Below are 72,089 nucleotides of genomic sequence, written 5' to 3'. Positions count from 1 at the left end.
TTGATCCACAATGTCAATCGTATTAGTTGGAATTTTCTCGTCATCTAATGTAACTGTTGTCAATTAAGTATGATTGAGATTGATTATTTATTGTCCACTGACTTTAGTAAATATAACGGATATAAAGGTTTTCCTGGAAAACTTATTTTTAGAATCTGTAATTGTGTGAGTGAACTCGTATGTATTTCTGTAGCACGCTCTATAGCCTTAATGTTTTGATGAAAGTTTTTAATAACACGTCGTTATAATAATGTTAATTATCTTTTTTATTCAGCAATGTGTTTATACATGAAAAATTCACTATTACTTAATCTTTATTTTGTTTTAGGAGTTTCCCAAAAGACTACCATATACGCGTAGGCTCATCGTCAAGCAAAGAGGGAGGTCTGCTGGTTCCAGTAGCAGATCTTATATACCATCCCAGCTTCTCTTTCACCAAGATGGACAGCGACATCGCACTGCTGAGACTCAGCACTCCGCTGGAGTTCAGTGATACTGTAAAGTCCATAGAGATGATGGGAGACGGAGAAGAGGTCGATGATGGAGCTATTACTGAAGTCAGTGGATGGGGAAATACAAAGGTAAGCTGCAGGGTTATTTCTTGACCAGTATTTTGAATCTTGAGTTCAGAAGGTTTTCTAGGCACGAGGGCTAAACAAACTTTGCACGAGTAAAACACAACATTTTTCACCACCCCAACTCGAGGAAGATACTAAGTGTAAAATTTTACAAATCAAATCAAAATGATGACGGATGGATGATTTATCAATCATTCAAAATCATCAGTTAAAAGTCAATTATATTAACCAACTTATGTTTCTCATGCAAATAACTCAAAATTTGTATATAGATTACTTTGCCATACATGTGGATAAAATGCAACTTTCTTATTAGTTTTTGAAGTACAAAGAGAGCCTTTACGAGTTAGTGTGGTGAAAAATAAATTATGTTCAGCTGTTTTTGTAAGTTGCGCCTTGTTAAAATTATTTTAACGGGTTACTCAAGTATTATTAAGTCGAATAAACGCTCGACATGTTTTGATCCAATTTTCGAAGTTCTGTGTGTGTCTGAGTATCTGTATGTGTGGGAAGTACGGTGTACTTCCATTTGGCCCCAATACTTTTCGCCAAATTTCACTTCCCAATGAACTACTAATATCGTAATAGTTTCATTTCCCAAATGATTTTGTGTCAAATTTACACTTCGAAATTCATTTGTTGGGTCAAATTATAATTCAGCATCATTTTACTTTGTCAAATTTTATTAAGACAAAAAGTTATTTCGCAAATGTTTATAATGACAAAATTTATATTCCAAAAATATGTTTGATTAAATTATCACTTCGATAATAATAATAAATACCTTTGCATCATGGCATCTCTAGTTAAATTTAGTGGGTTAGAGTTTTTTTTTATAATGTCTACACAAATTCACGAGCTTTTTTCTTTTTTACCGAGAAAAAACTGTCTCCAATTTTTTGTACTCACTAACATGTAGCGATAATGACATAGTACAGTCAGCATCAAAAGTAGCGGATGAAACAACGCGTCAAAAGTATCTGATATTCCAGATAACTTTTCCAAATATACGTAGATAAATTTCTAAAATTCGCGATTAAAAGTATATCTTCTACAGTCTTAGTTGTTCTTTATTAAAGACATCACTTTTTGTTAAGCTGTTACAGAATGGTTTTTGGGAAATGTAGATACTTATGAAACGTTATATGATCCGCTAGTTTTGATGCTGACTGTACTAACAATATTTTATGGAATTTTTATAAAATATTCTGAAATAAAGATATTTTATTTTATATTTTATAACTTGCCAAAAAAGAGATTTGCTAACTGTATAATTGGAATAAGTTGTTTTGCCAAACATTTTTTTTGGGAAATGTTAATTTGGGCACTTATAATAGTTTGGGATGTGATACTTTGGGAAAAGTTTTCCCATTCATCCATTCAGCCATTCATTACCATACTATCACTACTACTACTACTACTTACCATATAATGAATAGTAGCTGAAAACAATATTGCTGCAACCATGCTCATACTAAAACAAACTAAACTAAATTTATTAGTATAGATTGTATTAAAACAAGGAAGCTATCTACGACATCCCAACACTGTTCTAGCATTAAGATTTTAAGCTCATTTGAAAATGCTCAGCACAGACAACATTGTAGGTAACCTAGGTTGATAGGTAACCTAGGTTTAATAAGCTTAAAAGTTGGTCGGAACGGGCATTTAACGAGGGGTACGAAAAGTTTCCCTACTTAATATAACGGTACATATTGTATTATGACTATAATACGACTTGTTAGTTTGTACAAGTTTTAATGAACATCGAATATTCATGTGCGAAATATGATGTTTTATACTCTTAACTTTGATAATTCACTCAAACTCCAGTTTGGCTCACGTAAAAGTCAGTCGAGTCGTTATGTTCGTCAACAGAATTAATATGTGAGTTTACTTCGTGCAAAGTGTTCAGGGCCGTTATTTGACTTGAGAAAGTGACAGGAGGGGATGTGCCATCATTGATGTGGCCATATTTTTGATAAGTGGCTATGTTACTGCCGAATGAAACAGTCAGTATTGTAAGCTTACTGAAAATATGAGAATTTGGTAGTGAGATTGCTTATTATATTATAAAAGTAGCCATTGCGTTATTATACTTTGACTGTCAGATGCCAGACAACTTACTTTCACTCAACTTAATCAATAGTTACTTTCAATTTGTTAAAAAACTCGAGAATATGCTAATTGAATTCATTTATAGCTCCCTCAAATCCCTGTGGTGTTTAATGTACGATTTCCATCGACCGGCTGGAAACGGAACGCGCCGGAGCGCATGTTTATAGTGCCTATATTACGTATGGCTGAAGCTTTGGAGTCCGTTCGGCGCCGACCGCGTCCGCGAGGAGCCGACCGGCTTGTGGCCGTACAAATGTGAAATGCGCTCCAACTCTGGCCGTTTGGTGGGAATGGGAATCGTACTTGAAGTTTTCATTCGGATGGCGACTAGAGCAGCGTTGCTGGTACAGCTTTACAACAGCGGGAAATGCAATTTGTCACTGTCATTTTTCTGATAAATTATTTATTTATTAATATCATTGCAAGATTGCGGTCTCGATTAGAACGTTTAATTTATCAAGGAAATTAAGAGTGACATCGTCTATTTCCCGCAGCTGCTACGCTGCATAGGCAGCGCTGCAACGGTAAAGGTAAAATTCTGGTGGCAACTGCAGCTGCATTACTGTTGTGACATAATTACTGCGGCCTTGACGCAGGCGCTGTTTCTTTAAAAAAATTTGACAACTTTTTGTCACGCAGTGACGCTCGTAGCCGTATTACTGCCATAATTAGAATATTCAATACGTCATTAATTTTATCAAGGACATTGGCAATGATAGCGCCTGCGTCAAGGCCACAGGCAGCTACAATAATACTGCAGTAGGTAGCTGTAGTTGCCATGCGAATGTCACCTTAACACAAGTATTTAATATTGGCGTTGGCGATGCTGAAGAAGCATTTGATCAGGCACTGCTCGGATGACTAATTTTTTTTTCTCAGGAAGGAGGTGGTTCGCCGTCCACCCTCCAGAAGGTGTTGGTGCCGGTAGTGAACGAGCAAGCCTGCCGCTCAGCGTACTCACCATTGTACGCAATCACGCCGAGGATGCTATGCGCTGGTGTACCCGCTGGTGGGAAGGATGCTTGCCAGGTAATAACCGTCTGTATAATCAATGGTTGCGTTGAGGATAGCTAAAAACACACACTTGAACTGTCGCTAATAAAACGTCGTGACAAAATTATCTCAACAGGCAGTATACCTAAAATTAAAAGTTAGAAGAAGCTGGCAGCAACATCAAATGTTTAACAACAATGAATGTATGTTGATCGTTGTCGGCGTAAAAAACTCGAGTTCTTTCGAGTATTCGCTCGAGTTCTTCACGCATGTTATTCCTTGTGCTCTTACCATACTGATGGTTTATATCGTTCCTAGGGTGACAGCGGTGGTCCTCTAGTCCACGACGGAAAGCTGGCTGGTGTGGTCTCCTGGGGCATCGGCTGCGCCCGGCCCACATACCCCGGAGTGTATGCCAAGGTGTCGGCTCTCAGGACCTGGGTGGATGACAACATCATTTTCCTGAGGATCAAGTCATGGCTGCGATATTAATCATTTAATGCAATAACTAAGGCAGTCCGAATTATTTTAGCCAGGGAAAAAATGTAAAGGGAGTCAAAAGTGTTGCTCACATCGTAATATAGGGTTAAATAGGATTAACAGTCTTTAAGAAGGAATTTTATTTGTTTTTCATGTTCCTGATTAATAGTTAAAATCTAATTAGATACTCTGCTAGCAAGTATGAAGGTAGGTTATTGGTGCATTTGTCGTAATGAAGCGGCAACTTGGGCGGCATCGGCAGCTTCGAAATTCATTATGAAAAGATACTTTTTATAAGTTGTGTCTACTTTAGGTATTATCATGAACGCATGACAAATTAATTTTCTGTTTATTCAATAATCATTCCTGGAAACATTATAAAAAAATATACCAATTACTCAACAGGATCTTATACATATTTTTAACAAATGCATCGATCGTATAAAATACCTATTTAGCATAAAATTAATGTTTCAAAATGTCATGTGTACATGATCCGCCTATTAATACCAAAATGTAGAAAAGAAATTAATATATTTTACTCAAGGATTATTTCTTGGTTACGATATCTTCCTAAGTAAAGACAGTTGCAAGTAATTATAAATAAATACATTAATTTAAGAAATAAACGTATAAATTACCTAATCGCTGTTTTTATTGTTTTATTAAATGCGTGACAGAGTAAAAACACTGTAGTAGTATTTTGTAACTTATCTATTTTACTTTAAACGTTTTCCTTAATTACTTATTTCAATTTAATTAGTGTGTAAGGGGCCCAAGTTTCGGGTCCGGGTGTAACAAGTTAATTCCATTATAGGGTTAACTTTGGAATCATGTGACTAATTACAAGAGCGCTAAAGAGATAGCTTGCACTACTTACTTGAAATCTTTCGAACGAGCTGTTGTTGCCGGGACACCCGATTAATAGAATAAGATACGATTGCAAATATCTAGGCCTATTGTTCATTCACTGTGTTGTGGTGTAAATGAAAATTAAACCCAAGGAGGCCAAGTCACGGGGTAGTTAACCCATGGTTTACCCTAGTGTAATTCACCACTGCCAGAAGTACTGAGTACAGAAGATCTACTTGTATCAAATGCAACCAATACAGATATTAAATTAATTAAATATGAACCTTTAATGTGATTTTTTTGCGAACGTTACTATTTCGCTTATTGGCGTTTTTGAGCAACCAGCCTCTATGATTATTAAGTGTGGGTTTACGGAATCATTTCTTTTAAAAGCCTACTTAAGTACTTACCAAATGCACCAGAACAACTCGACCAACTTTAATGGGTGGGATATAGATTCAATCAGCTGAAAAATTTGCTAACCGGGCGCGGTCTGTTTCCCTTTACAATCAAGTTATTTTAGATGATTTTGTACAGCTCGGCCGCTTAGTTACTTCTTCTGCTGATGGTCGCTTGCTCAGATCTGTTCCATATGCATCTAATATGGAATTGTAACGGAAATGCGAAAGTAAACCAAATTTCAGCCAGACATCACAAATTGATTCCATTTTTACTTACGGCCCAATTCCGACAATGCTTATAAGGTGTCACAACGATTCGATACTGTGACAGATCAGTATCGTATCGGTGTAACATCTTATAAGCATTGTTCGAATAAGTTTGCATAGAAGCATAACAATAGTTTGATACGCCTACAGAGAGAAGCCTTATTCTAAGTAAAATCATTTAAAAAAGTGAAATATAAAAGTACTACATGGGCAGTAAAATTCTCAGTCTCATCCTAGACTATAAGTTTAACTTAAACGCAACTGGTCAAAGGTGGGTCAGGTCAGAGCCATTTTGTATCAAAGCTTTGTTTTTGTCAAAGCCTTTTGGTGGCCCCTTTAACTGAAATAACTGAAACCCGTTCAGCTTCTACTAAATTTGGACCGATAACGTCGACCCAGTGGGTACAAATTGTTGTTGAAAATGTTATTTATGAACCTAGAAGACTCGCTTGCTTTTAATTTCAATATAAATATGTAAAACGAAGTTTTAATGATAATTTAAAGTCGGATGTTGATGCTGAATACAAACCCGGGCATAATTAAATCAATATAAATAAAATAAATAAATATTGTAGGACATTCTTACACAGATTGACTAAGTCCCACGGTAAGCTCAAGAAGGCTTGTGTTGTGGGTACTCAGACAACTATTTATATTGCATACAAATACTTAAATACATAGAAAACACCCATGACTCAGGAACAATCAGGACTTTTATTTTATAAACAAGTATAAAATTAGGTCTTACAGTAAAAATTACAAACTACATTTTAAACTAAGCTTAAAAATAAAATAAAAGTAAATAAATAGAATAATTGTACTTACATAAATAAAATGCGACTACATTCTTTGAAGACCCTGTGGGTGCTCTATCTACCCCAAGCGGCTCAGATATCTGTGCTCATCAGCTCATCACACAAATAAATGCCCTTACCGGGATTCGAACCCAGGATCATGTCATGTTGATTGATATTAATATTAAAGCACCCACTCATAAATTATTTTGGTGCCTGAATAAGTAATTTAAAATCTAACAAAACCTCCAAAGTACAAGTTGGATTGCTTGAAGGCAATTAGTTTGGGCCAGTCGGTGCGTCGGTGCTGCGGTCGTGGCAATTTGCGCTGCGGCGGTGCTAATTCGGACTCCTTGTTGTAGACCCCAACTATTCGGACTTATTTGCTTACCTATTTGTTCGGATTGCGCGAAATTATTAAATAGGTTAAGTTGATGATAGAAATATAATTATGCGTTTGCTTTTACTCGTCGGTACAATCCAAATTAGCAACAAGTTATTTTTAAGGGAAATAAATGTATGTGTTACTTGCATGTATCAAGGTTCCATACAATTTGTAAGTAATCATATATAATTTTAACTATTATCTATACATATACCTACTGATAGCATCCAAACTCTAACTAATAGATAATGGGTATGTAAACCATTTTCACAGGCTACGTATTTGTAAATTGGTTCAATTTATGACACAAAGAAAAATTACGTTACACCGAATGAACTGTTCGTTTCAAATTTCAGTTATTACGTTAAAGTTTTGAAAAGATAGCAAATTGAATTTAATGTTCAGGGTATTGACTGATTGTTTTATATTTTAACCATTGTTATGAGGACAAAAAGGAAAAAAACTCCTCTGAGTTCTATGCTCACTATTACAAATTACAAATTTTCTCAATTTCCTCTACAAAATCTTTCCATTTATTCATCATCATCATTATGTCATGATTTATTTATGTTTACATTAAATATAGCAGTTAAGTAATAATTTTAATGTGCAACATTTATGGATTACTCCGATAGATACAGGGGTAGTTGGGAAAATAACATTATACTACTGGCAACACGGTAGGTAGTGGGGACACGGATCAGGTTGGACAGGCTCGTTCATTTGGGTCGAGGCAGTCAAACAGAACACATCGTGAAGGATCAGTCAGATCAGAGTACCTGCAAGTACCTCGATTTTTATATTAGTAATTATTATAGTAACCATACGACAATAATCTTCACAACTATTTATAACTATAAGATCAGGGTGATTCAAGAAACATGGATTACTACAATATACACTTCTGGCATTGTATTGGAAGTTTTTTAATACAAGAACAATTATAAATTTAGCTCTAGAAAATGTCTCTATTCTCATTGACACATGCGCACCTTGGTTTAGTATAATGTACGGTAGAATATTTTATGACTATCAATCCAAAAACTATTGTAGTAACTGGACTAATGGATTAAGTTTCCTTTCCAGTTATTCATTACATTTTGTTATCTATTTAATTCTGATCACGTGTCCTAAATTACCCTATATACATTATACAAACACGTACACCCTTTCAAACTTTCACTTCGATAAACAAAATCGTTAATGATTTGTTATATTTAGCTAGAGATATTTCGTTTCGAATATTCCCATTCCTTCCTCGGAACTAAGGAACTTACTTATTATCGATAAGAAAAGCTAATACTTTAATGTAATAGGTAAATTGAGTATTAATTTGAGTATCTATAAGCAGTTTTGTTAATGGCACGTTACTACTTTACATACACATTCTATCATCAATTACTACAGCACTAACACAACCTAACCTCTGCTGAAGTAATTTTTAACTTACTTCATATTATATGTATGTGCCGTCAGCTGGAAAGATAATTGACCCCCTGCATAGAAATTTGTTTGCAGAGGGTAAGCTATCTCTGCGGCGTAGAAATGTGTTTGCTATAACTATCTCTCCAGTGTAAAGTAGGTACATTGAGCTGGGAAATTGCATCGAGAAATTAGGAATGATTTCATTGATAAAATCGCCATGCACTTTTATGGTTGATGGTACATACATTGTTAATTTTCGCGAGCAGTCTACCACTTCACAATCAGCTTATCTTTTTTCATTCACCAAATTATGACTTTTCTATTTTAACTTTAATTAATTTCTTTCAGCGTACGAAAAAGGCTAGGTTGGTGCATACCAATAGAGTCGCAGCTGGCGTTCACGAAACGATAAATATGATTGCGCTATTTTGCTTAAATAGGCTTAATAATTAAGTAAGACTACAAAGTGACAAAAATGTTTGATATATTTATATATTTGGCTGACACCAGTAACTTACTTTCTATGCATCTCGCTCGTACTCGCATATAAGTGCAAGCGAGATGTATAGAAAGCAAATTATGCTCTCGATAGCCTAAATGTCAGTTTTGGCACTGTGAGTGATTCATGGTACGGGTATTAGGTATCCAGTTAGTGTATTTTAGTAGGTACATAATTACGTGGAAATTCGTGAGGACTACGGTGTTCTGTGAGTTTCGGGAATTTCTGTCCCTCGCCATACAAATTCAACATCGGGGCCTTATCCTAATGAGGACTTGAAGAGACAATCGCTAGAGGCTTCTCGCTTTAATAGTTACTCTGAGGTGGCCAAAGTCGCGGGCAAGGGCTAGTATAATGATAATTTTGGTACAAAGGCGAAGCGTCCGTGCAATTAGTCAGTCCGTACCAATCTGCCGGCCATGTATTACTTATCAAAGCGAGAGTGCGGGTCATCTCGGGCGAACCAATATAGTTGTAAGTTATAAGTAGATATCCAAATGTTACTTCAATAATTTTCCTTCAATTTGGACATTTATAAAATACTAATAAACTATACCAAACGTGCCCTAGCTATACACAAGTAAAGTTAACACTTTTTAAAGCATACTGCCAAACTTTTTACACGTGCAGTCTGTGGGCAACATTTACGCAGCGAGCCTATAATACATTAAGGGTTCAGTATAATAACGTCCTGAGGATGCTGTTGAAGCTGCCGAGGTACTGTAGCGCATCCGGTATGTTCGCGGAGGCGCGAACGGATGACTTTTATGCCATCAGGCGCAAAAGAATAGCGTCTCTGCTGACACGCGTGCGCGGCAGTAGCAAAGCAACAGCCTCCTAAGGACGTTGGCTGAACGCCTTGATTGCCATCTCACGAGCTACTGGGTAGACGTGTTGATAGGCAAGGCTAAATGAACTGGATGATTTAATTTTAATTTAGTTTTATGTAAATTAATTGGTACTAACTTAGGGTGTAAGTATTTTTTTTTGCTGTTACTAACAAAATTTATGGATCTTATCGGTCTGAAATAAATGTTTTTTTTTTATACGCAGGTAACAACCTATAGTGCGGAAATCAAGCTCGTAATTTTTTTAAACCTACGCTATGAGAGAAATGTAATGACAGGAATTTATGAAACTCACATATCATATAAACAAAACAGTCCAACACAATATTACCATCTCGTTCAGGTTTAAAAATGTCATTAATTGATAAGTTTTGGAGAAGGACTGGAGGTGTTGGATTATAATGAAACTGTAAACGTAGAATGACATGAGATATATCTAGCCCTGTAATTAGTTTATATAGCTTTACTTTATTAAACAAACGAAATAAAGCAAAAAAGGACTAGAGATACCTTATCTTATTGTAAGTGCAAAGTTTTAGAGCAATCTAAGCTAGTAGTTTTGAAATGAGAGCGTAACTACGTTTACTTATATGAAGAAGCGAGCTTGCTGGGGACCCTTAACTAAAACCTCTCTTTTTTACGAAAGGCCATTGGAATAGTCCAGCACAGATGCTGCGGTCAGTGCGATTACACATTCGGTTAGGACTAGACAATCTTGTTTGAAAATGTAATATGCAATTTGGATTGTAGTAAAATTAAATATGAAATTTCTGTCATTATGAATGCAACATGGTACCTACTTTTATTAGACTCTAATAATCCTTTCATATTTTCATTTTTTGTTGAAAAATAGTTATTGGACTTTCGTAACATTTGGTTTGATCATACTTATTTTAAAATAAGTACACATTTTTACTTCAAATATGAGTAATAATGACGAGCATCGGTCTAACAATTAAGGAGGATTATATCCCGAAGTCTTTGTTTGGGTTTAACTACTATTTCTTTAGTGTATTTTTAGAATAGAATAGAATATTTTTTATTGTATAACTGTGTACATACAAAGGTGGTCTTTTTTTACATTATAAGTGTCAACAGTTGCATGCTAGGGCGTACAATTTTCTTATGGTAGGTAACCTACCTATCCTAAAACTAAGCTTAAACAACAAACTAGCTTAACTATAGAAAATCTGATTACTGAGAGCCCAAAAATGTATGTATGTATGTATGTATATACTTTATTGTACATAGAAATTTTAAACACAGTTACAGAGTAAATTAAATACAACAAAGGCGAACTTATCCCTGTATGGGATCTCTTCCAGTTAACCTTTGAAAAATGACCCCCGGAATGTTTCCGAACACACAAATAAACGTCCTTACCAGGATTTGAACTCAGAACCTCACGCTTCATAGGCAAGGTCTCTAGCGACTAGGCTAGGGACCGTGTATGTAGGGTATATTGACGGAGAAGGGGGTTTCAGTAATAATGTGTCAGACCATTTCTGAAGTCATAAATGTACCGAGAACTGCGTTTGTATATTTTTCATTTCTCATACTCTGAAAGAGAGTCATTGTTGTTCTAAAAAGTGTCTAGAAAGTGATAAGTTTCTGCACTAGAGCATTTTATTTTCCAAGTACGATTTTTTAAATGTTTTTACGTTAAGTAAATGAAATTTGGTTTTTAATGTATGCGTTATACAATTTCCATTCTAATATGTCACTACCCGTTCCGTAAATAAAGATACTTTTACGTAAATGCTTAATTGAAAGTACCCTCAAGAAATGCTATAAAAAATATATTTAGTCATGTTTAAAAAAAAAAATCGAGAAATATTTTCCTCGTATTTGAAATGAAAAGAAGAGTGTTTAACTCGGGTGAATTGCATAATTTCAGCCTCAGACTTTATTGGCTTAAACTCCCAACAAACATTATACCGTCAGTTACAGGCTTCTTTAAAACTTTAATCTTTTGAACGGCGTTATAATAATCTCAGTTATAGCTTGGAACGTTATAGAGGAGTTAAGAAATAAATTCCACTCCAACAGTGGTTCTAGAGCTACAATGGATGATGTTATGCAGAATTGAGAGTAATAATAGTGTTAATTACAGCTACTGGAGTCAAGCTTTATAGCTTTAACCTGTTTGTAACACTTAAATCTTTACAACAGCGCCCGCTGACACTTACTGATGTTTATTGTTACTTAATGGTTACTGTGAAGTATCTTATATATCTTTAGGTGTTGTGATAACTTTAAGCTGCAGGCATGGGTTGCATAAAAGAGTTAGTCAAGTGTGTCGTAACACCAGATACTAAAAGCGTTGCATAACTCTCTTATGAAGTTTCAAGCTTTAACGTAAGTTTTGCTTATGCTAATTGTGTTAGCCGAGTACCTTTTTGAAGGCTTTCTACAGGCAATGGTGTAATGAACAGAGTTTGTCAAGAGTGTAGTAATACGAAAATTAAAGAAGATGCCAAAAGTTTGGATCATCTCATTTTTGCAGGTTTAAGCTGTAACGTTGATTTTACGAATGCACATTGTGTTAAGTAAGTGCATTTTAATGACATTCTAAAGGTAATGATGTGAGTTAACACAGTATAAGAACTCAAGGAATCCAAAGGGATACATGTCAATTTTAATATAAATTACGCGAATAAGTTATTAAAAGCATATTTTATAATATTATAACAAACCTAAAGAAAATATTTTACCGAGCTTTAATTAGTTACATTAAAATGAAAAGATTACACACTTGGACTAAGCAAAAGAAAACGGGTGGTGTGAAAAACAGGAATTTCAGTTAAACGCTTTGTTTGAGTCTATTATTACACTCTTATGTATACTAAAGACTGCACAATACTCTCGACTAAATATGCTGTATCTCAAAAAGTGTAAATGATGCGTTAAGGGAGAGCTAAAGCTGTAATAGCAAGTTCGCCATTGTTTTAGTAAAGTAACCTAAAAATGTACTTGTTTGATCAATATTTATGTACAAAATACTCCATTAATAATTTTTATTTTATCATTCTATCGATGCCACGTAACTTTACTTGCCAATGGCCGACAAAAAGAACAAGTTGCTGATAAAACTTTAAGGCGTCTATTTTATTAAGCATAAGTTTTACTTTAAATCTTTAATTAATCCGGAGCGCGTTAAAATTAAGATGGAAAACATGGTATACACTTACCGTAAAATCGCAGGCGCAGCACTTTTTCACTTTTCACACGATAAAACTTCTTCTTCCTAATAAAAACTTGCGAGCAGATCGCCATTAAATGTTGCTGTGATAAGTTTTATTTTCTTTGTATCATTTATTTTATAAGTTTGATCGTTTTGGATTTCTTTGAAGCTAATACATAAAAACAGTACAAAAAGAGTTCTCAAAAAGCGGTCACATATTTAATTGAGAATGTTTTAGATATCTAGTACGCGTTAAATCGTTAACCCACGCTCTCTTATAGGTTTAACAAGTTTAAAATTCTTAACTGAGGGTTGTCTCACACCTATTGTGTTAGCTAATGATTCTATGAGAACGTAGAACCGGCTAAAGTAATAGCTGAGGGTGAATTAACTCCCTTCTAAGTACTTCTAACCCTTAAGTAACACTGTTGTATAGGCTTCCTGACACCTTTACCTGTAAAAAGTGGGGCCTGATTCGTGGTTATAAGGGTGGTATAGAGTCCTCTACCAACCTACTACAGGTATTCTTAACACTCTTAATTCTCAAATGAGAGCATTATAACAGTGATATGTAGGCTATTTTGACGCTGTCATGTTAGTTGGGCTACCTCGGCAGAAATGAGTGCTTTTCATCCCTTGCTTTACAATCTACTATTCAGTCGCTATTTTAAGGAGTAAATATAAAATTGTAATCAGCATGTTCTTTGATACTTAATCCTTATTTCATATCCCATATACTAAAACTACAATTGATTTGGCCGTATTTTGTACATGTAATTTCAGTACAAAATGGATACAAAAGCAGGATGATTGGGTAGCAAATTGGCCAATCAAACTTTCATGATGTCATTACGCAAGTATTATTATTTCTGTCTACTTTCCTTTCTAAGTAATTGTATGTAATGATCTAAAACGAGCTTCCAGTTTCAACAAAGGAAAAATACCTAAACAAATTTTCTTATTTATAATATCGGTGAGGGTCTGCTAATTCATAACAGTTCATTAAATAAACTCATTTATCTAAGGGTCCATTTTTTTTATCTCTCGAGAAGCCATTTATCTTAAGGGAGGAAAATCCTTCTTCCCTAATTAATTTACTGCCATCAAGATGTACAGCGGTTGTGTATTGCGGACTTTTTTGACGTGTTGAGTAGTGTTAGTAGGCAGGACTTCCTTGGCTTTCTTTTTAAAAGAAAGTCGAATAAAAACACTCCAATTTGCGTAAGTTGATCTTCCATTTAAACACTAACTCTAGAAATATTTTGTAAGTCGAAAGTTCAAGATAACATAAAAGATTCATTCGTTTCGGCAAAGATATATATAACTCCGTATAAGATAAATAAAGTGTAAGGAAAATCAAGAAAAATGTATGCTTGAATAGATGGCGATATACCTTTTTGGAGTATACTAGATAGCGACACCGTTTGATATTTAATACATATCATTGAAAGAACATAGGTCAAATAGCCATACATAATGTCATTCTAAAGAGTTTTAGTCCAGTGTCGAAAGATGGCAGTAAATTTAGTTGACTACAAAATTTACTTTCACAATTATTACGCCTCTATGCTCAATTCTCTTTGGTTTCAGGAACGAGATTACTGAATTAGCACGATAACATCAAATAATGGGCAATCAATACTAAAACTATTTGTTAACAAGAGCTCAGTCATTGAACATTATTTTGTTTGTTTATGTTATGTATATTACCTATGTGGACCTTAATAATTATACATTCATTACCAGCGACCCGCTAGCCGGGTTCTCTGTTAGTAGGCGCTTTTCGCTACATACGGGTATTCCCTGGCACTGCTCGCGCCTAACGCGCCAAACATGTGTTTGGTGTTACAGGCGGGACTCACGCGCACGTGTTTTGTTCGCTCGCTTTCAGCTTTAAGAAAATATACGGCCTGATTCGAACTTTAAGTTATTTCAAAAATTTCTTAAATATACGATATGGATTGGTTATGTCTGTGCCAAAAGTGACGTTTTTGTATCTTTAAGAAGTGTTTGACGTATCTTAAACTTAGAATCGGGTCTTGTGCCCCTAAGTAGCAAACTCCTGCAAGTATCTCACTCTCATGTAGCTTACGAGCCTCTTGCAATTATTAGTGCACGGAAGATGCGCTGCTAAGGTTGCATCCATACAAATTGTAAATTCAGAATACCGCTCCTGATGACAAGTTGAATGCGATAATGACTGCCATGGCGGCCCAGCCAATATGATAATCATACATACGTCAACAAACGCCGATCGAACAGAAAAAATGTATCGAAATGACAAGTGCAAGTGAAGAGTCATGGAGTTGACTGTGTTCACCCAGCAGCCCGTGATCATTTTACTTGACTGTCACTGTTTAGACCAACTGAATATGGTATCCGTCAAACGTACGAGTGTTTGCTTCCAATGTGTTAAAAGAAAACCACTTAATCAACGTGCGAGCGTAACAAGAAATTTAATAGTCGGTTCTTTAATGTATTTAAAGAAAAACTCATCAATCAATCGACTGTCATACGCCACTCGCTATCGTCGTCAATTATTATTATTATTATCGTACCGCGACCTAACGCGCGCTGTTTGCAAAAAGCTACTGAACGAGATGAAATAACTTTGTTCCAGGAAAAAGTAATGTTAAAACTATATTGGACCTGACCGGTACGGTACCTTACGGTATAAATATTTACTCACAATATTGTTCGTGTCATCCACGATGACGTGCAGATTTGTCAACTCTAACCTTTAATAACATGACATTACAAGTCAAGGCATGCGTTTTCGTGAATGACATGATTTATACCGCCAGGAATACATGGTTAAAAGTTGGATTATTGAGTCCACGTCGAAGTTCTGACACGTGTAAGAAAGTTAACAGGAATGAGCACAGTTAGGCACTTAAAATGAGTCAAAGATTTTCGTAACTTAACCCCCATTAAACACTAATTTCCCTAACGCAAATCGCTACTAATGATTATAAATAATGTATCGTTCGACATACACCGAAGTAAGTAACTCGTGGAATCCGAATACAAACTTGGATATGGTGATTAAAGTTATATATAACTTAAATAAAACAGTAAATCCACTTGGAGTCCTATGCATTAACCTTTTCGCCGCCACGTCAATGGATTAATAAAGCGTCATCAACGCCACGTCAAAAATTGTACGTATAGAAACCTGACCAAAACCACGACTTGATATGAAGTCGTGGCGTGTGGAGCACGAAATGTACTGTTTTTTATATCAAGTCAATGACAGCAAAAAGGTTAAGTAAAACAAATGACAGTTGGTGAAATGTTACAATTGATACAGTACCTATACAATCTGATATAAGTATCATGTTACTCGTAAAATTCATTGAGATTGTTAGAAAGAAAATCATAACTAAAAAACTAAAATCTAAAGTGTGTTAATTAAATAATGTAGAGGTGAGCGGGGTAAGGTGTTCCGAAGGTTAAAGTTTTTATAAGGAAGAGGGATAAAAATATATTTGAAAATTGTAGTAATGCGACTCGATAGCGGGTTATAATTCCAGATAAACCTACATACAAAATTTAAGCCAATGAAATGTGTCGATCAGAATAGTGTTGCTACGAATTACAGGTGATTCATACGTTTTATGTAGATAGTGAGCTAGCTTACACGCAGTAAGCTGTAGTTATATTTGCCATACGACCTTAGGGATGGCATACGTTAATTGGAATGTAATGTAGCATGAACAGATCGAATTACAATCGTCCCAAGCTAGATGAAAGACAGTCAAACCATTTAATTTATGAGCGTCAGTAGACCAAACAACGGCATATAAGTATATAACAATATCAGTCAATATAAAATTTTATTGACTTGTGTATTTTTAAAGGTAAAAGAAGTTTAATATTGTTATTTTATTAGGTTCCCTTCAAATTATATTTTATGATATCAAACTATTATCTTCTCTGTCGTGTTATTCTTGGCAAACGAGCATTCGTGGTCACGTTGAACAACAAACGATTTAACGTTCTTCATTCCTACATTCTTCTACTTGGACAACATATAGTTAGTTCATCAATACTGTTTCGGACCTACCGACTACACTAAACTAAACTTAGTTATAAATTTTATCTTTATTTTGTTTGTGTATTTTATGTACTTTTGGTTAATAAAATATTAAAAAAAACTAAGCTTTCAAAAGGTTTTTTTTTTTATGTAAGATCTTTTCCTCGTTGTTGCATAGCTAATAAGTGAGATCAATTATAACATTGCGACCGATCTATCATTATCCCCATCTAACTTGGACGACGTTTGTCATCAAATAGTATTAGAGTTCTAAGTTGTTAATTAATGAAGTCCCTCGAGGCTGTAGTCTTTACCTAATGGATTGTATTTGCCGAGACGTGATGGGTTTAATTCAACTAGGGCTATGAAAGCCTCTTGACAAAAACTCCTGAAGGGTTCGGCACATGTCCCCTTTCTGATGGTTTGGTTAGTAGGTACTGGGTTTCTTTTGTCCATTAGACTTATATGTCTTTCTGTGCTAGTGGACTACTGTACGCTAGTATATATTGATATTGATTAATATTTATTCTACGTAACTAATTTTGCTTAGGTATACTAAACACGCTGACATTTTGTTGGTTTTGACACTGTTTTAAATAGTATTAACATCGCATATAGTGTTATTCCATAATATATACCCAATAAATGCGAAACTTGTAAAAACGACTATGGGTAAAATGGTGCCGTAAAATGATGAAAAAGGCTGATGGAGAGCTGTGATTAGCTGCTTATAACGTCGTAACTGGTAAGGAATTGCTTTTAGACGTAAAAAAACCAGTCGGCCGAGCGGGTCTTTCCTTTTGACGATAGATACACTTACTAACAAAAGAAAAAAAAAAGTCGGAGCAATGGTGAGAAAATAGCTTCTTTTATGGCAAATCTGTACATTACACGACAATGCCACTTGAACAGTTTTTTGCCTCGAGTAGTAGAAAAAAGTGATGTTGTAGCAAAGTACTTCACCATGACATTCCGTATTGCCATTCCGCAAATAAAACAAATGGATATTTTCAAGGCTTAAAATGTAGAATGAATGACGCATCTGCCACACAGCTCAGACCTTGCGATTTGTTTTTTTGTTTTTAATTACAGATAAGCTTAGCGTTAGCGGTTTACGATTTAAAAGCCCGGAAGTATCGCTGAAGGGTTTCCATGAAGCTATTGAAGAGGTGCCTAAAAATATTATTATATCTTGTCTGATTTATGAAGTTATAGAAACTTTCAGTGTTATCTCATGCATGCGCGACTGCTGCAGCAACTTTTCAATAAATGAATCAATTAAGACAAATAGAATTTGAACGCGCCGCCAAGTTAGTTTTATTTTATTGGTCGTCGTATTATCACAATTTTCTGCATAAAAGCTTAGAAGTCATTCAGCCCAAGACGTGAGCCGCTTAGAGGAGCCTGCTTTGCTACCCTAGTGCCGCTCGATTTAAATGCGCGATCTTCTATAAAAAACCACTGTAATGCAGAATTATGTGCAGAATGACATGCTAAAAATCATTTGACATCTCTCAGGGTCTCTCTTATTAGGTTGTTGTCACTTTATGTATTACATTGCGTACATTGATTATTACGACGATATGTTTATAAGAATGTACAGATAATAAATAGTTTAGATTAAGGAGTATAAATCCCTTCATACCCTTTCATATAAAGACCTATAGCCGTGTGGCTGCCGGCTTAAGAATAGCCCACTCCGTGCCTATCCATGGATGTCGTAAAAGGCGACTAAAGGAGGGAAATGACAGTCATCTAAGTCAACTAAGGAGTCCCAAGGAGGGTTGACGTCAGGCAGGCGGCCGGTTGTAAAACTAAATGCCAAATCCTTTTAGTAGCATGTATATCGGAGCAAATGAGATGAGCGACAGGGCTAGGGCGTACCCCGCAGGCGACGCGCAGGGGCAGCACCCGGCTTCTGTGAGAAATGGACAAGGGTTGTCGCACCAGCCCGGGTGGGGGCGACGTAAGAAGCTAACCCGGGAACCTAAGCATGTGAGATTGAGGTATGCCAGCTGGAATATAGGGACTATGACTGGGAGGGGAAGAGAGCTAGCAGATGTGATGAAAAGACGACGTATAAATGTAGCTTTCTTACAGGAGACTAAGTGGAAGGGTGCAAGGGCTAGAGAGATTGGGGAAGGATATAAGTTCTACTATTGTGGGAGTAACGGCAAACGAAATGGTGTCGGTATAGTACTAGATAGTCAGTTGAAACAGGGTGTCACAAATGTTAACAGGAAGAGCGACAGGATTATCGCTGTAAAAGTGATGCTGGAAAACGTCACACTCAATTTAATAAGTGTATATGCTCCTCAGAGTGGATGTGACGATGTAGCGAAAGAGAAGTTTTGGGAGGATTTTGATACAATTACAATGGATATACCAGCAAATGAAGAGATATACGTGGGTGGAGATTTTAATGGACATGTGGGAAGAATTAATGTAGGGTATGAAAGAGTGCATGGGGGCTTCGGTTTTGGAAGCCGTAACGTGCAAGGTGAAGCATTGTTACAAGCAGCTGCCGCTTTCGACCTGGCAATCGCTAACACCTGGTTTCAAAAAAGAGATGAACACCTGATCACCTACAAAAGTGGCAAACACACGACGCAGATTGATTATTTCCTTGTAAAGCGAAATAAGATCAACTGTATCAAGGACATTAAAATCATACCAGGAGAACATCTTACTTCACAGCATAGGCTGCTTGTAATCGATCTGAAAATAAAAGTCCAGTCACTTAAAAGAAAAGAACGGCTTCCGCCAAAGATACAATGGAAAAGGCTAGAGAAGAATGAGTGTGCCGAAAAATTCAAAGAACGTGTGATGGATAAAATGATAAAGATGAAAGATATGGAAGGATTGAATGCGAACGAATGTTGGGATGAAATGGCAAACTATATACGGAGAGTAGCGAAAGATGTCTTGGGAGAATCGAAAGGCAAAGGCATCATAGATAAGGAAACGTGGTGGTGGAATGAGGAGGTGCAGGAAATATTAAAGCAAAAGAAACAAGCATTTAGAGAATGGCAAAAGGATAAAGCTGGACAAGGAACTGAAGAGGCAATAAAAAGAACAAAGTATATAGAATGTAAGAAGATGGCAAAACGTGCAGTTGCTATAGCCAAAACAGCAGCACAAGACAAATTGTATGACTCCTTAGATAGTCCTAAAGGCGAAAAGCAGCTGTACCGCCTTGCCAAAGCAAGGGAAAAGAGTTCCCGTGATATATCCTATATAAAATGTGTGAAAGATGATGCAGGAAAGGTGCTAACAAAAGATGAAGTCATAAGAGAACGTTGGAAAGGCTACTTTGAAAGGTTAATGAATGAAGAGAATGATTGGAGTAGGGTACTGAATCACAAACTGATAAATATGGGTGTAGTGAGAGAAATATGCATGGATGAAGTAAGAGTGGCTGTGAGAAGTATGAAAAACGGAAAATCCGTAGGACCAGATGATATACCAGGAGAAGTATGGAAGTTATTGCGTGAGGATGGATGTAAGTGGCTGACTTTGTTCTTCAATAAGTTGTTGCATGAAGAAACCATTCCCGACGAATGGTGCGACAGCATGCTGGTGCCCATATTTAAAAACAAAGGGGATGTACAGGAATGCAACAACTATAGAGGAATAAAGCTCATGTCACATAGCATGAAAATATGGGAAAAAGTGATAGAGAGACGCCTGAGAGACGAGAGTGATATAACACAAAACCAATTCGGCTTTATGCCAGGAAGAGGTACAACAGACGCCATTTTTTCACTTCGCCAACTGTGCGAAAGATATAGACGTGCAAAAAGGAACCTGCATATGGTGTTTGTGGACCTCGAAAAGGCATACGACAGAGTACCCCGAGAGGTTTTGTGGTGGGCTCTGAAAGAGAAATGCGTGCCTGGGAAGTATGTGGAGCTAATTCGGTCGATGTACAACCGTTGTTGTACACGCGTCCGGTCAACTGCCGGCACCACCGACAGATTCAGTGTCACGGTAGGCTTGCACCAGGGATCGGCTCTGAGTCCCTACCTCTTTCTGCTTATTATGGATGCTCTGTCGTCGGATATACAGGAGGAGGCACCCTGGTGTATGCTTTTCGCTGATGACATTGTGCTTGTGGGTGAAGACGGACTCGAGGTACAGAGCAGACTTGAGGAATGGCGGCGGAAACTGGAGAATGTTGGCCTGAAGATCAGCAGATCTAAAACTGAACATATGTTCTGCGATTTCGGCGGTCTCTCCGGTTTCGCTGCCATAGAACTCGATGGCGTTACATTGCCGGTCTGCTCAGACTTCAAGTACCTCGGTTCGCTCGTGCAGTGCGATGGCGATATTGACCGTGACGTGAAAAACCGGATTAGCACAGGTTGGATGAAATGGCGACAGGTCACGGGAACAATTTGTGACGCCCGGATGCCCCTCCGACTGAAGGGTAAAATTTATAAAGCCATCATAAGACCTGTCGTCATGTATGGATCAGAGTGTTGGGCCCTGAAAGTGACGGATGAAAAGAGATTGCACGTAGCGGAAATGAGAATGTTAAGATGGATGTGTGGTGTGACAAGAATGGATAGGATAAGGAATGAGTATATAAGAGGAAGCCTGAAAGTTGCACCCATAATAGATAAAGTAAGAGCGAATCGCCTAGCGTGGTATGGGCATGTGATGCGGAGGGATGAAAGTCATGTGACGAGAAAGGTATTACGAATGAATGTGGAGGGATGGAACGGGAGAGGAAAACCTAGAAAAAGGTGGATGGATTGTGTGAGAGATGACATGAAACGAACGCGAGTGAATCATGAGATGACGGGTGACAGAAAGATATGGAAGAAAAAGACATGCTGCGCCGACCCCAAATGAATGGGATAAGGGCAAGCGAATGATGATGATAAAGACCTATAGTCAGAGGCACCATGTATACGAAAAAACTGCTGTCAGTCTAAAGGCTGACTCAAGCTGGACCAGCCCGTGGTCCGTTTTCTATGACGTCTGATCGGTGATCACGTGGTGTTTTCCATAGAAAACGAAGCGCCGAAAGCTCCGGCCCGGCCCCGGCCTGCTCTAGCGTGAGCCAACATCCTTAAAACAACTCGCAAAAATTTTGGTTTTAATAAAAAAAAACAAAAGTCGTTCTACTGTTCCCAAGTTTCTATGCCACAAACAGATTCAAGTGTTATACATTATCTACCTTTTGTCTTTATCCGTTGTTTTGCGTAGGGCTTCATCATAATAAAACACAGACGGCCTACATTAAAGCTTGATTTCAATTTCCTTCGACATACCAGTCTGTCATGCATGAAAATAAATATTGCCTGGTAAAGTTCCGTAATTGTGCCATATTCCTACTGAAAAGGAATTTCTATATGCAAATATAACTTTGTCAGATAAACGTCGTTGGAATTTGGAAATATCTGAACAGCTAATAAAAACCAGATGTGGGCGTGTCATAATATTTTTCTCTTTAGAACGGTAAAAAGAAATGCAGTATGGTAAGAACATAATAGAGCGACAAGAAATTCCAGAAGTTTATTGAGGGCCACTGAACTTCTACAGGCAAAACTATGGCAAAACATGATGCAAATATCCACACATCCTTCTCTTTCTGCCACATACCTAAGTGCATCATTTACGTTTGTTTGACATTTGACGTTTGCCATTGACATATATACGAGTATAGGGACCGTGCGCGTTGGAGGGTCTGCCATCTTGTGGCCTGAATCGGAACAATAAACATGTACATTTACACGTCACGTGTTTTCTTGTGCATAGTAGGTTCTGCCATCTTGTGGGCTACATCGGAACAAAAAACATCACATTTACGCCTCGCGCCAAAAATCTGACGGCTCCTGTGCTGCCTCCTACAGTTCATGCCCGCTCCCTATAACGGAAATTTTCAAGTTACTTTTTTAAGTTTACAAAAGATAAATTAGACCACAATACTAAGTTTAACCCGACCGGGATATGGGCCGTGATTACCTTTTGTGTTGTTTTCGAGCTTTCGAGATTTCGACGCAGTTACATGCATCTTGTTCACGAGTAACTGGATGCATGTACTTACTTACTGCTGTGGCGTAGCGACAGCGACCCGAAGTGGATCTTGGAACTGCGTCGAAATATCGGGAGTTCGAAAACAATACAAAAGGTAATAAAGGCCCTGGCCCGGTCGATTTAAGTCTAGTGAAACTCAATCATAAACAATTGTACATCGATGCCTAGATTTATTTATATAAAGTAATGCATTAAGAGATACTTACTCGTCAATTTAGCACATCGCTCATAAACATCTTTTAAATCAGTACCCCTAGTGTAAATGTTATCGACAAAATAACGTGACGAACGCGTTTGCGTTAAGTCTCATTTTATATAGGATTTTGAGTTTCCAAAACGTCCCGCTTGGCGCGCTCTTTCTAAATCCAATACAAAATGAGACTAAACGCAAACGCGTACGTCACGTTTCAAAATCGAATTTAGTTACACTAGGGGTACAGATCACAATCGCCCAAGTTGAATTTTATAGCTACGTTTTGTTTTGTTAATTTTGATGCTTACTTTTACTTTTCTTAGCAAAATAACTAGGTTGACACAAAAATATGTTTAAACAAAGATCATGTTTATAAAAATCGCACATAAATGTACTTAATTGTTGTGACAAGTCAACTGGTGTTACCCTACATAGTTAGTGGTAACACCATTGGCCATTAGGTCCATTTTTAGGGTTCCGTAGCCAAATGGCAAAAAAACGGAACCCTTATAGATTCGTCATGTCCGTCTGTCTGTCCGATTATGTCACAGCCACTTTTTTCCGAAACTATAAGAACTATACTGTTCAAACTTGGTAATTAGATGTATTCTATGAACCGCATTAAGATTATTACACAAAAATTGAAAAAAAAAAACAATAAATTTTGGGGGTTCCCCATACTTAGAACTGACACTCAAAAAAATTTTTTTCTTCAAACCCATACGTATGGGTTATCTATACTATCTATGGATAGGTCTTCAAAAATGACATTGAGGTTTCTAATATTATTTTTTTCTAAACTGAATAGTTTGCACGAGAGACACTTCCAAAGTGGTAAAATGTGTGTCCCTTCTAAAATAACACAATGAAAAATCTAAAAATATATATATGATATACATTACCATGCAAACTTCCACCGAAAATTGGTTTCAACGAGATCTAGTAAGTAGTTTTTTTTAATACGTCATAAATGGTACGGAACCCTTCATGGGCGAGTCCGACTCGCACTTGGCCGATTTTTTATTTCTAGCACTGTACTTTACATACTTACCAAATATATAAAAAAGTATAGACAATTGTTGCATTTATAGTCTGTTGAAAGAAACCCCGCTTCAATCAAGAAGCTTTTCATTTCAAGAAACGCAACTAATGACGAAGAAAACAACCCAAAACCGAAAATGATATCTCAAATTATTATCTAAGGAAGGCAAATAGTTAATCTCAATTAATTACACAAATATGGTAACTGTTGTGCTCTTACTGCGTAACATTCAAACCAACAGGAACCTTCAAGATACCATAAAGCCATACTTACTCGCACATAAATCGCAGGGAATAACAGTTCTGCCGCCCATTGTCCCTTCTCATGACCTCTTCAAGCGTACTTTTGACCAGAAAATACTTGCGTAAAATTCACTTACGCTATCTTACCATCCTGCTGTGGAAAATTGTATCTTACCAGCTGGGCTTAAGGTATTTAAGACCGTAAAAATAATACCTAATAAAGTTGTTAAGAGAAATTTAACAAGGAACATAGTAATAACTGTTTCGTAAATGGTGGTGTTCCGATAGAGCTGTAACCATTTGTTGGGATAAGGGTGAGTGTTACAAGATGTTCATTTTAACTTAAAATCTATTTGCTACAAAGTTAAAAGCGAAACTGCTTATAGGAAAAAAAAACATTTTAAACTTAGGGAAAGAAAATTCGCCTATATTTTTTAGGGTTTCGCCCTAGACTCCTAACCTAGAAACCCTTATAGTTTCGCCATGTCCGTCTGTTCGTCCGTCCGCGGCTTTGCTCCGTGATCGTTAGTTCTAGAAAGCTGCAATTTGGCATGGAAATGGATACATAAATCATGCATAGCGACAGAAAGGTAAAATAAAAACTTTTAACAAATTTTGCTTCGACCCGATAGTGTGGGGTATTTTAAAAAGAATAACCTAAGGGTCTCCAATAAACATTTTTTGATAAAAATAATATTTTTGGAAATAATCGCCCCGAAAGAATAAAAATATGTGTCCTCTAACTTTTCAACCATGGATCCAAAAAATATGGAAAAAAAACTTGAAATAAAACTTAATAAGTACTTTCAATGAAAACTAAAGCAAAATTGATCTGTCGAGCCGTTTTTGATTTATTGCAAAAAGTCTTTTCCTCTTAGTAAAATACGTACAGAGCGCTGCGAAGGTACTCCCATATGCTTATAGTATATGATACTTACTAACAGCCCCTGTTTAACTTATTCTGACAGAATGGTATATACGGAACCCTACACTGAGCATGGCCCGAGATGGTCTTGGTCGATTTTTCCTTTAATATAAGTATACAGTTAAACTTGGATCACATTGATTTGAACATGACTAACGTCCCAATTCGAACAATTATTATAAGATGTCGCGCCGATAAGATACTGATCTGTCAGTGTCAAATATGAAATTTCTTAAACTAGAAACGTCACTTATGATACTGACAGCTCGGTATCATATCGGTGTTACATCTTATAATGGCCAGGCTTATATCCTCTCTGGCCAAGGTAGTTGCCAGCCCTCCGGTCACGGTACACTAGGAAACATGAAATTTGAACATTTTGAACAACGAATCAAGCTACAATCTACATAGTTATTATACAACTTTTACAATATTAAGTTGAATATTAAGTATATGAAACATATGTTTGCATGTTACACAAATAATTATAAATATGTAATACTTGTAATCTCTTTTAACATTGTTTGATGCTCCGACCTTTGAGAAGCTCTTAATATATTTTTTCATAAAATTTTCGTGAAAAATTCGTGAAAAGGCGCTCTTGTAGCAAAAACATGCCTAATTAAATTGCCCCGTTATCCCACCCAGTCAGATAACATAACGACATTACCATAATATGAGTCCAAGTAGCTGTAATGAAAAAATAAAACACCTTTTTCATTCCCCGAATTTCAGATTCACTTATTTTGTCCTATAAAACCGAATTTTAACGGCATATTTTCGTGGAAATGTAGTAACATTATAATATATTTTTATGATATCGTAAAAGTGTGACTGTTTCACCTTTTGAGGCCAGATTTCCGGTGTGATATTAGCTCTGGGTGGATCTTGCAAAGGAAAGCCGAACACTTTCGACGGTCGAACCATGGGAATCTGAAAGTACTTTCATTTATGTATAAATAATCACGGATAAGCGACTAAATCAACTCTCTTGCACTCGTTAAAAAAAGACTTGATCAGAAGTACCTATTACAGGTACTAGTATAATATTAAGTATAATAGTGTACAGCGCCATCTATCGGCGAATTGTCTAACTAATTTGCGCGATGTAATGCACGTATGTTGGTTTTTCGAGGATAATCTATCATGTGAACCGATTTCAAAAATTGTTCTTTTTTTTGAAAAAAGCTGTTGTCAGTTTGCAATTTAACCAACTACTCGTATAAGTGTAATAAATACACTTATACAAGTAGTTGGTTAAATTGCAAACTGAATTTGGAAATGTTTTTTGTTAATTAAAAAAAAGTTACTAAGATAGAGGTCTGATTATATTTTTTCTATAAAATTTATAGTAATATTAATATTATGTAAAAAAAAAACATAATTTCCCTTCGGTAAACTTCGGAGATAAGGGGGAGGGGGGGCGGGAAATGATATTATTTTTCTTCATATTTTCCTCAATTGGCTACTTGACTGTTTTTTGTAAATAATGTCAAACGATCTTGATTTTCCTGGGGATCAAATGTCTATATAGGACTCATGTCATTTAAGCAACACAAAAGTCAGAAATGAGAGTTAAAGTCTGACGCTCGCACTCGACGATTGAAACGCCTCTAACAAAATGATAAGGTGATGTGACGTCACATCATATACTTAAGTCTGTCCTAAATGTATGGAAGATCAAGGAAATTGCCATTTTGACCCAGAAATATTGCGTTTATGTGTATAGTTGTCATACAATTTATTTTTCAATAAAATGTAAGGAATCGAATGGTACCATTTTCTTTTCTATTTTTGAGACAAAAAAAAAAAAATTTTTTTGAGATTTCGGAGCCTTGTATTTTTTTTTATAATCTCAATAGAATTTTTTAAATTCCACTTTTTTATAATGGATGGTTCATTTTCTATCCATTTAACTAAATTTTGTTATAATATTCAACATGTATCAAATACCCAATTAAAAGTTGACGCTCATTACAGAAAATCTCGTTTGGACTCGTATAACTTGTGAAATGTTCTAACTAGGGCTATCATTTTGATGCCAATTTTTAGCCAATATCCTGTACTATCATTTAAAAATAAAAAAAGTACAGGTCAATGACCTTATTGTCGAAAAAAAAAGATAAAATTTAAAAAAGTACAATTTTTGTTATTAATTATCGAGCAATTGTCGCAAATTCTTTGTGACATTTATGCTTATAATTTCTGTCCTAATTCATAAGCTATCGAATGATTATATTTTTTTAGATGTGCGATAGGTAAATGGACAGATAATGGTACATTAACCAAGTGCAGTAGTGTATGGCACCATAATACTTTGAAAGGGTGCAGTTTTAAAGCTGAGGAAAAACATAGGTATGGGGGGTGATTTGTCGATAAAATTCATCGTACTATACGTGGTTAACGGCTCCACTATACGTGGACAAACACATTGTATGTAACTATGTTCAATTAAATAAAGTACAAGTAATACACGCTACTTTTGATTTCATTTTTGTACCATCTGTCAATTTCATAACTATTGAAATTAAAATCTTTATCATTTATTGAAATCACAATAAGTAAGTATTAATTAGAAATAGTACATTAGGATACCAGTGCGAAAAATAGGAAATTCGAAACGAGTGGCGATAAATTAAAACACGACCGAAGAGATTGTTTTAAATCGACACGAGTTGCGAATAACGTTTTACAGTACAACGTTTTACAGTACATATGGCCCTTTAAATGTTCGACACAGTAACGTAATATGCTAATTTTCGCACTAGTGCGGTAAAGTAGCACCATATGTACTGTAAACGTGTGTGTGTGTGTGTACGGTTACAGACCCAGAGGCCCAAACAGTCAAGTGGGTCAAACCGTATTGTTTTCATAAGCTTAACACTGGATTGTCCACAACGCTGCCCGAATATACAAGCGCAATACCTAAACAAAGCGTGACTTGGACTCACTGATTACTTACGTGTTAGACGGGTCGTAATATATTAGGTGCATAGATGTATGACTTTGTGGTTTCCACACATTGGCGCTTACTATATTTCCTTAGACGTTTTGGCCTGTACAATGTGTTACACCAGCCACTGAAAGAGGGGTGGGTACACGTTGTAATAGGTCATAGTGAGCAACTTTTACTATGGGACCAACCCGAAAATAGCGAAAAAAAATTGACTCTCATACATCTTGGCTGGATGATTGTTGATATCTTTTATGGAAGAGTCAGTTTTTTTTATATTGGAACGAAAGTTGCTCAGTAGTCAGTATGACCAATTGACCAATGATAAGTATGACGATACCGTCATACACAACGTCCCCGCCACACTTTCAGTGGCTGGTACGTTGTTGTATAAGGTATATCGGGTTTAAAAACCTGCTCATATTTTAAATCCTATGCCCACTCGTACTAAACTGGTACTAGAGGAAAAGTTTACTTACTATAATAATGAACAATATCCTAAAATATAGTATTAGATGAATATATCAAAAAAATGCGCTTTTGCACTAAACTGTTATTTGCTCCTTTAATTAGGCAGGTTCACCAAAGCACACATTCACGGTGTTCCATCGAGATTTCAGATGGTAGTATTATTTTTATACTCCGTATTTTTATAAAGGAGTCTGGCCAGATAACCTCGATGTCGTTAACATCGGTGTAGCGTACATCCAATTATGACCTGTGTCCAGCTTGAGACCTAACAACAATGTGAACAAAGGACTGCAGGACCGAGATACGTAAGCCGTTCAGCTACTAGAGCTTTCCTCAGGTAATACGAGCAACAAGAGGTAAACTAAGACGGCACAATAGTAGTTGAGTATAAATAATGAGTATAATACTTCCCCAATATGTATAACAACCGTAAGTAACATTTGAAAACTCAGTTTAATGTTTATCATATTATCTAAGCTCAAACTGCGGTGGCAGCATGGTTCTATTTTTATCAGCTGTCACTATGCCCGTCACTTTCACGTTTACATACTTGTTAGAACGTGACCGGCATGGTGACAAATGATAAAGAGCCGACCATCTTAGCCCTATTGGATTATCATTGCTTACTTGGGTACTATTGACTTACTACATATAGGTATATGTGATTAAAATGTCCTAGCGTGGTAAAAAAAATAGTTTGTGTTGGTTTGTGTTTGTGTTGGTAGGTTGATTCACAAAAGCTAAGCTTAACGTGTTTGGCGCAAGCTCTATTGAGCCATAGCTGGGCATAGTTAATCATTAATCCGATATAGCGTTACTAAAATTGCATTTTTTGTATTGTTGCGATACTTGCGATAGTGATATAAGAATTGTTAGTATGGGTGATGATGGGGTCTTGTGACGGACGGGCAACTACGGAACCTTACACTGTGCGTGGTCCGACACGGTTTTGGCCGGTATTTTGTCTCTTACCTGTTAAATTCCAGACCCCAAACTAATAATCAATGTAGCCGTATACCTACGTTTGCCATTCATAAATACATGGAAAGCTTTAGCCAACTAATATTTTTTTAAATGTCTGTTTGTATTTTTTTAATGACTCTTTATTTACAATAACAACTGTTATTGTAAATAAAGATATACATAATGGATATACACAGATGATGACTATAACTAGCTTATATCTAAAATAGGCCCTTGAGGCATTGTACCAAGGATGCTGGCGGTATTTCCTCGTTGTATCGCAATACTGATACGTTGTGCGAGGAAGCCGCCAGCTCTTCGGTCACCAGTTACGTCAACCAGACGTTTCGCGATTTCTCCAAAAAACTTTGTTTGTATTAGGTTTAAGTACACATCAGACGTTTATAAAAATTCCCTCAGAAGGACAGAAGACAACACTTTGTTAGCTTGGTCCGACTCTATGTACGTGGTTTAGCAAATATGTATAAATTCAAAACATATAAATGTTAATATCAATATAAATACCTAGAAATGTTTTTGTTTTAAGCGTACGATATCTGAAGCTTGCATAGCAAAAGCTTAATGTCGTTGTGATCCAGTTAAAGTTGTTCGTGCAATCTGCAAGCAGTTAAAATGTGATTATCTTGATCTCTATTCCTGTGAATGACTAAGTTCCTAGTACATATATAAGGTGACCCCGCGCATTGCTGCCATTGTGTGCAAGACGAGGTCAGATACAAGTTTGTTGAGTGGCATTGCGCACGGTAAGCGTTGTTGATAGCACTCTAGACATTAGCTAGAGAGCGTGCCGGACGACATAGGACTTATGTTCTCATATTTTAAGAGAATAGTGTTCTACCATTTCTCCATACAAAACATACCTACACAGTCCTAATTTTTTTTCGGATATTGACAAAACGGTATATGTTTTTATACTTAATCTTTTTAACAAATCATTGTTTCTTTGTTAGATTTCTATCTTGTAATCAGAAATTTGCAAAAAATTAGTTATAATTAGAATGAATAAATTCGAAATCAAAACAGACAGACGTAGTCATCCTTCATTTATATTTTATAGAAATTGTTTTTGTTCGAATTTGGATTTAGGAAATTTGGGATATTAAAAATTGAAAACAGCAGTTTGGGCTATTTTTGGTGCTTAACTATTTTATTGCGAATAATTTACCCAAATTAGACCTTAATACAATTGATATAAGATATAGTTTTTTTAAATAAAGAGATGTATTTCGCCAACAAACTGTCAACCATTTTGGTGAAACCATATTATTGTAAAAAAAAACTTTAAAATTCTCGTGGCTACTATACCCTTAATGAGCGTAGGCGAACTGATACTGGTACTATGTATGCTATCAGCCGTAAAAGTGCAATGTTGTGCGAATTTATCAATGAATTAATTCATAATTTTTCCATGCAATTTCTGAGGTCACTGTACAATTGTGAATATACATTATCAGAATGTATTTATTAAGAGGGAACAATACCTTTGCGATCCTAGGATCGCTAGCGAAGTAACGGTACTTTTTATATGAAATTCCATTTCGGGAGAAAACGTTTTTCACTTTCAAAATCTTAACAACTCACTTTGATTTTGATGTCATTCGCTTCAGCACAATATATTCCAGGTTTATAGGTTTCACTATAAAAAAAAATATATAATTTTTTTTGTTGAAAATTAAAAAAAAAAAAAGGATAACCTATACCATACAAAAAAATCATGGATAATGATTTTTTGTATGTTATAGAATATTTATAAGTGGTAAAACGTTTTCTCCTTTTGTATGGACGATCACATGGTATACTGCCCTCTTAATATGCTGCGACTATTGTAGATATCAAACTATATTCCGTAACATACAACTGATACAACTGTTGCATCCAATAATACTTTGAATAGTTTATGAAATTGCACAACTCCTTAACATTTGTTACGCAAATATTCCTTTTGTTCTGACACAATTTAAATTTCTTTGATAATTTAACTTCAGTTTAATTTGAAGAAAATCTGTGGAGATTACGTGCACTAGATTGAATATGCCTTTTATCTATATTAATATGAACCTCCGTCCGATCCGTTTTTAGTGGGAACTCGTTTTCTCTAGTCAAACCTAGTTTTCCGTATCGCCACGTTCGGTAAAAAATTGCTTTAATTGCGATTTTTAGTTTTAACTAGTGAAAACGCGTTTTCACTGAGGCGACACGGAAAACTAGTTTTAAACAGGTTTTTTTACGGTAACATTTTGTTATGATAAAGGAGGCAAACGAGCAGACGAATCGCCTCAATGGTAAGTATTTACCGTCGCCCATGGACACCTGCAACACCAACAACACACCGTCATCAACAGGATATGGGATAACATATTGGTGGTACCTACATCATAATTTTATCGCTTTCGTCTTCATCGTTATTCGTAACCACTATTAAAACGTCAGTATTAATCCGTACACAATGGTTCCCATCATTATAATATTAAGACCTCAATTATGACACGTACAGTCGTACAGCAACAAAATTCACTTTATGAATGAATTCAATCATAATGTTAGTGTTTGATCCTTTCGCATTTTCTCAAAGGTTAGCTGGAAGAGATCCCTTTTAGCGATCCTGGATCCTGTCGTTCAACAGAAGCAATAAAAGCGGTATTATCATGAAACACTGACAGAGAGCAAATCGCGAAACACACACGGAATTTAATACGGGATTATTCGGGCGCCAGTTGACACGGAGAGATTAGAAAAATGTTTATTGGTAACGGGAGTATTCATCACGGCGCGCGAATGTAAGCAAAATGTGATCCTGAAACGACTTTAGAGTTGGAGGCACGAATAAATAGCATATATCTGCCAAACATAATATATATTATAGCAAACGTATTGTAGTTATTATTGGTTTTAAATCCGACTCTTTCGCCGTCGGCATTCCGTCTCCGGAATTTCCCGTTTTGCAAGTTACTAGCTTTTATTTAATTTGTCCTGTCCTCTTAGTATGTATGTGTGGGTCAAATCTTGGAAGCTAAATTGACCCACTTCCTATTTTCCGATTGGGTCGAAAATTTTCATAAATATGTAAGTCGGGTGCATGACAATACAATATTATGGTACGATCGAGCTGATATGATGTTGGAGGCGGGAGGTAGCCATATGAAAGAACTCTACCTAAGTGTGTTTAGGGTTTTTCAAACTGTCTCAAATGAGTATCAGTTGCCAATGACAGTTGATAATTCAATGTATATATATACCGTATTTTTTGACATTTAGATTTTATTCTAGAAAGGTTCTAGACTAGTATTTTTATACAATTTTGATGTTTGACGTTCCTTTTGTGAAATTCTTATTAAGTTTACCATATCTATAATAGTTCAATGTTTTTTTTAGAACAATAATAACTGCATCAATAAATTGCTCTGATATTTAGACTTAGATGATATTTGTAAAATTTGACGATTTAAAAGTGCTTGTTGCTAGGCCTATTTGAAAAAAAAAATGTGGTAAGAAAAGTACAATCAGCGATAAAAGTTTGTACCAAAAAATCTTTATTTGACAAAAATATTCAATTTGACGCCCGGTCTGGCCTATAGTGACCCTGCCTATGAAGCCGATGGTCCTGGGTTCGAATCCTAGTAAGGGCATTTATTTGTGTGATGAGCACAGATATTTGTTCCTGAGTCATGGATGTTTTACATATTTATTTAAGTATTTGAATATTTTATATATCGTTGTCTCCCTAGTACCCACAACACAAGCCTTCTTGGCTTACTGTGGGACTTAGTCAATTTGTGTAAGAATGTCCCTATAATATTTATTTATTAGACATGCCTTGGGGCTTGGGAAACCTGTTTTAAAAATAGTGTTTTAAGCGACAATCCGCAAGCGTCTTTTGTCAGAAGAATTTAAATAATATTCTCCATCTTGTATGAGCATGTACTAAATGTATTAGTTTATCTTTTGTATATGATACTCGTATAAGTAGTAAGTTGTATTTAATCATAATTTTGTAGGTTTATTTTATTTTGTTTATATATATTATAATACTTGAATTTCTCTTTATAATTTATAAATCTCTCCTGCACCAACAGCCATATCACTGTTTGACCCAGTGGTTGACTAGTAGAAAATGCCTTTTGGCATTAAGACATTTGTGCATTTTTCTTTGTTTGTGCGATAAAGTCAATAAAAAAAAATATACCTAGTATCTGCCACATCAAGCTAAACTCGAGAAGTGTTCACTCTACATTGCAATATAAATTAAGGGCCCTTAAAACGCTTTGATGCTGAAGCTTTACTCACGCATTTCACTAATTACATGAAAACCGCCAAACGGTGCATTTACCCTACTTGCAATGCTACCATCGATTTAGGTCAACCGCTAATGAGATTCCAGTCTTCTGATCTAGTCTTTATTACTTTGAAACTACTAAACGAATGTCATCCTTATCCACTTATAAATAAAGCTCATCGGTACTTGATCTCTGTCACTGAATGGCGAAAAGTTGTCAAAGAATTTCGAACTCTATTAAGTGTGGGAAAGGGTTTCTCGGTGTTTTATTGAGTGGTAAAGGGGTTGCATTGTTGGGTGAATGATCTGCGGTACAAAAGACATATTGTCTGGGAAATGCATGTGATGGTATGTTCATAAGACTGGTGATATTTTTCAGTTGCAATAATGAGATGATTTGCATCAAAGAGCGTGTCTTTAACCTCCATGCAAACAAAGGAGTATTATTTGTTCAACTAATACAATAGTTAAACATACGCAATGCTATAGTTTTACGGTATTTTGCGGGCGGAGGAGATTTAAACACCATTTTGGAGTCAACGGCCGATAGTCCAGCTCCAAAAAAGTTGAAAAGTTGTAAAGTCCAGCTATCGCTTTACAAGAGCTGATAAAATCACCGTACACTGTCTTGTACTGATTGTACAATTTTTGTCTTATTTAAAGCTTCTAATACCTTGATACTGGCGAAATATTACCTCTGGACTGAAGCCAATTAAAAGCAGGATGTTGATTTGGATAATTCATTGAAAACAGAGCTGTAAAAATACTGAGTCAGATCAGAACCTATTGCAACAATAGTAGCTTTTTAAGCTGGTTACATAGCATTGCCCATCCGGGAATCAGGTGGGGTGGGCCGAAATTCGACATTACTTTTATAATTAAAGTCTGTCATTATATTATCCTTAAATCTCCCTAAACCTCTGCCACCTTTATGTTTAGGCAGCATTCGGTAAATGACAAGTTAATATATTTTATTTTTATTTTTTTAAACCTTTCTGACTAAGCAGACACAAAGAGAATACTTGTTAAAAATATCAGTTGATAAAATGTTTTTTTCGTTCGTTTTTTATGTAATGAGCCATTATTTTGCACCGAAAAAGCTTGAGTATTACGAAGTTTTAAATTGTTTGAAGGTTTGTTAAATAACATTAAATTAATAAAGGTGTATATTTCAATTTAATAACCCCAATCCCAAGGGATATCCTGAAGATTCTAGATGATATAATTGATATTTATTTTAATACCGGATTTCATCACATTAGTATTTATGGCCTTATTACCAAACACTTTAATTAATAATGGATCTTTGAATTCTTTAAAACCCGTCATTAAAGAACACGTTTCTATACTAAATGAATAAGAAGGATAAATAATAAATTAAACTTAATGATATCGTTTTTCTGAAAATCTATTTTAATTTAATTAAGTAAAGAGAAAAAAATCGTGAAGTCACCTCTTTTTCTTTCAGTATCCTTATTACTACTGCACCTTTTATCGAAAATATATGAAACTTACAATCTTTCTCACTAAACACTATGAAATGATTTGGTTTTCTTGCTTTTTGCAAATTCATAAAACTATGCCCCAATTCCAAGAGAATTTTTTTGACTGTTGTTCTTATCGAATTTAAACTGTCGTGAGACATACAAAGTTTAAGATAATTTTACGGTTTCAATCCCGAGTTTTTGAGCCACTCACGAAACATGTTTTGAAGAAAACTTGTGAGTGAAACATTAAAATTAACTAAATTGTTTTTATGTTTAAGAATAAGCAAAGGGACAAATGTGTTTTCTTGCATATAACTAACACATATGTCACTCTCACTGTGAAATGCGCGTTTGCTTGAAATTATACATACGTACTGCACGCGCGCATAAACGATTGCAACAGCTGCTCGTGTGCAGTGAGTGTGCGAAGCGCGAGCAATGTACGTTTGACGCGTTCACGACGCATTCGCTAAACGTGGACACATTGTTACAATTCTACGAAACGATTCTTATGAGGGGGCGTAAACTCAGGAAATTTCTAATTAGAAAGGAAAGGAATTGCGGCGGAAGATTCCAGAAGGTTTCAACATTTTTGTCAAGTATAAACCTCTGTTTAAAATTTTGCTAGTCAAATCCTTCGGCAATATCATTAGCTATTTTGTATTAAAATTATACTACTATGGTATGCAGGGTAACGATATAAAATTGAAAATAAATGAAAATTAGACATGTTTTCGTATTTTTTTTACATAAGGTTTTAGAGTCTGTCGTCGCAAACATAATCTAGTTTCTAAGTGATTTCATGCCATTTGTCCTTGTTTAAAACGTGTAATTCAACATATAAATTGCAATTTTGCGTTAGCACCCTTTTAGTAGCATTTAACCGCATCTGTTAGCCCTTGGAAGTGGGTTTAATTTTATGTAAATAAGGCCGGAACTATTCACGTTCCAGTACCTATACCTACCAGGGAATTAGGTACCCCGGACTTTGTGAGCCGGCTTTGTAAAACTCCGGTTTCTACGTTAGCGGCCTGCAGCATTGGTTTGTTTGAGTGAACATACTATAGTCTTTCCTTTCTATTTAACTATTATTGGTAGGAACCTTGGAACAAAATTTCATTTCTTTCAATTATGACATATTATTGAACTTTTTCCGGAATCGGTATGTAAAGTCCGTCTAAGTAAATTTCGCACCGATATTGACAGAACAACATAAGAGTGTAATACTAATATATGTAGGTATACACCCTCAGGCCGAAAGTATGGAAACAACGTTGCTTAATATCTCGTCTTTCTAAAACCTAATCTAACCTAAAACATACATTAGACAAACCTCAAAGATTAAAAATACATGCTTATATCAAAACATCCTAAAATATTGTCAAAAAGATAGAAAGAGGAATTAGGAAAAGTTACATAATTATACCTTTTTAATTGCCTTACAAAATGTTGAATTGGCAACTATCATAGCCAAAATTTGAGTAATTTACTTTTAAAATGTTCCATTATTATTTTGCCGTTTTGTTTGTAAATTGGCAACAAGTAGTATGTACGATCCATCGCTTTAAAAATCACATTTTTCTATTGAAATAGAAGCTTGTTTCCATACTTTTGGCCGGGAGTATACCTTATATTTTTTGTAGAAGTTTGATATTTATTCAAGATGATATTTACACATTTTCGCAAATGCCTTGCGAAGTTAGCTCTATGCATGCACATTAAACTAGATATTAAACGTAAATAGCAATATTACGAGTGAATGGTTCACGTTGACGGTTAAATTAAAACTTCTTTGTCGACAAAATGGCGCCTGATGCTATTCCGTATGGAAGGTCTGTACCTAATAAGGAATACAATCTCCATGTACCAAAAAGCGTCCGTCAAAAAAACTTAAATAAAACGTAGTGATTATATGCTCTTTGACAGGGGGATCCAGGAGGATAGACAGCGCACTTCACTCCGTCAATAACACCTAGGATCTTAGCTACTCTAGCGCTACTATGAAGAGATTTGGAACTATTATTTATAGCTGACCCTGAGCTTACCAAATGTACTGTTACACATGCTAGTTACTAGCATGGAACTATGCTACTGTTGAGCAAATGCTACCTACTGACATGTTTGTTTCGAACGTGCTACTTTTGACCATGCCTTTTAGTGAAAAATAGAAAAAGCAAACAGTACATAAGCATGCTCATATTAACCATGCTCAAAAGTTATCTGCCGCTCCTTCTGAAAGTTCCATAAGACCATCCCGTTCGGGTTCGGTCATTTCACCCCACCCCTCATGTCAGATTCAGAGTTATACTACTTTAATGATTATTTAAATCCATTGATATCTCTTTTTCATTGATTGGTAGATTGGACTGGGATGGACCCAACACAGAGATCTTGTTCATCCTACTGTGTTAGAAACTCAAACGTCTTTCGTCAAAGTCTATGGCAGATTGTCTAACATGACCTACTGTCAAATTTGTCAACGATAGAATTTTGTAAATAAACTTTTGGTTTCGTTTGAAATTACGTTATAACAATTATGAACACTAGCAAATATATTGTAATGATTTTAATATTAATTTTCAGCTCTGTTAATAGTTACTGTGAGTGACTATTTATTTCATTATATCATTATAAGTAATCATAAAAGTGAACTGTCTGGGATTAGCGATATTGTAAATTAAATACGAATACATTAAATCGCCGCTTTGGATTTCCATTTTCTTCTGCTGCTGTCGCAACTAAACAATTAGTATGATATTTAAAGCCAGTAAAAACAGAAAGTCATTTTTCCTATTTGTACTAGCCTGTTGGTACTAGCAAATGACATCTATGCACTTGCGGCTATTCCGTACATAAACATACCCATCTTCGTGGAAATGAGAAATAATCATACTTTAAAACTACCCAAAATTACTATGAGTGAATAAATTAAAACCATAAATTTGCAGGGAAATTAGAGTTTAACGCAAACCGAACGACGGAACTTTCCTTTTTAAATTGTAGTGGTTTTTGTTTCGGCTAGTTCCTGCTTTAATGTAATTTTATTCCAAGGATCGTTGCAAATTTTATGATGTCTAATTTATCCGCAGTTTGTATTGATTTACCTAGGTAGTAGGTGTTATCCGACTCTCAAGAGACTGGGACTAGAGTTAGTCAAAGCTAACTGTTCCGACATGGTAATCAATTCACCAGTGTGAAATTGCCATCACGAATATCAAGTTCGTATGAAAATAATATGATGTTTATTGTACACTTCACACATGTCACTTCACAGAACAAGTCGTTGCAGAGTTTTGCTTAGACGGGCCTTATTGTTTTTCACATCTTATGTTTTAAATATTCATAGTTATATGAATAAGTCATTATCATATATTGTTCATCAAGACCCCTTAAATTTTAATATGCATATCCTTATCCAACACCCAATAAAAACAAAAGAATTAAAGCTGAAAAAATCATTCTCACTTTACGTGTACGGGTTGTACCTTGTTATTATTGGGAGCCTATAGTTGCCCAGCGACAAAGGCCTCCCACCACTTTTTCCAGCCTTCCCGATCTTGAGCAGTCCCTGGCCATTCCTTTAAAATGGAGTTTAACTCGTCTCGCCATCGCCGACGTCGTCTCCTAGATCCTCGTTTTGAACAGGGCTATATATGAACTATGGCGATATATAAACTAAGTCTCAACCTGAGAGACACACTAATGACTGAACACTGCGAATCCATTAGGTTCCTAGTTGACTACTGAACCCTAAAAGAGGCCATACGTCATACAAACGATAGTTAATAAGTAGAATCTGCTAAAGAAAAAGCCTAGCTTTAAGTTGTGTCAACAGACCACAGTTAAACATAACATAGAAAGTAACTGTGAGCAATGGAGTCTCCTCATTTTAGAATGAAATTTGTACAGGATGGTAGATAACTAACAGGTTAACATCATTAGATGGATAACTATGTCATAACTCAATTTATATTATTTTCAGACACTAGTGACTATGATGAAAATACGCCAAGGCAGTTTATCGAGAAACTCAATGAACTAGATGCGAATGAAGGTATTTTTCAGTTACATCCTGAATTGTCTTAGTATAAAGAATGATTCGTACATATACCTAATAATTATGTTAAGAATATTAAAGCATAGAAATTTACGGACATACTATATTACAAAGTGAAGACAAAATACTATTTTCCATCTCTATCGCTAGTTACAATAATCTAATGAAGCCGCGATACTATAAGTATAATGTAAATGTACTGTGACGGAATTATTTGGTTGGCAATTTTCCCCTTTTATGATTTATGAATTACGATTAATAAGTTAGTATATAGTTACTAATACCAATGTTCCGTAACGTTAAATATATTAACAATTGAATGCGAATGGTACTCTAACAAAAGTGAATGGCTAACGTGAAGAGATTAATTATGTTATTTTAGTTTGGGACTGCTGGACAATTTTACTTCTTGATATATTAAAAACAGCAATCAATCCTAAATAAGAAGTAAGATTAGTATTATTCTGATATGTTATAGATGAGCCCGAGCCCATCAACCCGTTTAATCGTTTCACAACGTCGCGGAAAAACGACGGGAAGAACGACACTGCCCCAAGAATACCCCTAGAGAGCAAAAATATTCTGTGCGATGATTTTGAAGAGTACGCTAGCAACTGTACTTTTCAAGCTAAAAAAAATTATAACTCGACGATAACCCTGCCTTTGCCTAATGAATTAAGGAATTGGTGCAAGTAAGTTTTTACCAATTATTATACTTACAAGTCAATTTAGTTGGATGCTTAACCTAGAAAAAATCCAGCCCCATCGACCAAAACGACATAATAAGAAAAAAAATCTCTACATTCAAAAATATTTAACGGTTTAAAATCGGTGGCATTTAAAACTAAGATAATATCGTCAAGACAGTGCGCAATTGTCCTGAAGGCTTCGGTGTCAAATTACCAGAATGCTTTGCCCTACCTATAAATATAGGTACACGTTTTGTTGTCAAAACAGTTAACATTAACAGTCAGTAGGATAATTATGTAAACTGCTTTTGCTTTTACAGAGCATTGAAGCAACTCGCATCCTGTGAATACGATTGGAACACTGATTGCCAAGACGTCACAGAAAAGAAATTCAACGATTTTATAATCCAGGGCCAACTGCACGTTATTGATAAGGTGTGCCACGACGACTGGTTTTCAGCGAGTAAGTCAAATTGGTTTTCATTTCTCTGGAATAGATAAGCAGGCCAATTTGAACGTATATTAATATTATAGTGACATCTAAATGATATCATTCAGTTATCGTGCATTTCTATCGTACTGGTACGTACATGTACATGTATTGCTGCGAGCTAATTCAGATACCTATAATTCTGATGTCAGTGTACGTTCGAATTAGCCTGAAAGCTGCGCTCCTGAGTTTATCAAAATGGACTCACCTCTTTATCTCGATCTCAGTCATATCATATGCATTTAATTAGGTGTATTTTGTCTGGCACTATGGCATCTACATAAACCACTCATATGTAGTGTACAACAAAAATAGTAGGGATCCGTTTAATGGCATATTTGGTCTCGTGTACTGATTATAAAGTCGTAGAAAAAAAATCACGTGAAAACAATTTTTTCTATGGGCCATCAAAGTCGGCCAAACCCAATCACAAAGTCCAAAAATTTTCACGTCATTTTTTTTTCTTTTACTTATTCCTATTTAACGCACAATACCAAAAGTGCCCTTAAACGGATCCCCGCTATTTTTGTTATACCTTGTAGGTGCCTAATTAAGTAACTTATAAAAAATGCTTTGATGCGACTGCCTTTCGAAATTTAATAAGATTATTTCTTTTTACCAGACTACGACATGCCCCTATATAAATGCATCATGGCGGTTTCAAAGGACTGGACAACATGTTTCTTAAACATGAAATTCCACACAGACCAGCATAAAAATGCTACAAATAACTGGGCACATTATGAAACTCACTTCTACTTGTGCTGGTATGTACTAACGATTTCTAAAAACCGATTGAACGCCTTGCCTACTTTTTGGATCGTCAGCGATTCTCAAACGAACTTTTGAAACGTTTATTCGTCATAAAAGGCAGGTTTGTTGCAGTGAAAAGACCCGTTTCCGTCGCTGCACTTTAGAGGTCCTGTTGAATTTTCCGGACAAATGCACTTCTCAACAGTCTATTTTGCTGCAGAAATTTTCAACTATTATATCGGAGGGTGAAGTTTTTCAGGTATAGTACCTACTAATAATAATTATAATTCGTGTCACAATGACGCGCATATTTGTCAAATCTAACCTTTAATAATATGACAATACAAGTCAAGGTCTCAAGGTACGCGTCTTCGTGAATGATACGATCTACAAGCACAGGTGTACGCTAGCAATATGAATAAACAACAATAGTTATTTATATTAATAAATGCGTGTATGAATAAACAACAATAGTTATTTATTCATACACGGGTAAGCTTTCAGATTTTTTCGGATCATCTATTTGGAAAAAGGGCTGTTTCTTCCCTGCTAGGAGAGAACAATGTAGCAGTTTTCTTCGCTGCTAGGAGTGATCAAAGTGGCTCTCTTCTATTCCAGCACACAAATCTTGTTTTTTTTTTCTTAAATAATATTTTTAAACTTGAAACGTAATAATGCCCTTACAGGCGATGTGAAAGCAGTATTTGTCATATGGTTGCAAAATTATTTCCATCTTTTTTTATACTACGTCGGTGGCAAACAAGAATAAGGCCCGCCTGATGATTAGATTAGTAATTAGACACTTGTCATGGATAAAACAAAGAGTGTCGGTATTTGACGGAAGTAATCTAATTGTAGGGTGTCCATGAATGTCGTAAATTAAAACTTTTTTTTTATGGTAAAAAATAAATTGACGTCAATCTCACAAATACTGATACGAAACAGTTGCTTATAACTTACTGAATACACAGGCTTGATCCTGCTCATGTCTCACGAATCACCCTATATAGGCCTATTATTGGTTATACTTAAAAAGTATCTAGTCAGTAAGAAATCGGATATGTGAACAAAGTTTGGATAGGCGTTTAATATTTTTTTGTCACGTTAAATACAATCACCTGCAATAATCCCGCAAAAATAACACTACGAATCCCGTAAAAATATCTGACACGATATTATTTGCAGAGCTATAATTATGAATTTGCAAGCTATTTTCGATACATTGCGGTATTTGCTCGATTGACTTAATTTATACTCTGTAGTTAGCAATCGAATATTGCATGCAAATTCTTGAACCTTCTAGATAAAGCTTAACCTTGTGCCTACATATTATGTCGTACCCAAAGGACAAATACCACCGTTATATATGCGATATATAGTACAAAATATAAAATACGAGAGAAGGTTAGGCAAGCGGCATTGGTCGGTGGCTTCAAAAATAATTGCAACATCCAGCCAAATCCGCCTAGTTTCTCGACCAGCACTGATATCTAAAAATATCACCCCAACGTTGAAAACCGGCCAAGTGCGAGTCAGACTCGCACAGGAAGGAGAGTCCTAGTACCATTATCTATAAAAACGGTCACCCATCCAAGTACTGACTCCGCCCGACGTTGCTTAACTTCGGTTATTGGATGAGAACCTCGAGATTGGAAAGAAATATTTATTTTATTCTGTTTTTAGTATTTATTGTTATAGCGGCAACAGAAATACATAATCTGTAGATATTTCAACTGGCTAACTATCACGGTTCATGAGATACAGGCTGGTGACAGACGGACGGACGGACGGACAGCGGAGTCTCAGTAATAGGGTCCCGTTTGACCCTTTGGGTACGGAACCCTAAAAAGGGACAAATCTTATTTAACTACTACTTTTATTCATGATATTCCGAAGCACTGCTGCGTGCACGCACTCGACTCTCAAGAGGCTTGTTAGCATACTCCTTTGAAATTCTAGTTTATTAGGGTGACTTCAATTCCTTCCGAGGAGTTTTATTTTTTTCTGAACCTTATACTAAAAGCTCAAAGTTCATTTTTGATTAAGTAACAGTTGTCTTTTAAAATAATGGCGCGAGGATCCAAAGATTTCGTAAATATTTCATATTTGGTTTCGGTAGTAAAGTTGTAAAACTTTGAACATCTTATCCAAATATTACCTTTTAATTTCATTGTCATTGAAGAAGGACTTTATTTTCGTTTCACCAGAGAGTAAATCTAGGTCTTCCTATTTACTAGTTTCTGGTTGTATGTAGGTGGTCGTGTCATACACGATGACGCGCAAATTTGTCAAATCTAACCTTTAATTAGGTACATGACATTAAGAGTCAAGGCACGCTTCGTCGTAAATGACACGATCTATACGCCGAAGTAAACAGTTTCTTATTTTATCTAGACACCATACAAAAATTACATTATTTTATCATATTTATATCATTTGAAGTTGAATATATATTTTTTATTTCCCACCTTTCATCATCATCAGGGTCGACCTCCGCGTTCGACGTATTCTACGGAAAATGACCTATTAGGGCCACTTACGCGTCCCAGGGTTAATCAACTAACACAGAGTTTACTGTTTATACAGTAGAGTTTAACCCTGTATAAACGGTTTTCTCCGAGTAGTTGGCTAACCCTATAACGCGCAATAGGGTTGTTTCCAATTTTTTTAAACGGTTGTAATACGTTCTATATTAACCAAACCTTGCCCTAAAATTAAACTTTTACCCTAAAAACGGCTTTAAATATGTTAAATTAACAAAATATATTTTGACCCATGCTTTCGCGCCCAGAACGCTGTTTGAAAAGATATTGTGTGTTAAAAGATATTTTAAATTCAATATTTACAAAAATATGCTCATTAGAGGTCCACTAAAGGTAGTTTAAAATGTTCTTATAATCCATAAGAATTTATTGGGATACTATTCTGCCCTAGGATTTGTAGATGGAAACAACCCTATTGTAGTGGCCGTAATTCTTTTTTCAGGACTGCAACTTTAACATGATGTATCCAAGCTGTCCAGGCGGAGATCCGCGACCACCAACGGCTCTGGTCTCCAAGCTTATGAAGGATGAACTTCGATCTATTCAAGAACTCAAGGACAGCGCATTTCGATCAGCGACAATCGGGTCGCTTCAATTGATAACTTTGTGTTATTATTACATATTTAAATAGTTCCTGGAATGAAGGTATTTAATTTCTGAATTCTATAACGGAACCCGTTGCTGATACGGAAAGCCGATGAAAAAACATGATAAATAAAATACTTAGGTCATTCCATCTTGTAACACTGAGAGTTATAAGAGTCACAAGTCAATTAGGTATGTAAAATGCTTGATGAAATGTCTTTAATCTACCTATACTTAGGGAATAATCAAACAAAAAACTAGTCAAGTGCGAGTCAGACTCGCGCTCCAAGGGATTACATTAGTCACTCTTTTTTACAATATAATATAAGATCGACTCAGGCTTGGTCTTTTTTAAGTTTTTCTGTAATCCACGTGTAATGATTTTTTGTTTTTTTGTTCAAAATTAGGCCCAGTGCTTTTGGAGATAGAGGTTGGGTGGGCAATAACTATAAAACTGTCTACATTTAAATTATAAAATCTTCATTGCATATGAACTGGATTATTTTAAACGTTTTGTTTTAGTCATTTAATAAATTATTTATTTCAATTATAAAAAAATGTCATCCTCACAAAACCGCCTCACCTCCACCTCGTCATTTCTCCGTCTCTGGAGATCTCAAATTTCAACTAGGTCAAGTAGTTTCGAAACAAATTGCCTGTGACAGCTGGACAGACGGACACACAAGTGATCCTATACTCGTAATGATTCCATTTTTATAGGCACGGAACGCTATAAAGTATAATTTGATGGTCAATATTGATAAGCGGTAACGGCAGCTGATATCCGTATCAGTGATATCAACGAAATATAACAGGAAACATGCTTCTAAATCATTCATTCGCTTAAACTTTGACTTCATAATATCATTCATGAAAATGTTGAAAGTTATTACGTTAGCTTTAGTGTTATGTGTAGTAAATACAATTGAAAGTGCCAGAATACTTTGTGTTTTTCCGGCGCCATCTCTAAGTCATGCAGCTGTGTTTCGTATTTTGACCGAAGAATTATCAAAAAGGGGACATGAATTGGTAATAATAACACCAGACCCGGCTTTTAAAGGAAATAAAGCACCAAGGAATTTCACAGAAATTGATGTACACGATGTGTCATACAAGGTTTGGAACGAAATGGTAGAAAGAGCAACGGGAGCATCTTTATATATACAGTTGAAAGCGACAATGCAAGTTTTGGCAGATTTAGTAAGAGTTCAATTAGAAACTCCACAGTTAAAAGAATTCATGGCCAAAAATCAAAAGTTTGATCTTGTTTTAACGGAAGCAAGTATTGTAGCAGCTCTAGGGTACGCTCATAAATTCAAAGCCCCAGTCATACAAGTTAGTTCATTTTATGGGATAACCAGCAATTTCGAAGGCATCGGTGCTCCTACACATTTATTCTTATATCCTGCGGCGTTTCGGAAAAAGTTGGTAAATCTAACAATGAAAGACAAAATAAAAGACGTACTTATAACTTTGGTGATAAAGTTGGCCTACATTGGGTATGAAAATGAAGTGAATATGATTTTAAAGGCTTATTTTGGTGCAGATACGCCTGAGTTGCACGAGTTGGAAAGTAACGTAGATATGTTATTTTTGAATACAAATCCTGTTTGGGAAGGAAATAGACCGGTGCCTACTAGTGTTGTGTATTTGGGACAGTTTCATATACCTCCTGTAAAAGATCTTCCAAAAGTAAGTACCTACTTTAAATTTTTGTAAAGCAGTTTTCACAGAACTGATTCATCGAGAAGCTAGTGGAAAATATATGATAAGGTACGGTCGAGGAAATTGATTCTTTAGCAATTGTCGGTTCAAGTAAATTTGGTTGTACACACTTTATGTTAAGTGTTGTCCGATGTAAAGTGAACCATTAACTGCTAAAGAATAAATTTCCTCGACCGTACTTATATTTTTTGTTATTAAATAACTATGGATATTTCGAATAATGAATTGGTAAGAACTAGGGTTTGACTTCTGGTTGCAAGTCTCACGCCCAGGCCCTGTTGCGATATTATTATTTTAAACAAACATTATATTGTGATATTTACATCTATGTATATTGTGATAAATATTCTTTATGTAAATTCAATTTAAATAAATATTCGTACTTAACAGAATATATAGTATATCATTAATTTGATAAGATTAATAATATATTGACAAAGTATTCTGAGTGTTTGTCTGAAAAAAAACTATAACATAGATTATATTCCTTCAATAACTTTTAAAATGTATAGAACGAAGGTTGAAATGAATTTTAAAGTGTACCTACTAAAAATCGAAACATTTTTTTTAGTCGCTGAACAAATGTTGGTCAGTTTGAAAGTACACTATTATAATATAGCCTACCGTTTATTCAGAGAAAGGTCCTTATGCACATGAAGCACAATGAAATTCTCTGATGGAAAGACACATATGGGCTTTTCTCATCCTGAAATACATAATTTGATTTGATTTAAATATGCATGTTTATATTATTACTCGAGTTTAATATACACAAACTATTAGTGTTTTCTAGCGAAATTGTTTCACTCAACATGTTATTATTTGCCTTCAGGATCTCAAGTCATACCTCGACTCGTCTGTCGGAGTAATTTATGTTAGTTTTGGTTCCAACTTTAGCCCGTCTACTCTCTCTGAAGACAAAATTAGTTTGCTGCTAACAGTATTCTCAAAATTACCTTATAACGTTTTATGCAAATGGGATACTGAAGATCTGCCTGCGCTACCAAGTAATGTGAAAATAATAAAATGGCTACCGCAAAACGACCTACTGAGTAAGAATTATGAATTTTCGATTATTTACGTCTCTGTAAAACTTTAGTGATTTAAGAAGTCGACATTTAGCTGAAAAGGAACCCCATTTTTCACGTACAAAGATTTTTTACTGAACATGGAAAGGTTGCAGACAGGTTTTTATTAAAGCAAGCAATAGTTATTTGTGCAACAAGAGAGCAGAGTTTGATATTTCTTCGAGTGCTTATTTTGAGTCCCGTGCAAGCGAAAGAATCTATAATAGATTCACGAGCAGAGCAGCATTTAGAATCTTGAGCGTAGTAAGGAACTCAAAAGCGTATGAGATGTAAATAACTTTGATCTCGTGTAGTACACAAAAATTTTCACGACAGCAGTGTGAACATATTTGTAAGGTAAAAATACATCCTAAAAAAATTTAATCCATCTTCATCATTATTTCACTCATGTTTTCTTAAAGTATTTTATTTCTAACAATTAAGTTTAATTACCGCAATAAAACAAAACGAAAGCAATTTAAAAAAAAATAATACGGAAATAATGAAGTAACGAACATCAATTGATAGTTTAATCGACAACTATTTTTTGTAAAAAAAAAACTTTGTAAGATACGGTCCGAATTGCAGATACAACTATTTGTCAACTATAGTAAATAAATAGAAAAAAAAGTAAAAGTCGTTAAAAGTAGAACTATTTACTTTGCGTAACAATTGCGTATTTTTTTAAGTTAATTGTTTTGATTGTATAATAAAATACGTAAAATATGGTGTTTTTATTAAATTTTAAACTTTTATTTCATTAATTCATTATTACGATTGAGGACTCTTAGGGTGTTTTGGAACGATGCGGTCTGCCTTGTTTCGGGGGTCTAGTATAAACCGTCAATATACCGTTGAATTACGTACGCACTTATTTTTGTCTCTTTTTTGCTAATGTAGTGAAAAGGACAAAGACAGTAGAATCCAAATATTTCGAACTTGTATTAGGCCCCGCACGTTGAAATGACATTCGAATATAAAGGTAACTTGAATATTATTTTGTCTCACTCAGTGAGATTTTTTCGATTTTGCACACTGTTTTTAAGCAGCAAATTACCCTTGTTCCAGCTGCTGACGTGAAAAATCTTTTAATATTGATACTGAGTTAACGAATGGTTTTGATTACTAATTCGTTTTATTGATCGCAGGCAGGATTATTATTAATTCCAAGCAAAATTAAATGAATTGGATGTTTGAATGTTTCCAATACTTATACCATAAGAGAGGTATGGGCATTGTGAATGTCATCTCGCTTAGTGTGGTAGGGTACAGCACACTGGATGTCATTCCAGATCTAGAGCAGAGCTCAACCGGGGAAGTACCTCCACCTTACATAAAACCGCAGTCAAATAACACCAGACCCTACTCATAGTGTTGTGTTCCTGCCGGTGAGTAAGGTTGCCAGAGCTCAACCAGGGTGTCCAGGGTAGGGGGGTGTTAGGTATATGTAACTCCTCTGGAGTTGCAGGCGTCCATAGGCTACGGAGACTGCCATCACGCGGGCCGTTTGCTTGTTTTCCACTGACGTAGTAAAAAAAAAATATTTTAATTAAAAATTCAAAAAAATACAACAACGTTAAGAATGGATAAAGGATAATTTTTAAAATGCGCACACTCATTCGAATATTTGTATTCCAAGAACTTATAATGGAAACTAACCATTGAAGATATTTGTTGATGTTGTTTATTTATTACGATTCATTATTGGCGTCAGGGATTACCTAAATGCCATTGAAAGAAAAATATTTATCCTCAATAAGTTCCGCATATTTTTCCAGGACATCCAAAAATAAAACTTTTCATTACTCAAGGAGGAATGCAATCAACAGACGAGGCAATCGTTGCTGGCGTACCATTAATAGGTAATGTTATTAATCTTAATAGTAAATATTCGTCGTTTATGAAAATAAATATTTCTTTTTATTAATATGCATTTTTGTACTGCGCTCATTTTTAATATGTTGGTCTTTGTTCGTAGGTATACCATTACGAGCAGACCAGTTTTTCAATACTGAGAAGTATATACAACACAAAATTGGTGAAAAACTTAATTGGGACACATTAACAGAGGAGGAGTTTTATAACACCATATTAAAAGTTGTGGAAGATGACAGGTATATTAAAATTACTATTGTAGCAATTATGGTATCGTTATCCAAGTTAGGTGTGATGTTCGTTTTATTTCGAACTTGACTGCACAGCAGTGCAACTGATTTTTATAGATTCGATGTTACAAATTATATCTATGGAAAATTAAGGTTACTGCATACGTTATGTGATTTAAAACCCGTGACTGGAACGACGACGTATAGGTATTGTATACAACAGCGGCGGCAGACGGAGTGGATTTTCTGAATTATCTAACTATAAAAACTAATAAAAAATTATGCATTAGTGTAATCATAATTCATAATTCTTAGGGCCACTCCACACTAGCGTCTCCCGAGCGTCGGCGTCTAGTCAACTCTATGGCAGCTGCTGGACGCAAAGTTAACGCCAGTGTTGGCCGAACGTTAATTGCAAATAACCTCAACCATTATAAATTGAAGCGTAAACCGTAAGGGACGGTTACAGTTTACGGTTCAATTTATAATGGACATTGGCCAATGATAGTTAATTTCCTTAACGTTTCGGCTACCACTGGTTGACGCGACTGCGCAGCGACGCCATTTTCCATAGCACTGACTTTACGACGACGCTAAAAAAAAAACAGCTATTGTGAGGCGGCCCTTACTCGTGATAGTGATAAGCATTGACGCATTATCGAATGTATGTTGTTATATAATAGAAGGATTTACCTATCAATAATCAGTGAAATTAAAGATAGGCGAAATTATTACGAAATAATGTTGCTATGCTATGCTTTTAATATTTTTGCTCGAGTTTAAGGAGTAATGTAATTTTAGTTAAGCAAAATAAAAGAAAAGTTGGCAGGAATTTTGACAGCCCAGACAGTGTAGCTGTTATTTTAAACGTCAAGCATCTATCTAGTTAGGATTATTACGGTTTCTTTACACTTGCACAAGCTGGGCTATCATAATCGCTGCCAACTTAGCTTGGTCTGACTCTACAGTGTTTACCTTAGAACGAAAAAATACACTAGCGCGTTGTAGTAATACGGCAGAAAATTGGTATAAACTTTTTGCAGCATGTTGTCACTTTTCTAACTAGTAGTGGTGGACCCGGAACCGTCTAGATAATACTACTCGTATGTTCATATGTTTGACAAGCTACGGTAAGCCACATACATGCGGTCAGTTAAATTCCACCGCGTAAATGCATATTATAGGCTGGATTCACAGAACCTTCTAAGTTCCAACTCTGTATTCATCATAAATGTACCACAATTATAATTAGCCAGTGCCCAGATAAAATCCCCTCTCTATCGGATTTTATACTTAATGCAAATCTGTATTCTACAATTTCAACTTGCATGAATTTGCATGGACGTTATTGCGCTGTGGGATTAACATGTATACTATAATACGGCTCCGTTGGGATAAGTTTGCTTAAATTACCTACTCTGCTTTTGCGTTTCGATAATACTTAAATAATTAATTTGTCATATTTCAATTTATTACATCTGAAGAACAAAAGGATTAACATAAAGTAGATATTTCACTTTACCGAATTTTCCGTTCTATGCAAATTATTTTATTTTTTTTATTCACCGTTAACTTAATATGCCAATTTATCTATATTTCCATTACATCTATATAAAATAAAATGGCTATCCTATACCAATAATAATATCTCATTTTAATAATAACAAAAACATTACAATTTAAACTTATACAAATTACTAGCTTTTGCTTCTGCGTGGAATCTAATTTGAGTAGCTTAATACATCCGATATTCCCCAAACAGTCTTCCATCCACTTTTCATAACACAGACAGACAGACACGCTTTCGCGTTTATGATATTAGTAATGAATTATTTTTACATATTAACAAATAATATGTGAAAATAAGAATATATTATTATGGGATGGGAGTATTTAATTTGACTACATCAATTGTTGTGTAAGAATGTCCCAATGATATTTATTTACTTATTTATATCTCGTGTATCTTGTATGTTTATTATATGATATCATTGAATTTAAAGTTTTTTTTTCGTCTATTGCGTTACTGAGGAGATATTATTATGAACGGTGATCTCTTCTTTATCCCTCAAGATTTCCCATTACAAATAACTAATAAAAATGTTTATCTTTTCAGCTACCGTCAAAACGTGTTGAAACTCCGTACGTTAATGGCGGACCAGCCGATGTCGGCACTGGAGCGCGCGGTGTGGTGGACGGAGCACGTGTTGCGGCACGGTGGCGCGCGCCATCTGAGAGCGCCCGCTGCTGGCATAAGCTGGGCCGACTACTACGAACTGAAATTAGTGGCAGTGTTATTTTCCATCTTAGTTACTACTCTGTTATTATTTATAGGGTTTTTGTATATGTTAGGGAAATTAGTAATGAAACTGTTTGTGAGAAAATCCAAAAAAGACTAAACTATGAATGTTTGGACCGCTTGTTTTTGTTTCTTCAGAAATATCATTATCTTAACAGAATATTAGAATCGTTCATACGTAGGTGAGACCTCAGACCAGCAATATTCATGATCAAATTATTGCATCGTGTTCAAATATTATCAAAAAAAAAAATATTGGCCTAGAGTAACTGCCCCGTTGTCACAAGCTGTTTGAGTACGATTGCAGATTAAAGGATGTGATGGGAAGGATGATGTTCCCGCGATGCAGACAGGGACCTTTAGATTTTTTTTTTATACCACGACGGTGGCAAGCAAGCATATGGCCCGCCTGATGGTAAGCAGTCACCGTAGCCTATGGACGCCTGCAACTCCAGAGGTGTTACATGCGCGTTGCCGACCCTTTAAAAATCTGTACACTCCTTTTTTGAAGAACCTCATACTGTAGACCCTCGGGAAAACCTCGGCAGGTAGCTCATTCCACAACCGGAGCGTGCGCGGGAGGAAGTTCCTCTTAAACCGCACAGTGCGTGACCATTTAGGTTCTAGGGTGTGAGGATGAACACCCTGCCGACGGCGGGCGGTGCGGTGATAGAAAGTAGCCGTGGGCATCATGTCAAACAATTCTTCAGAGCACAGCCCATTGTACAAGCGGTAGAACACACATAAGGAGGCAAAGTCTCTCCTTAGACTTAAAGGTTCAATACCGCTTGTGAGTTTGGGATCGTCGACGATTCGTACAGCACGTCTTTGAACTGAGTCGAAGGGCCCAAGCTGGCATCCAGGTGCTCCTGCCCAAAGGTGACAGCAATACTCCATATGGGGTCTCACTTGCGATTTATAAAGTAGCAGTCTTTGCCCTGGAGTAATATTGATCATATATTTTGACAAATATAACATTTTTTTAAAGACACGCCAACAGTACATAATAAACAATCTAAGCAAGCACCATAAATATAGAGGACACACACAATAATAGGTGAGCATCAGCACCCAATAGATTTTTACACTAGTAAAACTAATATTATACATTCTTGAAAAAAAAAAAACTTCTACTACTACTAAACTCACGAAAGTTCACAGTTAAAGCCAAAATATTGTCATGCCTTTGAAGACATTGAAGTTACAAATCACAGAATTGTTTTAATTTAACAAGCCTTATGACTATGATACATAAAATAAATAAAAAAATTCAGGTTACATTTTGTCATCCCTACAAGCAGTGTTGTTTTCAAAGTTAATTCATTAGAGGGCGAACAGATGGCGCCTCTGGGAAAAACGATCCCTTGTTTTATGTTGTAACTTTTGTGTCACCGTCAAAGGACAACCCTTCCACGCTCATACTTGTTGTAATCACAACTGGTAACCCTAGAAAACAACGATATTAACTAGATTCAGAGGAAATTGGCAGTATAACAATATTTTGTTAAAAATTATATTATGCTGTGATAGGAAGTTTAATTAGGGTTGTCAAATCTGTACGCACACTGGCAAAATAGAGCTTTTAAAGAGAATTTTCGAGACAGGCGTTAAAGAAAGTTAAGGAGTTAAATAATGTAAAGACTTTAATAATGAATAAGCCAGAATGTCGAATGAGATATACGGTTTTGTTTGAGATTTGGAAGTCTGGTTTAACTGAAGTTTTTGTGTTGTAAAATTTTAATTTTTCGTCTTAAGTTGGTGATGTTACTCTTGGGACAGGTTAAAGAGCCAAAGTGCCACTTTGTGGTTAGGTTGTTTTGTTAATGAAAAAAGTAAAACAAACAAAATAAACTCGGATTATTTTAGTATAACAAGGAATCAAAATTTTGTGCACAGCGGTGGCATCCAAACATATTGTACTAAAGCGTACGAATGCATCCTTAGCAACTTTGCGGAAATCTTGTCCACTGTTGAAACAATTACATTGGAATTAATAATAAAAGTTGATACGGCTTTGACGAATACGGTATAATGCATACGAAAGTAATAAACTCTTATAATAATAATAACCGCCGTCCAGAGTGCGGTGTCAGAGCTATATGCTCGCAGGGTGGAAGTGAAATATGCATAAGACGCGAGTTGGCACAGTGGCTGCTTACAGCCACTGGGTAGAAAGCGGCGCACACTTCTCCACACCCTGAGCCGCTCACGCAATATTGTCCCCTTGTCGCTCTGTGCGAGCGGCCGTTTTCGGGGACCCATATTGTGAGTTGGCGTGTCACCACCTGTCCATTTTTTCGTGTTTTTTTTAAACATATGATCAGGGCAGGTGCCATAGTCACCTCCATAGTCTCGGTTACCAGTCCACTAACAACTCAACCCAATAGCCCGGTCCCGAGTATTTGTAAGAGACATACAAATAATAATAATAATAGCCCGCAGGGCAGCTTGTGGCGAGCTGTTGGGGAGTAACGACCCCACGGACCCGAGTGCTCCAGAGGGTCGGTCAGGGTCTCCGTCTCCGGCGAGTCTTCGTCGGTCGGAGTGGAACCCCAAGGGGACCCGTAGGACTCTCAGCTCTGGCTTGCCTTAATTGGCCGTCCAGAGGGGAGACGTTAGAGCTATACGCTCCAGGGGTGGAAGTGTTAAAGGGCATAACGCCGCGAGTAACTTCGGAGAAAGCGCAGCACACCTCTCGACACCCCTGAGCCGCTCACGCCGGTGTTGCGCCTGGCCGTCTTTACGATGGCGCATCAGGTGCCCATCTAGCGAGTGGCGAGTCACCGCCCGCCTCGATAACACTGTATATCACAATGTTATTGCAGGTGTCCGGAACTCTGAGCAATAGCCCAGTTTTATTGTCCATCCAAATTCAAACCATAGACCAGGACTCTTTCCATTTTTCTGCAATAGCCTCAAATGCCTGTTGAAACCGGTTTATGGGTATCTATTTATGTACCGATGAATGGGTTCCAGCAGGCGTTCTACAAGACATCAAAGCTGTCCAAATGGCCTCTACGTGTTGGATCTATATCCCCACGCACGCCTTATAAATGACCGGGCTTAAAAACCCGAGAGTTTGTAACGGAGATACAAATAATAATAATAATCTTTATTGTGCACAACGAAAACATGATTAAATACAGCAATTATCATTAAAAAAACTTAGCAACAACAGGCGGTCTTATTGCTAAAAAGTGATCTCTTCCAGACAACCAACAAAAGTAGTAGAAATACAATATTAAACTTACATACCGACAGAGTAAGTATAAGATTCAGGTTATTCTGTAAAGTGCAGTTCTTATCGAGTTAGTCTGCTTCAGGCTTCTAGCAACACTGGGAACGGAAGCCGGTGTTGCTCGATGGCTTCAGGTGTAAGTGACATCACATTATATTTACATCTTTAAATATAATTTTCATTTCTCATGTTCTGAAAGTGGGTCGTTGTTGTTCTATAAAGTGTGCGTAAAATAGTACATTTCCGCTCTAGACCACTGTACTTTCTAAGTTTTTTTTCTTTTTTTACGATAAACAATCAAAATTTTGGTTTAAAATTTTGATTGTTGTACAATTTCCATTCAGACAATTAACTCCCGATTCCATAAATAACGATATTTTTGCCTAGGTAATTTGCTAATTGTAAGTACCCTCAAGAAATATTACTGTACTGTAGTTTTTACTTAGCCGTGGTTTTATAATGCACATGTATTTTACTTTCCTCCATTTTAGTCTCGAAATATTGGCGCTTTCACTGCGTTTGAGCATCAAACTAGCTCGACAGAAATGGGTACCTATCATCCCTTGGTTAACAATTGGTTATCCCTATCTCATCTCATATACGAATATGACCCTATGTATAATGATTGTGTGCAAGTTGATGTGATTTTATCTCCTGGCGCGACCACTGTGTACTGCAGGATTGGATGTGAAATATGTATACATTTTCTCATCTTATTGCAATGGATTAAAGTGAAGAAATGTATACATATTTATGAACTGGATTGTACTCTTTACATCTTCTCGATTTTTTTAGTATTCCCAGCTTTTACTTTTGTAATAAAATTGTATTTTTTAGGTTTATGTATCTTTTTAACAGTTCGGGTAATACTGAATGACTTCCAAATATCAGGTAATTGCGAAAATGGTTTATGGGTGATTTTCGAGATTACCCGATGTTCGGAAGTGATTTGGATTCCCGGAATAACGAATATACTTAACTAAATGTTTGAATACTTAACAAAACATTAATTATCTTACACAGAATATGCATCTGCTCTCTTTAACCCATAATGGAATCTGTTTATTTCAATCCTACCATTATGAACATAAACAGCTCCATTTCCGTACAAGAATTATTGTAACAGCCCTAGTTTATGGATAAATATGTTATCCTTTACATTTTATTGCCCACGTTATTGTACTTTTACTCCATTACGTTGTTCGGCGAGGGATAAAGGAATCAGTGGAAAATTTATATAAGTAACACGTGTAAGGCTTAAAACTGATGAAAGTGATTTATGTTCAGATTATACTTTAGTCTTTGTTGAGCTGCTAACTTTTCAAAAGTGACTTCAAGTTATGTTTTTGTTTCAGTGTTTTCTTAATATTTAGATAAGGCAGCTACTGTTTTGGTATATCGCAATTTATACATACTAAATACTATTTTGTTTTCATTAATCTTTAATATTTGACTAGGGCTTACTGAGTGACAACCCTAGTGTTCAAGTTTATTAATTATTGATGATAATATACCTTCTAAGTTGGCAATATCTTATTTTTACATGCTATATCTGTGGTAAAAAAATAATATAATAGAAAATCTAGGAAATTTTAAAGTAGGTATCAGAAAATTGTTGTCATCATTATAAACTAAACACACACGATTATAATTAAATTTAAGGAACCGTAAACATTGACCTTTTTTATCTAGAATTGTATACCGGGTGTTTCCTGTAACAGGAGCAATAAATTAAACTGTAGGCTGTACTCCTCAAACTGACCAACATTTGTTCAACAACTTTGAAAAATAACTTACGTTTTGATTTATATTACACATTGTTGAAGTTAATTCTAAGACGCAATGTATTGCGAATTTTGTTATGTTTAAAGCGTGACAAGCAACGTCAAACACACTGATGTCAGCGTACATTGAAAATAATATAAAATTTCTATGAAAAAGTTAAAATCTAAAGATTTCATAATTTTTAAAATTTGGATATGGAAAGTTATATCGTTTTAGGAGTACAATATATGGTTTAATTATTTTCTCGTGTTACAGGAAACACCCGGTATAACTAGCATAATTTCAAATGTACCTGTGTGACCTGTAAAATATTTTTTACCACTAAAGAAACTGAACTGAACTATAGATCACCATAACTGCAAAAGGCTATGAAAAAAACAATCAGGAATGAAAGAGATAGCGGTTATAGCGGGGACAGAGAAGTCCCAACTGTCAAGAAGGCACATCGGCGAAATATCGATGTGAGTTGCTCTTGACGTTGAATTATTAACCACTAAAATTGCAGCGGCCCAATACACAGACGGAACCGAGTCTTTTTTTCATCTGTTTATTAAAATGATGGTCTTTGATGTAATATTATTTGTCGATTGCTCGTAGAAGTGGGGTGAAAAGGAAAAATATGCAGATGGTAAGGCAGAATAAATGCGGCAAAGGACAAGCCGAGATCTGCTTCTTAATCTCTATGTGTTTAACTCGTAGAGTGAAAGGCAGTTACTGAGTTTATTATTTAATCTATATCATTAAATTAAACAACAATCTTGTAGAAAATTTATAGGATGGAGTCCATATAAATAAGGAGAGTACAGATTATTTTAAAGGGTCGGCAACATGCATGGAATACCTCGAACATGTAGGCGACGATAGGCTAAGGTTAACGCTTAATATTAGGCGGACCGTATGCTTGTTTGCCACCGACGTGGTATAAAAAATATGCCACAGCGAAAGGGAGCCGCCCACAAGATGATCTAAGAAAGGTTTGAGATGAAGACATAAATAGGCAGCGATGACGTTCTTGAATTCTGCTTTTGGATTAGGAGAAACTGGAGAAAGACATGTATATAATTATTATTATTGAAATAATGTTTGTATGAAATTAATCGAACCACATTGGTAGCTAGGAAACTTTTTCGCCATAAGTTCCTCTTTTAAGACATTCACACTGACTACAAAAGGCGGTGTTTGGCGCCTTTTATCCAAATCCCCTTCATTCAGGCGTCAAATTCTCTATGCCGAATTGGAAACTTTAACAGAGCATTTATCGCGAACAGCATTATGTTTGGATCCACGTTTTCAGTGTGATGTAATAAAACGAGATCCGACTAGGCAAAAGTAACTTTTTTTATGTTAACAGTTAACGCATGTTTTATCTATTGCTTTCTCCTGATTGATAGTGGAAATGCTTTCCCGGAATTTCATTTTAGCCACACAAAGTTGTTGGTTTTCTAGTATCACTTAAATACATGTCATACAGGAGGTAACAAAAAACAAGTTGTACAATATACTGATTATAATATACCTTTCCCTAAAAATATTATTAGCTCGGTAAGAAGTAAGATGCTAGTATTTTTAAGGTGGCGACTTAAATGGCTTGACTCCTTGGCGCTGCGTAGAGATGTGGCCTCGCTCTGCATTTTCTATCGCATATATAACGGGGAGTGCTCCGAGGAATTGTTCGGATTAATCCCTGCCGCTTCTTTTCGCCATCGCCCTACGCGACAACATTTCCATCCTCACCACTTAGATGGTTGGCAGTCCTCAACTGTGCGTTTCTCCAGAAACTTCCTGCCTCGCACAGCTAAACTGTGGAATGAACTGTCTGCGGTATTTCCGGACCGATATGACTTTCAAACCTTCAAGAAAAGAGCCTACTCCCATCTTAAATTCCGGCAACGCAATTACAACCCCTCTGGTGTTCCGGGTGTCCATGGGCGGCGGTAATCGCTTACCATCAGGTGATTCGTCTGCTCGTTTGCCTCCTGTATCATTAAAAAAAAACTTTAATACCTCATGATCGTATTTTAAAACTGAGATTGCTGGCTCTGAACTTCATAATTATATTATTACACGTAGCACCGGTTTTTTCTTATACAAAAAATACCGATATTATTACGTTCTTTGGTTCATTATTTAATTTTTAATGGCACAATCTAATAGTACTTACGAAGTTGTCATCTAAATACATGATTCAGTCCTACGTGAATATTGGGTTATTTCGGGTTTTCCAAAAAAACCGGTTCCGAGCCCTGCATGTAGGTTTTATTTCCGTTAAGGTGACATTGGGATAGCAACTACATCACAGTCAATTTCCTTGATAAAATGGATTAACTTCCTTGCCGCATTACTGCCTTAATTAGAAAGTTCAACGCTGCAGTAATGCAGCTGCAACTCCTATCCGAACGTCGTCTTGATTTGCATTTAACTTCTTTGACGGCTTCAATTTTTACAATTAAGTGAAAATAATAAGTTCGCAAACTAGAGAAACCTACAAAATGTACCTATCGGAATAAATTATTTTTAATATGACGGCAACAAAAACAGGGCTTCCTAATTTTTGCTGTTCTCAACATATCGACTGGCATATAGAATTTCGGCTTTTTTTATAAATTTTATTAATAATAGCATTTAGCTATAACCGTAATAATATATCCGGCGGTTATTGTGGAATCGGTTATTATATTATTCATAACCAATAAGACGTACTTAAATAGATTACGTATTAATATCTCTTGGCAAATACTGCTATTATGTTGGTTTGATTAATGTGAATATGATGTCTGTAAGGCATGTACTGTACCTTTGAGCCGAGGGATAGTCACCGTTTAATCTGTTGTCGAAGTAAATGGCTTCACAAAGATGCATTGTTTAGTTAGCAGGGTAACCTGTGTATATCCTTGTAGTATACGTATCTGCTATATATATACATATGTGCTGCAGGCTCTTTGAAGTACTTGATTTGCCTTATCTTAGGCTCGATTAGTGGTCGTAATAGGTATTAAATATTAAGGCCGCTAATTGAGGGTGAAATGGCAATGACTATCTATTCTGTAATCTCGCGCTTTCTCGTGTAAATGTGGAATCAAATGGAAATTAACGAAACCATCTAATGAAACGTGATGGATCAAATAATGAGAAAAGTATTTATTTATTTTAATTCTAACATGTTTTACGATAAGTCAGAATTCTATATTCATGTTCAGGGGTCGGACAAAAAGTGCGGATGACGTCAAACCACTTATAGGATGATTTCAAATAGTATTTTTGATTTTCATAAACAATTATCACTTATCATTTATCAACCTCTTTATTGACCTCTTTATTAAACGATATCGCCACTTGAAATGAGTAAGTACGTTTTTGACTGACACATGTCAATCAGATGAACAATAAATTGACTTCGTTATTGTTTAGCTATTGTATCCTCACGATTATATTTAGCTAAAATTTATATTTACTAATGTATAAGAAAACGCTCTAAAATGTCATCTTTACTCGAATATTGTGGCAATTTTCCGTTTTTGGAGGTACGTGACAAACACGTATACTGCTAATCTTACCTACTGTTCCCACTTTTGACTATTAAACCTATTTATCTGAGGATCCCACAGACTTGTTCTAACTAATTTCAAATAATTATACCTTATGGTAACAAGTTTCGTGAAATTTATTTTATTCACTACATCACCCTACCACCTGTATTATTAATTCCATGGATTTATTTACGATTATTTTGTTACTTCATTAATACTACTTTGTTACTACATGTCACACGGAAGTTTAAATACAAACTCAAACATCATCCTGTGTGCAAGATTACGTCATTTTTACGTCATCCGCACTTTTTGTCCGACCCCTGTTCATGTTATTTGTTTATGATTTTATAAATAAATGCAACTAAAACTGACACCGGACACGTGCATTAAATTTTATGTTTGAGTTTGATTTTCCGCCTGATAGCCCATTGAAATACGTTGCCATCGTGCATTAGGATCGGCTAATTCTTGTATATTATGTTAATAGTGACATTTTGTCATATTCAAGTTAACAACTTTGAAAGCCTGACTTTAAAAATACTTGGATTAGTTTTGGTTCTTGTTTGAATTTGGTAACAATACAATTAATGTTACGGCAAAAGTATATTAATTATAAACTAAAATGGATCTCATATAATAAAGAAAAAGTGACCAAGCCCTTCAGTGGCCGAGGCCGGAATCGAACCGGCGTTTTCAGCTTGCGTGGCTAACGTCCTGGTCACCAAGTTGGGTAGACAATATGTTAGAGTTGGTTAAAGGCGCATAGCCTTTCAATTATTGCATTTAACTTACTAGATAATTCGGGAAGGGTTCAACCGTAGCCACGTAGCCAACGTGCCAATCGTTCACGCTCCGTAGCGTAGCGTATTTATCTCGCTTACTCTTCCATATTAGTACGACAGAGACTTTTGCGTTTCGTTCGCTACGGAGCGTTAACGATTGGCATCTTATCTACGCACGTAGATTACCCGGCCAGGGTGCCTAGCCAACGTAATGTTTAATTATTTATATTTTTATTTATAATATTATCATACTAGTGGCTCTTTGAGTGAGTCTTTGTAGACCTTGCGAACCCCCATGTCTCCGCCATTTTGAAACATTTCACAGAAAACAGAAAACTATATAATTTAAAGTAAAAAAAAATGTACTTAGGCTATTACAAAGCATGCAATTACAATATAATCCAGCTTTCCATTAACCATTTAAAGGGATATTTTCGTAGAGTTACACTGTACACATGAAATTGAATTAAATTATAAATTATCGTTGCTGTATTCAATCCCCAGTGGAAATGTGAACTATACTTTTTACCTAATTAAACGTAGAAACTGCATTCAACCATTTTAACGGAACTTATTTCATTGGAACGAGTATCCTAGAAACCTCTGCAATTATTTCTGAATGCCCTGCTATGTACGAGTATTTATTACTCCGAAGCAAGTCACTCGAATGCCGTCTTACTGGATTATTTGAATATCCTATTTCTGCTTCGAGTTACCAGAGAACATTTGGTGAAATCCGGACAATTTCCCTTATGAATTAACGTGATGCTATGTTCAGAGTGGTCTCCGCTTATAACTGTATTAATGCTGCCCATCCAATATCACGTCAATAATATTTTCAATAGGATGAAAGCTTTTCTACTGCTACTTTTATGATGAAATTTTGGTGTAGATTATTTCGATACCCGTGGTTCAATTTGAGTGTTTTTTTTTTTTGTTTGAAAGAAGTTACCTCCAAGGGAGTCCCATAACATTTTTAGTAACATGTATGGTGATTTGACTGCTTAAGCAATTAAAGCATTTCGTCTCGAAAACTATACCTATTTGATGTAGTGCAACTGTAGCCTTACCACGAGTTTATTTATTAATTATTTAATCTTTATTGCACAGAAGAAAACTTATCGTACAAAAGGTGGACTTAATGCCAAAAGGCATTCTCTACCAGTCAACCGACGTCTACGAGTTTGACTCTACATATTCGCCGACGTATTCTTAACTTACTTTCTATACATCTTGCTCGCACTAATAGGAGACCAGTATGAGCGAGATGAATAGAAAGTAAGTTAGGTACGCTAGCGAATATGTCAGTGTCAAACTCGTGGTAAGGCTACTTACTGATTATGAAGACCACGGGCGATATGTGAAACTGCTCTCTTATAATTGGGATAATTGGGTGTATTATGATTTTTGATGTACGTAGTGTTGGAAATAAGAGGTGAGGGGTAGGTGTGAGAGGTGAAAGGACGGTCTTAGTGTAGGTAGACGGGGGTCTGAGGTTGGGGGTTGAGGGGTTGGGGCTTGACGAGTCAGGGTATGAGAGGTTATGGGGTTGACGGGGCGGTGAGTTGATGGGTCGGAGAGTGAGGGGTTGGGAGTTGAGGAATCTGGGGTTAGGAGTTCTTTCTTTCTTGTCAGCGGTGGGATACGGGTGTTTCCACTATAATCGTCATAAATAATCAGAATTCTTTGAACGGTCCTAATGCCTGGTAACCCGAATATCAAATAGCTGAAAAATAAGCAAATCCCAATGAGTTTAATTGGAGCTTTTACCACTTTGGAAGTTATTCATATTATTCAGTTTAGAAAAAATATATATTAGAAACCTCAATATCATTTTTGAAGACCCCATAGACCACACACGTATGGGTTTGACGAAAAAAAATTTTTGAGTTTCAGTTCTAAGTATTGGGAACCCACAAAATTTACTGTTTATTTTTCTATTTTTGTGTGAAAATCTTAATGCGGTTCACATAATACATCTACTTACCAAGTTTCAACAGTATAGTTCTTATAGTTTCTGAAAAAAGTGGCTGTGACATACGGACGGACGGACATACAGACATGAATCCATAAGGGTTCCGTTTTTTGCCATTTGGCTACGGAACCTTAAAAAACACTTGTATAATTGCGAGATTTAACTATTTGAAACACGTATTAAAATATATGATTTAAAACCTTTATCCAGCTAAGATTTGTTTACGGACACCGGAAAATATATAATAACTATTCACTATAGGAATAAATAAAATACATAATATTTATAATAAAAAATACGCTCGGTATATAGCCTGTGTTCTTTAAACTTTGAGGTACTGTCTATAGGATATTCAGGATATTTCCTATACTATTGTATAGAACGCTCATTAGTTTCTATTTATATAAAAATGTATTGCGCAGTATTTTATAGTTAAAAACAGACTATAGTATAAACTCTGTCATTAATAAATACAGGTAACAAACATAATTAATCCGTAGAACGAAGTCTAGCGACCCGATTCGAAGAATGAGATAAGATAACTATAAGTTCTCATTTAGATATCGTTTGTATGTCGTATAATTGACAGATTCGATTCGAGCAACCAATGTCACTTTGACGTTAGAAATATCATAGATAGATCTGATTTGTATCACAGCGGAATCGAAATAAACGTCAATTTTTACATGTCATTTAGTTATCGATCTTTTAAAGATCTTTCAGAGATCTTTAACGTGTCTTAATTATTCTTCAAATCGGGCCGTAAGGCCCTTAAGCCGTTTATTTGGAACGGTTTACTCATACTTTACCTTCTCGCGTGGCTGCACATCTAGGTTTCCTCGTGTTCCTAACTCATCTTAAATGTTACGCGCTAGCATAATATGTTAAACTACATTATTAAGGGGTCATTTCCTGCAACATGCTACCGAACGTATTGTGACTACCGGTCTGGCCTGGCCTAGTGGGTATTGCCAGTGACGCAGCCTATGAAGCCGATGGTTCTGGGTTCGAAACGCGGTAAAGGTAAGTATTTATTTGTGTGATGAGTGAATAAATGAGTGAATGAATACATATCAGCAGACAAGCGTTCGGGGGGTGGCAGTCATTAAGGGTAGCTGATCTTGTGATCTAACTCATTGATGAAAAAATATATAAAGTCAGAAAACTACAACGAGTGTTTCCATTCCACCACAATTAAACGCATTCCTTTTACTGTACAAAAAAAAAAAAATTATTTATTTCGGACCACAGAGATCCATAAAAGATTAGACAAACATTTTGTACATGAAGGAACTTAAAATTAAAAGTATGTTAAATACAATTGCTTAACTTACTATCCTCTCACATGCTTTTGGTAGCTGTAGCTACCAGCTGTCACCCTTATTTTATTATAAAAAACCGGCCAAGAGCATGTCGGGCCACGCTCAGTGTAGGGTTTCGTAGTTACTCTTCCGTCACAATAAGCTAAACTGGAGCTTAAAGTATAGTAAATTGTTAACCAAGGGATGAAACGGTACCTTTCACGCAAGTTAAACAAATAGGCAAATTTTTCATAATCAGTACCTAATGAAAGTAAGTCTTTTTATTATGAAGGGGAAACTTTTTGCGATAACTCAAAAACAGCTAAACTGATCATGTCCGCTATAGTTTTCATTTAATCTCTTTCTTAAGGTCTACTTCCACGATTTTTGTTTTCATATTTTTTGGACTTATGGTTCAAAAGTTAGAGGGGGGGGACACATTTTTTTTTCGGAGCGATTATCTCCGAATATATACATATATACACTTTATCAAAAAATGTTTGTTGAAGACCCCTATTAGTTTTGAAAGACCTTTCCAGCGATACCCCACACTGTAGGGTTGAAGCAAAAAAAAAATCACCCCCACTTTACGTGTAGGGGAGGTACCCTCAAAAAAATTAAATTTTTAGATTTTATTGTACGACTTTGTCGGCTTTATTGATTTATATATCCATGCCGAATTTCAGCTTTCTAGCACTAACGACCACGGAGCAAAGCCTCGGACAGACAGACAGACGGACGGTCATGGCGAAACTATAAGGGTTCCTAGTTGACTACGGAACCCTAAAAAATAGAAGTCACTGAAAAATATCAATCAAGTGAGTGGCTAGATATCTCCTACATTTCATACGAAACTAAGGAATCCTGCATCGGCAGGTTCGACCAGTACTGCATATAGCGACTATCGAGTCTACCCGCTATCACACTCAGGATACTGTTGCCACACACAATTGACAGTAGTCAAGCATTCTGCGACGCGTCGTCGCGCGTTGTGGTCCTGAACAAAAAATACAAATTTAGGTTTAGGTAAAGAAAACAAGCAAGGGTATTTTTCGGGGTGAAAATTTACGACACGATAGCTATCCGGAAATAAAATTGTTGTTATTTTGTAATAAGATTCAAACAAAATATAATGAAATGGAAATTACGATTTTTTTGCTTTGTTCCCGCGTACGTGTAAAAAGATTATGTTTGTTTTATAAGACCGTAAATCCCATCGCCCACGGTAACCCTTTGTTTGCCAATGACGGATAAATTATGTACATGCTCATGATAGTCGCTGCAGCAGAATACCAAAAAATATCTTTTTTTTTTCAATTTTGCGATACTCCATTTACAAAAACAAGTTTGTGTCAAAACTTTTACTTCAGACACTTTTTATGGCAGACTTGACTGACTGACCGCCAAGCTTAATGATGTCCTAGAGCTTTTAAGGTAAAATTTTGTGTTTAAATTTAATCAGAGAGATTTGATTACAGAACTTTATGAAGAAAAAAAACATACACATTTTATTTTGATATTTATATTATACATTTAAGACATAACTCACAGGCAACGTGCTAGCACCCAATATCAAGATCACACTTTACAGTATAAATACAGAGAGATGTTTGTATGCTCCATAAAAATATTTATACATACGTATGTATATCGTTATCATAGTTTTTTATTTGAGGATTTGTTAACGTTTGCACATAATACTCACCACGTCAGGTGACACCCAAAATTCACTAATTCCAAAAATATAATAAACCAAAAATTAACCTTAGTTTGGTAGCACGGTTAACTACGACTTTTAACTTGAACTATTCTAATTAATTAGTGAGTTTTGGTTGTCATCTAACGATATTCACTTTGCTCGTGACTGTGGCAGGTATTATGACATATTGTCCCACATCATGCGTTGTCGTCGTTTACATTTTCCTCTTTGAACGTATCCAAAACGTTTACATTAACATTTACAAAGAAAATGTGTGCTTCAGAGATAATTTAGGCGTAAAACCGGAAAATTTGAAGGAAATAAAAGATCACGTGGAACTTGCGACGGTATATTTGGCTAACGCGCGTGTTTTTTTACGTTTTATTCAATTTACTCTGAAAATAAACTTCTGCTTCTGCTCGTCAGGTGCCTCGGCTATACCACTATATATATTTTTACTACTTAATTAAACTGCTATGGTATGCACGATAAAGAATTGAAAAAAGTAAATGAAAATTAGACATGTTTCGTGATTTTTTAATATCAATGTTTTAATGTTTTAAAGGCTTGTTTAGAGTTTTCCCTTGGAAATTTAGTCTATTATTCCTGGCATTTGCCTTTGATTAAAACGTCTATAAATTAAATACAAAAATTAAATTTTTACGTTAGCGAAGTAGAAACTAAGTGCTATAATATACAACTGAAATATTTGTTAATTTATCTGACAATAAAAACCGTTAGATAAACTCAAAACGTTGAAACTTTCTCTAATTGACTAACGAGTCACTTAAGCAATTAGAGTTTAATTAAAAAAGAACGTATCCATTAGAAATTGTTATTTTAAAATGAATTCTATCTCCATTTCACTTAGTGCCTGTTTTTCAGATTTGTACATTGAGCGAGAGTGGGCTCTGTTCAATTAGTCTCTTTTTAAATTCGAATTCTTGTGCCATCTGTAATTTATATTAGCGAATTTAACGTTCATTCTCATTTGTATTTTTAAAAAAGTTACAAATTATTCATGACATGAGTTTGAGATTTTCCGTGTTAAGTGTCAAATTCATTTTTAGGGTTCCGTAGCCAAATGGCAAAAAACGGAACCCTTATAGATTCGTCATGTCCGTCTGTCTGTCCGATTATGTCAGAGCCACTTTTTTCCGAAACTATAAGAGCTATACTGTTCAAACTTGGTAAGTAGATGTATTCTATGAACCGCATTAAGATGTTTACACAAAAATAGAAAAAAAAACAATAAATTTTGGGGGTTCCCCATACTTAGAACTGAAACTCAAAAAATCTTTTTTCATCAAACCCATACGTGTGGGGTATAGATACCCCACACGTATGGGGATAGGTCTTTAAAAATGATATTGAGGTTTCTAATATCATTTTTTTCTAAACTGAATAGTTTGCGCGAGAGACACTTCCAAAGTGGAAAAATGTGTCCCCCCCCCCCCCCCCCCCGTAACTTCTAAAATAACAGAATGAAAATTCTAAAAAAAATATATGATATACATTGTCATGCAAACTTCCACCGAAAATTGGTTTGAGCGAGATCTAGTAAGTAGTTTTTTTTAATACGTCATAAAATTTAAAAAAAAAATTTTTTTCATCAGACCCATACGTGTGGGGTATCTATGGATAGGTCTTCAAAAATAATATTTAGGTTTCTAATATCATTTTTTTCTAAACTAAATAGTTTGCGCGAGAGACACTTCCAAAGTGAAAAAAATGTCCCCCCCCCTGTAACTTCTAAAATAACGGAATGAAAAATCTAAAAAAAATATATGATATACATTCCAACGAAAATTGGTTTGAACCAGATCTAGTAAGTAGTTTTTTTAATACGTCATAAATGATACGGAACCCTTCATGGGCGAGTCCGACTCGCACTGGCCGCTTTTTATTATATCGTATCTCACTTGAGTGCGACATTTTACTATTTTGATTATCTGCACGGCTGCCACGAGGTGGCATTTGACATGTACGTTATCGACTGCCCGAAGTCGACACATTTCCTCTTGTCGCACCAGTCCATCAGCATGGAAATCCATAAACATTTACTTTGGGTGTTGGGCTAGTCCTGCCCACGTCTCGTGAATCTCTCTGTGTGACGCTTGAGTTGCACATGTTTACGCAGTAAGTAAAAAGTATTTTCGTCCAATAAAAAAAATACAATTTATTGGGTTCAAATGTACGAAATTATTGATGCACTAGTCAATACTCGCACTCGATCTTTAAGACCAATTCGAACGTTTACTTGACGGTCAGTTATTATTCACGCGTGCGTATCCGCTAATACATGTACGGAAAAGTCCAAGCGTAATGAATGCGCGAATTATAACTAACTGACCAGTAAGATATTGCTTTGATGTCAAGTATAAGTTCGAGTTGGCCTATTTTTTCAAAAGATAAACAACACCAACCAACTTTTCATGATAAGGTACCCAAGTACATCAATGAATCATTAATAACAGTGATTCTTTATCTGCCGCGAATTAATTTATACAATTATTAAAATAAATTTGCGTAATATTAAACAATATTTTGCAAAACGACTGTGAAGATTGAGATAAATTTTCGCGAAAATAATCTTCCCCAAATTGTTGGTAACGTGAACCCATAAATACGTATTTCGCGATCGTTCATTTTAAACGGAGTTTGGGGCTTTATTTTATTTTCTCGACTGTTTATTTATGCGCTTCTTGTCAGAATTTTCGGCGATGATTAATCTTCGATAATAATAAGAAATTGTAGGAAAGCTGTATATGCCTAGAAGAAAAACGGAAAATTCTACCACATTCTCTTAGTAAACCTCTATTCGGAACTCTCTACCTCTTGGAGCTAGAAAACGAAATAAAAATCTTTGGATAATGTACCTATCCGATTAATCATTTCCAATTCAGTTTAGGCACGTTTAGGGTTACGTACCAAAAAGGTACTCCGTCGGTCCGTCTGTCTGTCACATTGACAAATATCTCGAGAACTACTTGAGCTATCGATTTGAAATTTGGAACAGTTTTGAACAAGGCTAAACCAAACGCATTGAAAGTGTAATTTATTTATTTCTTATTTACTATGAAAATGCTCAATATGAGAGGACGCTAATATTTCAAAGTTACTGGGTCAAGTGGGATATCATTTGAAAGAGCTCAAATTAAACATTTCAGGCAGGAAGGAAAGGTGAAAAAAAAAACCATTCCTCCGCCCCCCCCCCTCATCGAAATTTACCAACGAAAATATCCAATTTTTTCATAACATTAATATAAATATTACAGAAAAATCACACGTTAGGAAATGCCGCCAGCATGCTTGGTACAATGCCTCAAAGGCCTATTTAGATTTAAGCTGGTTATATAAATCCGCTGTATATATCCATTTTGTACTTATATTGTTCAAAAAATATCACACCTTTATCTTGATAACTTTTTTTTAATTATCAAAAAACATTTTCTAATTTTATTTGCAATTTAACTTCCTTTGCGGGTGTTTATTATACTTGAAATTTCTATGAGATTACATTAAAAACACGTTCATTCGAATAAAAATAAATGTTGTAATCGGTTCATATTATAAAAAATATAGGTTGCTCAAATTATTTAGTTACCCAATTATTTACCGATAGATCTTCTTCTCCTGCGCCTATTTCTCGTGTCTCTTGGGGTCGGCCCTCCTAGAGCTAGTCCGTAAACGCCACTCTGGGCGTTTCTGTGTCGTTTGGGGTTTTAAATCCGTCGTCTTCATGTCTTTGGAAATAATCCCCATCAAGGTAGTCGGTCGGCTTCCTGGGCCATTCTTAGGCTGTACGATATCCATGACGGCTCTTGTCATATGCTCTTTGTTTACGATAGACAGTTGAAATTTTCACAGATGATGTATTTCTGTTGCCGCTATAACAACAAATACTAAAAAGTACGGAACCCTCGGTGGGCGAGTCTGACTCGCACTTGTCCGGGTTTATTTTTTCTATTTTTGTGTGAAAATCTTAATGCGGTTCACAGAATACATTTACTTGCTAAGTTTCAACAGTATAGTTAGTATAGTTCTTATAGTTTCGGAAAAAGTGGCTGTGACATACGGACGGGCAGATAGACAGACATAACGAATCCATAAGGGTTCCGTTTTTTGCCATTTGGCTACTGAACCCTAAAAACGAAGTACCTACAAATTCACGTCTCTTTAGTATTTTTAGTATTACCATTTATAGTATTTGTCACATACCTTGGGTACGGTAACAGCTGTTATAATTGTATGAAGATTACAGCTGTCACCGTACTCAACATAAATATATATTTAGATATGTAGGTATCTAATATTTATTTATTTTAGTATTGGTATATTCATTTATTCAAATTGTAAATGTACTGTATATTTACAGATGTCTGCGTAATGTATATGTAATTTTCCTAATCCTCTAATTAATTCGTGCACTATTTGTTATAAACACTTTTTTTTTAATATTCTGCTACCTTATTTCTATAGTTTTGGTTTTTATATTTGGGGTTCCATGTTACGCTTTCTCCCCGATATAACTCTAAAAACTTTATTGTTTTGTGATGCGGCCACGTACTCGTCATTTTAAATCAAAATAATCCATAGCACGAACGTCCACACTCGACCGCGTTCGAGCACGGACGTGAAGATGTGTACAACCATAGCTGGCCCACTGCCTTTGATGTGCAGACGAAAAACCGACACCGCGGCCATCCCATCGCCATCCCGCGGCGCCATTAGCCATCCGACGCCACTACCCTCTCTACTCTACACGATGGCCCAGCTTAGTGGGCCACTATGATGGTCCATCGTGTAGAGGAGCCAGAAAAAGTGTGGTCAATACCACTAGATTCCCAATTTCTATTGCTCTTATTACAAAAATATCAATTCGCCGATTTCCACGGATTTTCGAGTAACGAAATCGAGCGCTCGTGATTCAAAAATCGGCGCCCTGCTTAATTGCTTATCACATTTTTTTTATCAATAAATATGCGCGAATGAAGATTAAATTGTTAATAAGTAAAACGGTATTATGGTATTATTATGTTACCTAATAGTCTAGAATAGAATAGAACGCAGAAAAAATAGAATAATATTATTGTGTGCCCTTACGGGGCGTCATGATCTGACTTTATATAATGTAACACATATATACATGACAATACAGTATCGAATAAATTGAAATTGAAATCATAATATTTGTGCCAATTCGAATAAAAATGTAATAAAAGTTACAGCTCTCAGAATGAACATAAAAATAATAATTCTCACGCATTTCGTTATTACAGTAGGTACAGTCCGCATAAAATATATTTACAGTACATATGGGGCTACTTTATAGCACTAGTGCGAGAAGTAGCATATTACGTTACTGTGTCGAACATTTAAAGGGCCATATGTACTGTAAAACGTTGTACGATACATGTGCGAATAGGTAATTCGCAACTCGTGTCGATTTAAAACACTCCCTTCGGTCGTGTTTTAATTTATCGCCACTCGTTTCGAATTTCCTATATTTCGCACTTGTATCGTAATGTACTATTCAATGGATAATAAACAGTGTTCACCACGGCAGTAACTATTTATGTTCTTGCATTTTCTGTTTTTCTTGTTCGTTCAGTTTGAAATATAGAGTTACACCCTTAAACATTTGGAAACGTAATTATGAGCAAACGAACGTAATGCGACGTGTACAGCTATGAAAAATCTTTTTTGAATAAGAATTTTTATTCAAATTAATACTTCTTCTTTCTTGCTCCATCCCACTTTAGGTGGGGTCGGCTCTCCTAATTATTTTGCGCCACGAGATTCTGTCGCGGGTTGCCGGGTCGGGTAGATCGTTTTTCTTAAGAAGTTGGGTCATGCTGATCCACCATGTTGACGGCGCACGGTGGGCTGGATGGCTCGAAAAGAGGACACTCGCACTTTTTTCAGAAAATCATTTTTTGAAAAATGCTATCCGATGGAGAATTATATAAGGAACAATAAATGTGGTAT

At 35.8% G+C, this 72,089-nt stretch overlaps 3 protein-coding genes across 3 annotated transcripts in view; all 3 read left to right on the top strand.

Annotated features, from left to right (window-relative positions):
• The window catches only part of LOC133516379 (vitellin-degrading protease-like), a 7,250-nt gene extending 2,957 nt beyond the window's left edge, over nucleotides 1-4,293 (top strand). The window contains exons 3-5 of the mRNA XM_061849286.1: nucleotides 329-581; nucleotides 3,576-3,725; nucleotides 4,008-4,293. Of these exons, the coding sequence (XP_061705270.1) occupies nucleotides 329-581; nucleotides 3,576-3,725; nucleotides 4,008-4,181 (577 nt within the window). The 3' untranslated portion in view covers nucleotides 4,182-4,293. The remainder of the gene's footprint in view (nucleotides 1-328; nucleotides 582-3,575; nucleotides 3,726-4,007) is intronic.
• A 29,475-nt stretch (nucleotides 4,294-33,768) lies between these two features.
• On the top strand, nucleotides 33,769-44,848 carry LOC133516378 (uncharacterized). Its single transcript, XM_061849285.1, has 7 exons — nucleotides 33,769-38,075; nucleotides 39,458-39,529; nucleotides 40,011-40,224; nucleotides 40,542-40,684; nucleotides 41,334-41,478; nucleotides 41,597-41,723; nucleotides 44,450-44,848. The coding sequence occupies exons 1-7, from the start codon at nucleotides 38,012-38,014 to the stop codon at nucleotides 44,636-44,638; spliced, it is 954 nt and encodes a 317-aa protein (XP_061705269.1). The 5' UTR covers nucleotides 33,769-38,011; the 3' UTR covers nucleotides 44,639-44,848.
• A 425-nt stretch (nucleotides 44,849-45,273) lies between these two features.
• LOC133516377 (UDP-glucosyltransferase 2-like) lies at nucleotides 45,274-51,991 on the top strand. Its single transcript, XM_061849284.1, has 5 exons — nucleotides 45,274-46,284; nucleotides 47,150-47,369; nucleotides 49,163-49,246; nucleotides 49,363-49,498; nucleotides 51,606-51,991. The coding sequence occupies exons 1-5, from the start codon at nucleotides 45,463-45,465 to the stop codon at nucleotides 51,886-51,888; spliced, it is 1,545 nt and encodes a 514-aa protein (XP_061705268.1). The 5' UTR covers nucleotides 45,274-45,462; the 3' UTR covers nucleotides 51,889-51,991.
• Nucleotides 51,992-72,089: the final 20,098 nt, after the last annotated feature.

Source organism: Cydia pomonella, chromosome 3 (assembly GCF_033807575.1).
Source record: "Cydia pomonella isolate Wapato2018A chromosome 3, ilCydPomo1, whole genome shotgun sequence".
Lineage (NCBI taxonomy): Eukaryota > Metazoa > Arthropoda > Insecta > Lepidoptera > Tortricidae > Cydia > Cydia pomonella.
This window is presented reverse-complemented; position numbering and strand designations above follow the sequence as displayed.

Bases quoted from the DNA above. Each gene is read 5' to 3' on its own strand.
- LOC133516378 (XM_061849285.1), top strand. From the start codon at position 38,012: ATGAACACTAGCAAATATATTGTAATGATTTTAATATTAATTTTCAGC. The intron at 38,076-39,457 runs GTGAGTGACTAT...TATTATTTTCAG, and splicing joins CAGCTCTGTTAATAGTTACT to ACACTAGTGACTATGATGAA. The intron at 41,724-44,449 runs GTATAGTACCTA...TTCTTTTTTCAG, and splicing joins CGGAGGGTGAAGTTTTTCAG to GACTGCAACTTTAACATGAT.
- LOC133516377 (XM_061849284.1), top strand. From the start codon at position 45,463: ATGAAAATGTTGAAAGTTATTACGTTAGCTTTAGTGTTATGTGTAGTA. The intron at 47,370-49,162 runs GTAAGAATTATG...ATATTTTTCCAG, and splicing joins ACCGCAAAACGACCTACTGA to GACATCCAAAAATAAAACTT. The intron at 49,247-49,362 runs GTAATGTTATTA...CTTTGTTCGTAG, and splicing joins TGCTGGCGTACCATTAATAG to GTATACCATTACGAGCAGAC.